Source organism: Mytilus edulis, chromosome 14 (assembly GCF_963676685.1).
Source record: "Mytilus edulis chromosome 14, xbMytEdul2.2, whole genome shotgun sequence".
In the NCBI taxonomy this organism is placed as follows: Eukaryota; Metazoa; Mollusca; class Bivalvia; order Mytilida; family Mytilidae; genus Mytilus; species Mytilus edulis.
In genome coordinates, this window is record NC_092357.1 from 40,530,646 (window position 1) to 40,602,734 (window position 72,089).

The following is a 72,089-nucleotide window of genomic DNA, read 5'->3' on the forward strand; positions in this document are numbered from 1 at the left end:
TTACAAACAAAATCACATTTGTCTGTTGCAAAGGTTATATGTGTATGACCATTTCTTTATGTAAATTCTGATACAAAGGATATTGTGTTTACCTTTGGAAAAGTCGATGACCGTAAAAATCTGCATAAAAAGTATATGAACTTTAAATGTTCTTGGTTTTATTTGGGTTTTTTTTATTACCAGTATTTCACATAAAGGCAAAAAAAAATCAAAATTAATAGTAATGCAAAGCGGTTCAGTATTATGCAAATTATATTGAGAATTTTTGTCCGCCGAATTCCCAATCGCTTATATTTCAGAAATAAGGACACGAGCCCGTCATTATTTTTGCTTTTAAAGTTCTGTTATTGATTTAATATGAACATGATCAATTTAAAACAATATTTTAAAACGCATTTTGCTATTTCAAATAGGGAAAAGAAAATTCTTAAACTCACTGAAGGTGTTTATCAAAACGAATACATGCATCCCATTGATTATAAGGTTGACCAAAACAGCTATTTGTATATAATGCTTAGAAAAACAAATAATAGCACCACTTGCCTATTCTGTTGAACATTAATATCACAGTTTGGAGTATTTCATGTATTTTGTCTCATGCTTGGTCCGTTTCTGTGTGTGTTACATTTTAGTGTTGTGACGTTGTTCTCCTCTTATATTTAATGCGTTTCCCTCGGTTTTAGTTTGTTACCCCGATTTTGTTTTTTGTCCATGGATTTATGAGTTTTCAACAGCGGTATAATACTGTTCCCTTTATTTATTCATCTTAATGCCTCTACCTTATCATATATCTCGAAGTTTGGAATATTGAACAACTTATTTCCATATCTCATCCCTACCACACATTACGTACTAAGTGATTCTGCAATTGTAGTATAGTTTTGCTTTGTTCAAATGATGAGTTCATGTACAATAATTGAGGTAAATCACATGCCAGATAATACTTAAATTTACCAAAATTAGAGTGAAAAACGATGTTAAGAGTAAAATACCATGTTCAGAGTAACATACGACACATGTACGATGTTCTGAAGATGAACCGATTTTCAGAGTGATGACCGATGTTCCAAGGGTAGTCTTAGTCAATGATATATTTTTTTAGCCATCATTATTTACATACAGTAGAACAAACAAAAAACGGAAATTTAATTTAAGTAGTACTATGTATACCATGCATACATGGACTTTACACTCGGTTCATCACCTGTTGACGTTTGTAATCACGTCATTGTTAGTCTGTTGTGTCAAACTTTCGGTACTGTTACGCTTAAAGATTACGAGAACACAATACATGTTTTCGTTATTGGTGAAAAAACTTAAAGCTTCTGAATTGATCCAATGTAAAACATGCAGACTGTGGGACCTACAAGTACGATGTAAGCAGTATCTATATATCTTCCTGCACTCATTAGTTCAGTTTTCTGTTTATTTCTGAAAATCGCATACATACACAAATCCGATTTCTTGTTGATATATTTTACAAACATTTACTTTCACTGACTGACCCCTGATTGTTTTGTTAAATAGAAATGCTTTTTTTTTAGGCGAAGCCTATCTCAGAGCTTTTTTCTAGTTTGCAGTACTATACATTGTCCGAAAATTTTAAAACATAATTGTCGTTTTAGACAATCTCTAATAATACATACCAAAAGATAACAAATATCCTCAACAAAGTTTACAGTATAAAAAAACCAGACCAGAACCATACATTTGTTCGCACTACTCATGTTGAATTAATAAAATGATGTTTGTCCATTCTATTATATTCCGTACATTTACAGCATGTTCAACCTGGACGTAACTATGTACAATAATTGATGTGTACGCAATATTACATGTACAAAAATTAAAAAAACATCATTTGAGTTAGCCTTTTTTTATTATAAACTGTTCATATTTACACTTTGAGACGACCATAGATTTAAATGCTACCTGTATGTGTAATTGTAATTCTAATGGTAGGTATATGATAGTTTCCACAAATGCCTACTATACTTATATAAGCTTGCCAAAAATACTGCTTAAATAACTAGTGAATGTAAATAATCTTAACGTATTCCTCTTTTGACATGTTAGATATTCAAAAGGATTCATTTTCAATAAAGACTTTTAACTAGATGCTCCAAACAGCATGTGTCGCTCACCTTGATCTATGTGCATATTCAAAAAACGACACCCTCTAACAATGTAGACGAGAATAGAATTCATCACCAAAATCTCTGTTTTGATGATCTTGTATTGGTGATCATTTAGTCTGCTTGATTTCTCTCTATCTTCTTTATTTTTTGCTCAAAACACAAAAGAGGGTAAAAAAAACTCATTTAAGGGCTAATCATTTTTGTGATTTAAAATGTTTATTTATCTATTATAATTTTTATCATATAAGGCGAAACGCAAAAACAATGGTAAACAAAATCGTCATTTAAGGGCAATAACTCCAATAAGGAGTCGTTAGATGATTTCCTCCATTTGTCTTAATTCTAGATCTTGTTTTGCTGATCAATTTTGCTGATTTTAATTTCTATCTATCTATTATAACTTTTAGGATATATAAGGCAAAACGCATAAAATTGGTAAAAATCATCATCAAATGGCAATAACTCTAATAAGAAGTCGACTGACGATTTCTACCATGGACTTATTTGTAGAACTAGTCTTGCTGATCATTTTTGTTAATGAAAGTTTCTCTCTATCTATTATACTTTTCAAGATATTTGGCAAACATAAATTTGTCATTTAAGGGCAATAACTATAAGGAGTCATGTGACAGCTTTGACGTATTGTAACAATTGGTAAGGCTTAACATTCTGAAAATGTTTGACCTCGTCAGATTTTATCTATTTATTACGGTTTTCAAAATTATAGAAAAAAAATTGTAGTTTACCCCTTTGTTCTATTTTTAGCCATGTCGGCCATCTCGGTTGGCAGACGGGGTCATCGGCCATATTTTTTAAACTAGATACCCCAATGGTGATGATTGTGGCCACGTTTGGTTAAATTTGGCCCAGTAGTTTCAGAGGAAAAAGATTTTTGTAAAAGTTAACAGACGACGATGGCGATGGACGTCGACGGACGACGGACGCCAAGTGATGAGAAAAGCTCATGTAACCCTTTTGGCCCTTTTGGCTAGGTGAGCTAAAAATGGGAGTTTTTAATGAATTTCCTATTCCACATCCATAACGACAGGTGTCACATGGGAAGCAGGATCTGCTTACACTTCCAGAGCACCTGAGATCATCTCCAGTTTTTGGTATAGTTAATGTTGCTCAGTCTTTAGTTTTCTAGTTGTGTTTTGTTGTTTGTCTGTTGGTCTTTTTTTTGTTTAGACATGGCGTTGTCAGTTTATTTTCGACTGATGACTTTGGATGTCCCTTTGGCATTTTTGTTCTCTCGTTTTCTGTCACAAGACATTAGTCTGTAAGACATCAGCATTACTTTTTATTTTTATCTTGTCTTACATATTTTCCTTAGGGATTCAAATTTCCTGAATTAAGTCAACAACTGCATACACTACATAAAGAGCTCTTTTTGAGGTATTGATTTAAAGAATTGAGCAACAGTTTCACCCAAAAAGAAATTTGCTATAAGATGTATTGTACACATACTTATATAAACTCATGAAAAATATACTTTTTGGTACGGCTGGATGTCGATCAGATATATTTTGTAAAAACATTCATCCCTAATATAGAAATTTGTGTCAAATATATCAACTCCAGCATGTTTATGACATCACAGTGACATATAAAGTGGTCTTTCTGCACATAAGTTTCCATAGTAGAATAGAGTATTTCAACGTGTTCATTTATTAAGCTTTCATTATTTTGAAAGGTGTGATGAATTTTACTATTTTATAATTTGAGTCTAACGTGTCTACCTTTTGAAGTCGTAGTCCTGCTTAGGTGCAAGGATGATGATGCTAATGGGAAAAAAACACAAATGAAAAGGTTCTTAACAAAAAAAAATATTTTTCATGAAAGTTATCATTTGTCTTATTCAAAATCTCTTTTGTTTCTATACCGAAAAAACATGTTCGAATTAAATACATCATTTTAGAACACCACAGAGCTAATATCTTGTTATCTGACAGAAACGTGCAGAGGGTCAGCTTTTCAAAAAATCTACGGGCACTATATTTATCTTAACTATAACATTTACAATTGACACATTGCCCTGTTTTATAAAAAAAAAGAATGTCCAACGTGGATACAAGTATTTTGCAAGGGAAGTTTAGAGCACTAATGTCCTTTCGAAATATAATGTCATTTTTGAAAATAATACTAATAATATTAGCAGTCCATTTTTTTATTACATATTTCGTTACCACAAATAACTTAAGACCTTTACCTAATTCCTCCATAGATTCATAGATTCATAGATTTGGTTTGCGAGTTTGGCTGTACCTGTAGAAAATTTGTCTTAAGCTGAATATTATATCCTAATTTGTTGATATTTAAAGAACCATATGCATGCCCGGAAAATGTATTTAATCAACTTTTATCAGTGGTATTCAAATCAAATACTTGTCCTCAAAGAAATAAAGCGCTCAACCGCCTCAAACTCTATCCGGTCAATTTTAAGACCTTGAAATTAGGATTTGCAGTTTAGAGTAAGCACGCGACATGAGGGAGAATAAGAAAAGACTGGTCGAATCAGAATAAGAATGTTGTGTACAGTTAAATAAAATGATATTCGTTTTAGTTCGAATCAGGGATTGTATACATATTATCATGTTCACGTTCTGAACATACATTTACTTAGGCATCAATAATCATCGTCATTTTACCTTACACAACCCAAAAATTATAGGACGCAATAAAAACAAGCAAAGTAATACATGCGCATATGGAGGATAATCTTATAATTTTTTCAATTTTATTTATTTTCTTCGGTAAATGATTCTACCAAATCAGGAAAATGACAGTTGTTTCATTTGTTCAGTTGATTGAAAACGTTTGATTCTGTCAGTTACAATGTATCAAGAGCCTGTGTTGCTCATTTTGGTGTATGTGCATATTAAACAATGGACACAGATAAATGCATGACAAAATTTTGTTTTGGTGATCATGATGTGTTTGTAAATCTTACTTTAATGGACATTCTTCTTGATACAATTTCTCTATCTATAATGAACTTGGCCTAGCAATTACAGTGGAAAATACTTTCTAAAAATTTACATAAATTAAAAAAAAAATTATGAAAATTGTTAAAAAATGACTATAAAGGGCAACAACTCCTTAAGAGGTAAACTGACAATTTTGGTCATGTTGACTTATTTGTAGAAACATTATTGCTGTTTACAGTTTATCTCTATCTATTATAATATTCAAGATAATAACCAAACATTGCAAAATTTCCTTAAAATTACTAATTCTGGGGCAGCAATCCAACAACAGATTGTCTGTTTAGTCTGAAAATTTCAGGGCAGATAGATCTTGACCTGATAAACAATTTATTTCTGTCAAATTTGCTCTAAATGCTTTGGTTTCAGAGATATAAGCCAAAATCTACATTTCGCGTCTATAATGTACTATTTTTAGCCATGGCGGCCATCTTGGTTGGTAAGCAGGGTCACGCCACACATTTTTAAAACTAGTTACCCAAATGATGATTGTGGCCGAGTTTGGTTAAATTTGGCCCGGTAGTTTCAGAGGAGAAGATTTTTTAAAAGTAGACTAAAATTTTAGAAAAATGGTTAAAAATTGACTATAAAGAGCAATAACTCCTTAACGGGTCAAATGACAATTTTGAGCATGTTGACTTACTTGTAGATCTTACTTTGCTGAACATTATTGCTGTTTACAGTTTATCTCTATCTATGATAATATTCAAGATAATAACCAAAAACTGCTAAATTTCCTTAAAATTACTAATTCAGGGGCAGCAACCCAACAACGGGTTGTCCGATATGTCTGAAAATTTCAGGGCAGATAGATCGTGACATAATAGATTATTTTACCCATGTCAGATTTGCTCAAAATGCTTTGGTTTTTGAGTTATAAGCCAAAAACGGAATTTTACCCCTATGTTCTATTTTTTGCCATGGCGGCCATCTTCGTTGGTTGGCCGGGCCACCGGACACATTTTTAAACGAGATACCCCAATAATGATTGTGGCCAAGTTTGGTTTAATTTGGCCCAGTAGTTTCAGAGGAGAAGATTTGTGTAAAAGTTAACGACGATGGACGACGACGGACGATGGGAAAAGCTCTCTTGGCCCTTTGGGGCCAGGTGAGCTAAAAAAATCAATTTCATATTTTAAATCAGTTTTAGAGTTAAACAAGACCTTTGTAACTATAAACTAATAATATGAAAATAGAGATAAAAGACTTTACCATGTAGTTTTATATTTTGTTTGAACAATTCATGTTTTCAAAATTTTCTTCAATGTCATGTTACAAAAAATCTACATAACTGAGTATACCAAATAATTCGAACCCCACCAAAATCCTTGGCTGATGTAAATTTTGTAATACTCTATTCCAGAATTATCACTTTGGATTAACACATGGTCGGAATTTACCAGTAGATATCATACGTGTGTATAAATTTCTAAAAGGCAAACAAATTGTCTTGTCCGCAAGTTCTTTTGACTGAACGTTCACGTAATCCTGTACGAGTCACATCATTATTAGACGCGCAATGTCGAACGATAGCTTCATTTGTCCCATTGCTCTTGACTTAGGATAACTTCTGAAGGTTCAAATAAAGTCTTTGGAATGCTTTGCACTTTTGTCGTCTTTCATATTTTCTGCATCTGAGGCTCATATTATATGCTTTAACTTTTATTCTAATACCTTTACAGTTTTAAAATATCATTGACTTGTGGATAGCTTGTAACCAAACTATTGTAAAATAGCTATTTATCCTGTGCAGGCCTTTCATTTTTTTTTTTATACGAGAGGTTTTCGTCTTATTCAGAATTTTCAGACAGGTGTTTGATCTTGAATCTTCTTGTACTACAAAAGAGAAAATCGAAGCACAACTATCTGTTTTAAACTAGATTGTCATCCTTATATACAATACTCAATAATTGAAACAAAATGATAAATAATTATTAGATGAAACATTAAAACATTTAATCATGAAATTAAACTTTTGAAACAAATAAAACAAATAAAACAAAGTTCAGTATATCTTTATATATATTGTATTATTTTCAAATTCCACAGACAACATTTCAAAAGATTATTGTGACTCTATCTTAATTTAAAAACATAAACTACAGGTTTTTTAATGAACTCATTATAAATACCAGGATTATTTTTTTACTACTAAAATCGTTGAAATTAAAATTGTTGGAAATAAAAGATGTAGGATGTGCTGTTACAAAGACAAAATACTTCATTATTTTCCTGTAACAAAGAATAAAATAACAAAATATAACCACCAAATATCAAATAATGGACAAAACAGTATACCATAACATTTTCAATTCTATTAAATTCACAATTGTAAACTCAAAATAACTGGTTTTGTTTACTTACTACATTTGTACTAGATAAATTCAAATATATACTTAATCTGACAAAATACAACATAGTTTTTCTAAACTTGAAAAAAATTTCAGTGTTTTATTAATATACACGTAGTGCATATAAATACATTTTCTATATACAAAATTCAATTCATTACTTGAGGATTTTTCCAAATAACTTGCTATTTTAAGGATAAAATCACATGATACAATTTATTCAATAAAACAAGACATAGAGTATTTCTTATGCATTTGTATTTCGCCTTTTTAAACTGTTCAGATCTGCAAACAAATTTGTTAAAATACCAAAGATATACACATTTATAACTGATTTAAAAAACATTGCAAAAAAATGTTATCGTGTGTATAAAGGTTATGAATGAACCAATTTGATAATGATAAACTGACAAAAAGTGTTTTATAAATAGTTATTCAATAGCTTTTATTATGTACATACACACTGCTATACAAAGTGAACTATGAACTGATAAACTAATATGACCTAAAGTTTATATTGCACTTATAAAACTAGCTTTAAATTCGTAGATTAATTCATAATGCGCTGTTACATTGTGTTCTCCTAGGTTACAAGCCACATTGAAAGCTATTCGATAAGGATTGCACGATGAATATTCTACAGGAAGCCAACACATGATTATCAGCATATAAAATAAAGATATAAGAAAGCAAGCTCGTTTTATACAAAATTATGCCTTATTGATATAAATACATATGTATATACATCTTAAGTGCAACACACAAAAAACGTGATCAGTGCTCAGAACATGGTGTTATTTTATTCATTCCTTAATAACAAGGAATACAAACACACATTTTATACTCAGAACGATACGTAAAATGACTTAACGGCACAACTCATGTGACACTTGTTGAACGTTAAACTTTTCACTCGTAATTAGCATTAAATGTTTTGCTACCTGTCTTCTAAACGTTAAAATATGAGTCAGAGTAGAAAAATTCAAGACAATCAAAATTAAATCCTAAACAAAACAATTCGGCATTTGTTATCAACGACTTGTCGGAAATGTTGTTTATATAACAAAATATTTTACCTGAATTATCCGTTGTTTGTAATGTGCTTTGAATATCGTCCGCTTGCGACGTCATAAATGCAATAGTTGTCGTTTCTGAGTAACAAGTATCACAACATTGTAGTGACTCATTTTCACAATCATTAGGCGCATTAGCGTACATGTCAGCACATGTCCACCCATTACTGGATATAGGTCCTTTTTCGTCACCATATAAACAGTTGACTGGTATAAATTAGCAAAATTAAATTATTACTTTGTGTATAAATATACCTTCTTAAAAAAAGGTTTGTCAATGAGTATGCTTATTATCTACATTTGTAGATGTGGTATCGATTTATATCCTTTGATGTTTCGTGTGTGTCTGTTCACTTGACGGTACCTATTATAATGCTGCAGATACGTTTTTTTTTATACTGATTGTGTAGGTAAGAATTTTAGCATTCATATTCATTGCCCGTTGAAGTGTTGTAGATATGTAAAAGATTCATGAATTTCGATATCTTTTATTTTGAAAAAATGTAATGTTATTTTATGTGTTTAAGCATATAATTAAGCTACGATTTATCAAACACTTACCATTGCCAGCTGGAGCATTGATATCTGGTGTACATACTCCAGACACACACCACTGCAAAAAAACATTATTCATTAAAATCAGAACAAAGATAAAATAATGCACAGAACAAAAATGTATGCACACCCATCATAAAATTTAAATCACGCTTTTGAAAGCAGTAAACATGCTAAAAAATGAAGACAATTAATTTGCAAAACGTACAACTAGTTATAAAATAGAGATACAAAAACAAAAGCACATTCCTGCTTTATTAATTTTTATCGAAATGAAACAGATATACGATCACATGTAAGATCTAGTCTTTCTCACAACACACAATATAAGCAGTGTATTTAATTGGTATAAAAAGAACTGAAGAGTACTGAAATGAATGCAGGCAAATTGTTTGAACAGTATTTAGATCGACTAAATGACTGAAGAATGATTCATCATTTATTGTACAGACTATTTAGATATTGCTTGGATCAAAATGGCCGTTAAAAAAATGTATCAATTATTGTACAGGACAGGAATTGCATCTTGTTGTCAGTACGCAATTTAATGCGACAGTTCTACGAAATGCCGTTATTTCTATAAAACAGTTGCTGTTCTTTTTGAACACACAAAATCATAATTGCAGGGAGAGTGTAATTTTAAAAGGTGATTAGGCTATTTGGATTGTGAAACAAATGGCTGACCTCTTCCAAGAAAAATGTTCAATTAACCTGTCACTGTAAGTCATTTACAAAACAAAAATTTGAAAAATATCATCATGTTCAAAGATTTATAAATTAGATACCTTGTGATTTCCACAAAGTGTGCCACTTCCTGCTATGGCTGAGCGGCAAAATGTTTCATCTTGATTAAAGCACCACAGTACACTGCATATTGATTCATAGTTACCATTGTATTGTCCCTAAAACATAACGAATTGAGCGAAGTCAAAGGGATTCACCGATAGCTGAATTTTATTACTAGTAAATGTTTGCGTTAACAAAAACTATACTATTCAATGGCGTGAATTCATCTAATGTGAAGCTACGCTAGATTATATTCTAGACCTTCAAATGTGTATTACTCATTAATAGTTATCCCACGATGACGCGGTGTGTCAGTGTGAGATCATCCCGATGGCCGGAGGCCAGAGGGTGATCTAACACTGACACACCAAGTCCGAGTGGGATAACTATTTTACATCCCAGCTGTTTTAGATTAGACGAAAAACCATTTACAATTCATAAAATCTAGTTTAGAACGCCACACAACCATTATGATATCCTTTATACATTACTATATGATTTATACCCTTTTTTAACCCCCGAACACGATGAGTGGATACCAAACAATGTCAACTCGCCCACTGGCCAATCGGCCCAACCTATATCGCCACTTTCTGAAGAAAAGAAATCGCCCCACTCTTGTTTATCGACTCGCCCCACTTTTGAAAAAGTGTAAAATCAAATGAACAATCACTGACAACTCACTTATTAACAAAAAGGGTTTAAACCCCACTGAATAAAGGTCTGCCAACTCGCCCCACTTAAAAAACATCTTGCTTCCTTTATGTATGTTAAATTACTGGGAGTTCGTATGCATTCGTCCTGGTGTAGTGGTTGTGTCGTGGCTTGATATGCTAAAGGTCTTGAGTTCGAATCCCAGCATATACACTGGATTTTTTTCTACGTGAATTTTGATAGTTAGTCTTTTCCGTATAATTGTATATTTAATTATAAGTTTTATAGTGGATTTGACATTCCCGTCAAATTGTTACAGCACAACGGAAAGCATGAATAACAAAGAAACTCAACCTAGGGTGATCTGGTAGGAGTGATCCGGCTCAGATCACCCCTGTTAGAACAAAGGAGCTGGGATGTAAGAATAAGGGCAAACCGTTTCATTTGTAAAAAGAATATCGGACTTTCAAAAGATTAACTAACCAATGCCTGCAGTTGTACTTAGGTATGACTATCTGTTTAGCGGTTGAATAAAAGAATATCTGTCTAGGTACTTTTAAACATCTGTCATCTTATGTTTGGGATATATTGATACAAAAGTCTTTTGAAATGATATTGCGGACTATGCACTTTGTAGGTAAAAATTTGTGTTAAGGATGTTCGCTACTCTGTTAAAAAATAACAAGCTTTTTTGAAGACTATTATCATGATTATGAATTCATAGTATATAAATAAACAAAACTAAAAAAGTAGAAAAAAATGGAGGGTTCGTGTGCTTGTTTTTGAGATATAAGCCATAGAAAATTTGGCGGGAAATAATTCTCTCTAGATTTTTCATACATTTTACATTGGCACCTTTTTTGTTTCAAAAACTATGAAAAAATAACAAGGATTTTATCAGATTTTGAAATATGGCTTTTTGAACTTTATGTAATAAAATTATGAAAAGAAAAGTAGGGGTTAGTGGGCAAATTTTTGTAATGGCAATACATGGATAAAACCAGAGGATTCCGAAAATCTGGCAAAAATTCAAAAAATGGAGAAGCAAACATCCTTAAGATGGTTGATTGATTGTATTTTATTTTACGTCCAGTCCAGTGGAATATTTATCTTATATATTATGGATCAGTTTTTCTATGAAGATGAGACATTTTCTTCTGCATACTTAGTTTATTTAAGACGAACTATCCTTACCCTACACATGTATGAACTGGTCCCGTAAATGTGACCACACTGGGCGTCAGCGTCATAAAATTGTCCTGCTAATGATTGGTTGTATGGTGCAAGTGCAGTCGGATCGAAATTGGCTCCCAATGTCTTCATACAATTATTGCCTGACCTAAATTTCAAAATATGAATATAATTGATGCATCAAGTAATATTGTGTTTAACTAGACATTTGAAATATCTATAATCTTATCATTTCATTTATGAATGTACTTTAATGTGAATCGAGCTGGTATACTGCGATATATTTATATGAACAGTAGTGACGATCATAGCAAATTTAATTATTAAAGTTTCGAATTCAAGTTTTTATTTCTCAAACCCTTAACCAGGTTATGTAAACAAATATAATTGAACATAAATTAACACAATATATAAATATAGGTTGACTCAATTAGCAAGTTAACATATATACATAGTAGACATTTCCATATATATGGATAATATCAAACATATAGACACAAATTGACAAAAAATTACAAAAAATAATTGTACTTCTTATATTTTCATGATTTTGATTTCGAAATGTTTCGTATTTAATAAAGTAATGAGTGTTGTTAAAAATAATCATTGAAGAAAAACAGTCAGATGCAAGAATGGCATGGATTGTAATTCAATAGTACTAATTAATTCTGGTAGAGTAGTTAACGTGGTACTGTAGACCATAACCAGCACCATCAGGACAAAATCTTCATGTCATACCTCCAACTGAAAATACAATCCCACCCATCCCGAACCAGCTGTGCAATTCTCAGTTAATACTCACGAGTCAAGTGCATCTATCTTTAATGTGAAGTTATCTATTGAGCATGTAGAAAATTTCCATGGATTTGTTGCTTTATTGGGGTCTTGTTGGGGACTGTTTGAGTCAGAAATTATATAACCATCGGTTCCATTGCACGAGTTTTGCTCGCCATCATGTCTCGCGCTCAGACTGAAAACGTAAACAATTGTTATTACAAACATTGACTAAGGAAGTTTTTCAGTTAAAACAAAAAATACATCATCATAACCACAATTTAAAATCCTGCTGACTAAATCACGATCGCTTAAAGACTGATTGAAAAGAAATTATTGCATCCTGAAGAGAATATTGCTGATTTTTTTCTGAAATACTCTATTCTGTAATGTTTTAAAGATACTATGTAGCACTAAGAACTACTTTTGCCACAACTGATTAAAATTATAAGAATTTCAAGATTATATATATATATATATACGTCACAAAAAATACATCACTGTATGGTGTGCAACGCTGTGGTTAAAGGAAGATGTCTGTTGTGTTATTATTCTGCGGTTTACATGTTGGTACGTACTATTATATTATTTATGTATGCTGAGTATTCTAACGTTTGTTTGTACTGTGTTTTTGTCACATAGTCTTGTCAATTTAGCGATTTCATTTTAAACATTGCCAAATACTCGGAAGGTTTAGCTACCAAAAAGACAGGTTCAATCCACCATTTTTCCTTAATGCCCGGTACCAAGTCAGGAATATGGTAGTTGTTATCAAGTAGTCAGTTTCGATGTATGTTGGCGTTTGTTTCTGTTGTTCTGTTGTTTTCCTCTTGTAGTTAATGCGTTTTCCTCGTGTTAAGGATGTAACTCGGATTTAACTTCTCTCACTCGAGTTATGACTTTTGAACAGAAGTATGCTACCGTTGCCTTTATTTAAATGCTCGGGTTTTTTTTGTAAACCATGAGAAATATAAAAATTGAAAGGATTTATTACCAAACAGTTTTGCAAGAAACAAAACCTAAAATAAACATTGAATTTAGGTAAATATCTCAAATTTGATCAGTTTGAAAACATCTCTTAATTTTAATCTGACATAATGATTAAAGGATATATTTGAAGATGTAAATTACCTGTGTCCCAGATGATGTGCAGCTACAGTTATGACAATGAAATCAAACCTCTCCTGTATAAGAGATTGATTATATACACCACAAATGTCACCTACGAAGGATACTCCTACAAATAAGTTTTTAATTAAATTGCGCTATCTTACAAGGATTAGTACTTGATAGAAACAGGTTATAAACAAAACAATCGAATATAAAAGAACAGCAGTTTAAAGATTTGTCTAGTTTGTCATTATTATTTAAATGTCTAAACTTCTAATTTTTCACAACTTTATCATTGTAACCGATGCATTGGTAACATTAGAAATAAATCGTTTCAAATATTACAAAACCATATTACGTCACCGTTAACAAATGCACAATCAGCTGCCATGTATGAGTATTGCTATGTATAATCAAGATCACTGAAAGTTTCATATCAATACTTATTATTGACTTGTTCAAGAACAACCTCGATCACGAAGTTATTTAATCATCTACAAATGTAATATGTGCAATATGTGCAATACTTAAAATTGTCACTATGTTTTCTTCTTTTATTTCGGACGATTTAAATAACGATAAACGTGAAAAGCTTACATTTAGGTTTTCTAACTTCCAAATACCTGAACCACTTGTTTCAATTGGTATGAATAACAGGAAGAATTGAAATTTTTTTTTTTTTTTTAAGTTCTTGCATTATATATGATGAGTTTGTATATTTTAAATGTGTAGGCATATCATGTAGACAATGCTATTAGATATGTACAAAAGGTATTTCAAAACAGATTTATATTTAATTTTAAGTGATTATGTCATGTAATGTAACTAGCTTTCTCAAGTGTATCCAGTCTGATAAGAAGTGGCATGCTTAATAAAACCAATTTAATTCGTCCGTTTCACTTCGTCAGAAAAACTTGTTTTTTCCAATCTTATGTGAAAAAAAAATTTAAACTGAAACTAAAAACACTTTCAGTCATGTATATAGTAAGATGTTCATTTTTGAATAATGATAACGTTTTGTAGTACATTTTTTACTTACATGGAATAAGGTATATTTCGTTTAATTTTGTTCATTGATTTGTTTCTTCTTTATCTATTTGTGAGTTCGCTGAATTATTTTGTTTGATAAATTATTCTAATTCCTTGGGTTTTTTTCATTAAAGTTTGAAGCCAATACCATGTTACCAATAATAAAATGAATATTATTTTATGGTTGTTAACTTAAATTCATTTCCGCACCACACTGAATGGAATGGGATATTGATAAGTGATTAAGAAAATGCGTTGAATTTCAAGGTTCAAAACAGACATTAAATAATGAAATAATGAAATAAACTCGAAAAAAGGCTTGCTCCGTATAACATTGAAATCACTTAACTCGATTTGATATAATGCAATTTTCAATTTTCGCTCGATATTAAACCTATAAAACATAAGTGTAGATCATAAAAAAAATAATTGAAATATACTCGTTACTTTACATACCCGGTTTTGAAGTTCCTTTATATTCCAAGTCATATCTGCAGAGAGAAAAAATCTTTACATATGAATCGTTTTAAAAAAGCAAAATCTGTTGCCATCTCAGTTCAGTCTCGTTGAAATCTCGTTCTGGAATTATGTCTAAAACATGAGATACAAGTGTAAAATATGAATGAATTTAAAAAATGTAATAATCAAACTCAACTCTGTAAAAAAATTGGGTATTTCCAATGAGTAGTTTTTGAGTAATACATTTTTCAATTTTTATTACCAATCGAGTCAGTCTTTTTAGCCAAAATATCGAGAAAATAGGTGAGGGATACAAAAAATGATTTTACCAGAAACATGTACATCCCACATCCCTTTTTTCTTTTCAAATTTCTTAGATATGTATGTTTTCAATCATTTATAACAAAGAAGTTGAAAAAATATGCAATTTGTACTTAAAACGGAGAAAAATCACAAATTTACAAAATTGACAACATGGTAAATTTGACACAAAAAAGCATCAAAATATGATAAAACTTTCTTATATTAACACCTACCTATAGTTTTTGAAATGAAAATTTATTCAGATTGGTCCCCTTCATCTTTATTGAAAGTATGACAAAAAGTTTAATTGTGGAAATGTGATTTTTTTCATGATTAGAGCCCAAAAATAGGTAAAAACTGATGAAAAATGGGAAAATCATGAAAATTGGGTACTTTCAAAGGGCCGTAGCAAAAAAAGAAGTGCACCACCGTATGATTTTTTCTTCACCAATTATATTTTTACAGTCATATGAACACAAAAAACAGGTTTAGAAAAAAAGTTTAATTCTAGAAATTTTTGGCTCCTCAGAGGTGTACATCCTTAAAGGGCATACTATTCAGTTCAAATATTTAAATACATTTCGATTTGTCTCAGTTTGACTTCGCGAAAATATATTTTCACGTTAGCAAACGTCATTACCTCCGCTATAACTGTATCGAATGCCAATAACTGCATCTATATTCATATTTGTTAATATCAGTGTGTTTTACAATTAGTGTGATAGGTTTGCAAAATACCAAAACTTAATTTGCAGTACTTAAATGAAATCAACATTACAATGAATGTTTTTCGTGGAATTAGGAGTTCGTGGTATCTTAGTTCATAGTAAAAGAGACGTCCGAACCTTCGACATTACCAACGCTTGTATATTGTATTGTAACTATATGATAAATTATGACCGAACATTCGACATTATCAATACGTTTAAGATGTATTGTAACTAGATGATAAATTATGATTTAAATTCGATTGTCTCTCATTAACCGGGAAGTTCTAAACTGCGATAAAATCCAAATGCTTCACCGCGCTGTACACATGCATTTTACGTAAGTCTGAAAAGTCCCGTACCTACAAGTAGGTTACATGTATGCATGTATTAATGTCCGATATCCTGACGTCTCTTAACATACGTTATGTACGTTCAGTGTTCTAACTGGCCTTTTTTTTTTTAAAGATAACTCATACTGTTTTCCCCGAGTCAGAACACATTTCAAGATCTGTTAAAACTGAGTAGCAGACATTACCTTGTGAACAACATAGACTGATCTCTTTCCGGTAATTGTGATGAATTTGCTGTAATCCATGCATTGAAAGTGGTTATGCTTTGTACTGCATCAACTACGTTTGGTGTAACAGTTGTATTTTTGATACTTTCGGTCCATGGGGCGTCATCGGGTGTCTGTTGTTATCAAAATACGTGTTATTATAACTTAACCCCTCAAAGAAAGTAATTAATATTCACAGTTGTATTTGAAATACACGGTTAATATATAACACTTGACATAAATGCATAAGCACTTAGTCTATAAATTCCATGAATATGCTACTACTATTTCAAGCTAGTTCTTGTTTAATAAGGTTTCTTAATAAGACCATCCACCGTGTTATATCCTTCAAAGACCTTCAAAATATTCCCGTTATAAAGCAAGTTTATTTAGAAACAAATCATTATGCATGAACTAAAGAAGTGGATGATTACAAAAACTCATACATCATAAACAACCAAATAACGTCTTGGCGAAAAACAATAAAAAAAAAACGCGACATTTAGCCAAAAACAAGTCATGTGCTTTTAAAGAATTAACAGTTGTTCTTCCTCAAGTGATCGCAGTCCAAATTGAAATTGAAATTCGTTGATAATTACAAGTATTTGAGATTACATTAGAGGAAAAGAGGAAAGTACTGTAACCGTTGTAAAGTGAATAAGAACATGTCCGAAGAGAAGAAAGACTTCAACTTTAACTATCAGTGAAATCATGATATAAAATCTGGATAAACCGGGAGATATGCTCAATTTCAACCGATTCTCACTGTCAATTGCTATATGTAATTCATGATAGAAAGCAGATGTTTCTGTATCTTTGATATTTTTTTTTTATTTTAGGTCCGTGACGATATATGTGTTCAACGTAGTAGTCATACCTTAATTTATTCAAACCTGATTTTATTGATTTTGTATTTACGTTGTGTCATAGATAAAGTTTATTCGTTCAGTGCATATAATTTTAACCTGTGTTAATATGTCTTTTGATTGAGTTAAGCTATTTCAATTGATATTTTATAGTGTGTCATTATATGTTGTTATGCTACACTATTGTTTCAGAGAAGAGTGTAGGTTGGTACTAAGTCGGGAATCTGATGTTCAGTAGTTGTCGTTTGTTGATGTGGTTCATAAGTATTTCTTGTTTCTTGGTTTTTTATTAGACCGTTAGTTTTCCCGTTTTTATTGTTTTATATAAGTCATTTTTGGGGCCCTTTTTAGCTTTCTGTTTGTTGTGAGCCAAGGTTCTGTGTTGAAGACCGTATTTTGACACTAACGGTTTACTTTTGCAAGTTGTGACATGGATGTAGAGTTTTCTCATTGGCACTGACACCATATCTTTTTATATGTAAACTTGGTTTTGAGATAGGACACCTTATATATAGAGGAACGTGACGTTAACGAATCATGCTTCTTTTAATTTCGTGTCTTATATAAATAGAGAAACAAGAGAACCACAATGGTTTTACTAGGAATACCGATTGCCTGTTGAAAAACAATTCTTCAAAAGAAAATAAATATTTGAAGATTTGTTTAATAAGAGTTGATTTTCACATGGTATAATATATCTCGTCGTTTAACATGTTTAATAAAATATGTATATGCTTTGTTTTGTAGAGAAGGAAAAATTCCAAGTGGATTTTTAAATTGATATACCGATTCAAAATGAGAACACCAATGCAAAAATAAAACAAAACAAAACAGACGTTAAGCAATAGTTTTCAAGACACACGATTAAAAACTGTAGATTAAACACACAATACCCATCACATTTTGATGTGATCTCATGTCATGCAAATGCTTCGAAAATGGTTAGCAGTACTGATCTAGATGTTACATTCGTATTAAAATTGAGATTCTGTGATAAACTTGTTTAGAATTGAGTCTTGAAGTTTGTTTATTGTACCTCGGCAATATTTTTATATGAGACCAATCGTATCGCTTTGTTTTTAGATTAATAATTTGGAGATCAGTTTAGTATAGTTATGAATTGTTTGTTGCATGTGAAATGTTATACGACAAATATTTCATGTAATGTATATAACTTCAAGGGAAACATGTTGATATTAATCGGAAAAATGCGCCAAGTAATAGACTCTATACAAAACTTGGGCATTCTTCAAAAATAAATGAATGGGGTTCTTTTAAGGCTGATTTTATATGTATGATGCCTAGAAGGCGGTACAGTTATCTGTAGTTGTTAAGATGTACGTCGTATGGTTTATAGTTGTCACGTTAGTATGAATACCACACATGCTTTTTATATTGGTTTAAAAAAACATTAGAACGTCTAATGCCCAAGTTCTTATAAAATGCATATACATACATTCGAGACACATGCACATTACACCATGCATTGCATATAAGTCTCCTCAAACAATTTTCCAGACGAAATACTTAATCAATTCGTTGTAAGGGTCTATTGATTTGAGTAAGAAACAAACAGTTAAAATATACACTATGACTATACCTGTGATATAACTATCCCAGCAAATAAGACTGATATTGTATAATCAGTTGTCTTTATATTCTTATACATAGCATCCATCTGAAATTAACATTAAGTATTTGCTAAAACAAAACATCACGTTTTAAACACCTTCAAAATTCAGAGTGAGTACCTGTACTTTTCGCCACTAACTCTAATGATATCCTTAAATAGGTTTTTGGTGTGTTTTGTGTTGCTCAATCTTAAGTTTCCTGTGTTGTTAATATTTATAGGTGTTTTTCTTTTCGTCTTTTTTTTCGCCATAACTTTGCTAGTCAATTTTCGACACATAAGTTTAAATTTCCATATAGTATATTTCGACTCTCGGATTAAATGACTGGTTTTGCTTTTGTATATTGAATCATTCACAGAGACTTTTTTGTACTTCTTATACCTTCTTAAGGTAAATAAAATACAAAACCTGTAGTGTAGTCCATAGTGAAGTAAATGTTATGTCCTTTTCAATAAATATATGTACATCGTTTTCAAAAGCACATACTGTACATTGGCTAATCGAATAAACAATCGCTGACAATTGTATCATTCGACTTAGTAAAGATAGGTTTAAAACTGAAATTTCTGTATAAAATCAATGCGACAGCAATCGAACAAATATATGACATGTCTTAATACGCAAGACAAATGAGCTTAACTGATGTACGTGCACTTACCCCATTTATAACAAAGGCATAATATTGGCGGACGGATGTTAGTGCGTCAGTTTCTTTTTCAGAAGTTGTTGACGCCTTACTTAGACGGTACCAACTGAAAGATAATTTAGAATAAACTAACTTCAAGCTCCGTCACCTTTTATAAGACAAAACCTACATGAACATTCTTGGGTATACAAAATTAAATACATATACTGTTTTGTCTGCAAAAAGTAATACTGTCATAACATCTAAAATGTTATCCAAGTTTGCTCTATCAGTGCACACCTAATTAAATGGGCATTAAAAAAGTCAGAATGTGAATATATATGTTCAAACTCTTTTAAGTCATTTTTTAGAGTTACAACTTATGACTAAAATCAGCAAAGACCCATCGAAACAACATCTGATAAACAAATTTAATAATACTTTTAGATATTTGGATGATATTTTGGCTCTCAATAATGACGATTTCAGTATGTATACTACAGAAATTTATCCTGTTGAACTTACTTTAAATAAAGCTAACACTAACAATGACCACTGCCCTTTCATCGATCTTGATATCTATATCACTAACGGCTTAATACTAAAATTTATGATAAAAGAGATGATTTTTCATTTCCTATCGTTAATTATCCATTTATAGATGGTGACGTTCCCTTGTCACCATCTTACGGTGTTTATATATCTAAACTTGACCGATTCGCTCGTGTATGTAAGACTGTTTTAGATTTTAACGAGAGAAATTTATGTATTACTGAAAAATTATTACACTAGGGTTTTCGACACAAACTAGTCAAAACGTTTACTAAACATGCTAAAGTTTATCATCGGTATAAGGACATCATTCGTAAATATAGCTCAACATGCAGACTTCTTATACGTTCAGGTATTTCACAGTCAATTTTTTATGGAAATATTCTTTACAAAGCACGAAAATGTCACTATTCACCTCAGAAACTAACAAAACCTTTAAATAGACTTGTTAAGAAGGGATATAGTTACGATACTGTTGTCAGGTCATTAAAGATTGCATATTTTGGCGTTAATATTGATTTACTTATAGTGTCTTTGCATCGGAACTAAACACATTTATTCAACAACCAGTTGTAGGCATCACACGGGTTATGTTCTTCTCATATACGTTATGATGGTATGATATTAAACCCCTAACGGGAAGGATTTTGCCTGATATTCATATAATGAAATCATAATCTTTCAATCAGTTTAATTGAAGTCTGGAGCTGGCATGTCAGTTAACTGCTAGTAGTCTGTTGTTATTTATGTATTATTGTCATTTTGTTTATTTTTTGTGGTTACATCTTCTGACATCAGACTCGGACTTCTCTTTTACTGAATTTTAATGTGCTTATTGTTATGCGTTTACTTTTCTACATTGGTTAGAGGTATAGGGAGAGGGTTGAGATCTTATTAACATGTTTAACCCCGCCGCATTTTTGCGCCTGTCCCAAGTCAGGAGCCTCTGACCTTTATTAGTCTTGTATTATTTTAATTTTAGTTTCTTGTGTACAATTTAGAAATTAGTATGGCGTTCATTATCACTGAACTAGTATATATTTGTTTATGAGCCAGCTGATGGACGACTGCGGGTGCAGGAATTTCTTGCTACATTGAAGACCCGATGGTGACCTTCTGCTGTTGTTTTTTCTATGGTCGGGTTGTTTTCTCTTTGACACATTCTCCATTTCCATTCTCAATTTTTTTTTTTAAACAAGCAACACCCAATTGCAAAGTGGTGAACAAAAAAATATAATTTTATTATCCATGTCTATTTTGCATCGTGATGGCATCATTAAAGTCATATGAAACGTGTTTGAATATGTCAACGACAACGACAGTAACTCCCTGACATCACAGGTGTGTTATTGTATAAAAAAAAATTTCTTTCAATTGTACTATGTCATACTTTCGTATATTGTCTAGTGTAATGAAATGGCGAAGGACGTTTAACATTTGTAGCTAGTTTTTGTCATTTTTCTTGTTTTGACAATTATCAAAGTAGACTATGCTAACAAAACACATAATCTAGGGGGTAAAATTATACGAAAACTACATGTTTAATGTCCTCACCTAATTAAAGTTTCTGAATTGCAATATATGTTGTTGTTTTTTAAACTCATAGTGCACGTTGATTATTACTCAATTTAATTGATACAGCCTCTTAATGCCATCTTTAAAAATAAGTGAACCATATTAACATGATTATTCTATTGTCAGTTTACTTACTAATCATAAATAGAATAGTCACAAACAATCAAGAGTTCTATTTGGTTCGATCCTGTGGCTCTTTTCTGTCGGTGATGTGTTTTTATTGATAAATCTTTAAACAGATCATCTACAAGAACATTTAAGTACAGAAGAATTGAAACATCAGTAGAACACCTTTCACCAAATGTAAATTGGTTATAAATATAAATTTACTGTTAAAAAAACTTAAAATATTTGAAAAACTACCGCTTTTCTATTACCTTAGCTGTATTTGGCAAAACTTTTAGGAATGTTTGGTCCTCTATGCTCTTAAACTGTGTAGTTTCTTTGAATTGAGCGTCACCTGTGAGTCTTTTAAAGACAAAACGTGCGTCTGACGCTAACACAACAAGAATGTGTCCCAATTACACGGATGCCCCACTCGCACTATCATTTTCTATGTTCAGTGGACCGTGCAATTGGGGTAAAAACTCTAATTTGGCATTTAAATTAGAAAGATCATATCATAGGGAACATGTGTACAAAGTTTCCAGTTAATTGGACTTCAACTTAATCAAAAACTACCTTGACCAAACACTTTAACCTGGAACTCGCACTATCATTTTCAATGTTCAGTGGACCGTGAAATTGGGGTCAAAAGTCTAATTATGTAATCTATTTAATAGTTATGGCAACGGGCGCTGTAAGAATGATTGGTCGACCTTTTATATTTACATTTAATGAATATCGAATGTTCCATGTATTTATCTTCATCATAGAAAATATGAGAAGCCAATAAGTTAATTTCCTCAAACCTTCGGTGTATTAATATCTTTAGGCATTTCACGGCTGGTAATCTACACACGCAGAACATTTGGTTCTGCAATAAAAACCGTGAGAGGATTTTCCGGTTGTGCTTGAGTGGAGTAATTGTCACCGCTTCAAAAGGTATGTACATTTCTAAATCTCAATTTTCTTATTCAACTGATCAAATTATTGAAAATCGGAGAATGTCATGCTGTGGTGAATACTTTAACGAAGAGATACATGTATCATTTACTGTTGTACGGTAGAGTTGAACTCCTACAAAATCAGTTGTCCCACAAGAAATTGCCTAAAAAAGTGACATTTCAATTTTGAAATGGTTCTTTTTACAGACCTACAAGTTCAAATTTAGATTTTTTTCGGGCAATGGGTATGAATTTTGTTTTTGGCGGCGTGTGTGCTGTCCTGTGTTGATAGACGTCTTAATAATTCCAAAAACTACAATTTTTCATGAAGTCATGCGTGAGGGAATCGGTTCTGATTGAGGACATCGTGAATGCGTGAGGGGAGGTACAAATCTTATCTTTATATTCAAGCTATCAGTCGTTGAAACTTACCTAAATTTGGCCTACATTGTTCATGAAAAAACACATATGTGAGTGTGCTTAAAAAAGTTTACGAGATTGGATTTTGAAATAATTGTAGGAACCTAGGTTTATTAATATGTTTCACGAAGAATAAAGACAAAAAATGTTGTCAACGATTTTGTTTTCTTGCTACAAGTAAAAACTAGACCGGCTTTTTTATTTGCCCACATCTGCAAATTTGGAGACAGATTTGCAATTCAATAGGTAGAATTTATTCACATAAAGAATATTTGGTGATTTATTGTATAAATCAATATTTTTAAACAAATATCAAATTTTGTGTTTTAAGAATCATCTTTTTTTTTTTAAATAAACTATTTTAGGGGAGATAACTCCTTTCGTAAATGTGTATAACATGAATCTTAATTAAGCTTTTTTCAACTGATTTTTATAGTTCGTTCTTATGTTGTACTGTAACGTTATGGGTCATCGTAAATTCGCATTTTACTATTTTTATGTATTATATATAACTTGTTCGTCCGGTCACTTTTTCGCGGGGATCGGTTTTCTCGTGCTTGAGACTCAATGTCCAGACTTATTTAAACAAATAATAAGTTTTCATCGGCGATATAATTTTTTTAGATATATGTGGTGATCTCTGTGACGTATATTTGACGACAGGACTACTCCCAGAGGGTTTAGTTCGCTTCGAGGGCGGGGATAACTTGTATCTCCATGGCTTTTTGTAGAGAGTCAATTTCAGTCCTCTTTTCCTTTTTCCTTTGAACAATGGCATTTTCTGAAATTGAACAAACAATTAATAGTCTGATTTCATTGAATCAGTGATCAGTTTACATCTATTAAAGTATAAGGATAAATCTGTGCTTTTAATCAGCATTGATCACATTTATTGAGTCAACAAAAGTCACAAAGCCAAAGATTAAAAAAAAAATTTGTACTTCCCCTCACGCATTCACGATGTCCTCAATCAGAACCGATCCCCTCACGCCAGACTTCACGGAAAAATGTTGTTTTTGGAATTATTAAGACGTCTATCAACACAGGACAGCACACACGCCGCCAAAAACAACATTCATACCCATTGCCCGAAAAAAAAACTAAATTTGAACTTGGAGGTCTGTAAATAGAACCATTTCAAAATTGAAATGTCACTTTTTTAGGCAATTTCTTGTGGGACAACTGATTTTGTAGAAGTTCAACTCTACGTACAACAATAAATGATACATGTATCTCTTCGTTACAGTATTCACCACAGCATAGCATTCTCCGATTTTCAATATTTTGATCAGTTGAATAAGAAAATTGAGATTTAGAAATGTACATACCTTTTGAAGCGGTGACAATTACTCCACTCAAGCACAACCGGAAAATCCTCTCACGGTTTTAATTGCAGAACCAAATGTTCTGCGTGTGTAGATTACCAGCCGTGATTTAGCTGTATTTCTTACAAGTGTTTACTAACCAGTTTGTAATCCATCTCCAAATTCTGTACGATTTCTTATTTCTTTAATTATTTCAAATCTGTTGCGTCCGGACTGTATTGTAGCTATTTCATCTAGACTTTTGAGGATAAAACTGTTACCACCAGAATTGAAAGTACCGAACTATAAATGAAGGTTAGAAATTATTTTGATAACAACTGCATCTTTCCATGCATCACAATTGTTCTTTAAAGTATTGCAAAACACTTAATGATATAATTACCTTCCGTGTTGTATTGTCCGCATTAAATACTGAAATCACCCCTAGTTTTTGTAGGGATTCGTGATGCCTTTATTTTTCTATATTGTGTTTTTTTCTTATCTATGTTATTTTCAGTTTATTTCGACTAGTGATTTTAAATTTGATTTTGTTATCTTTCGCCTCTCTTTTAAAGTCCAATGGGAGTGTGGAGATAAAACTCAGAAAAGCAGTTTTGATAAAAATAAAAAAAAATAAAAAATAAAAAACAACCTCGAAGAGTTTAAAAATCTCGTATTTTAGTTGTATAGGAGATAAACCATTGCACTTGGATCTCAAATATATATCTCCATTTTCAATAATAGTTAGACTCATAGCATCATTAGATTAACAGGACGGCTAGTCAAGAATTTCGAAATTTTTCGTCTAACTATGGGACAGAAAAATGTCCGATTCTTTTTTATTTATGATGTTAGCTGAACACTTTCTTTTTAAATGAAACTCGTAAATGTCCTTGGTGTTAACCTACAACCGCATTTAGAGTATCGATAACATCCAGTGTCGGATCCAAAAAGGCGTTGAGGACAGTTCCCTCGCCTTTGTTGGCATAAAATCGTCCAAGGTTTTTTTTCATACACTGCATTTTCTGTGATTTAGACTTCTTCAAAAACATCCTAGTTCTGTCCTTCACATGCATTATGAGGTTACAGATTTAAAGAATGCGGAACACTAAATTGCTTAGTTATATCATGAATAGATAATAAGTATTTTAACCGTTTATGTAAATTATGTAACAAATGACTGTAATAAAATCATGAACAAAAGATATTTTAAACTTTTTATGTAAGGTATATAAATGAGATATAGAAAACAATTATGATTATGCGATTAAAGTTATTTTACACGGTAACAATAGAGAAAATATAAATCAACAGATTGAAATGGTTTTCTTTTTCGTTTTGTATTGAAATGTAATGCTTCACAGAACAAAATAAAGGGATTAGTCATCATTGTATTGAACCTGAAATGTTGAAATGAATATTAGTAACTTGTTAACCAGGAAGATATTATAATTAGAACATATTCATCAATTCTCGCCCAATCGAAAATCAGGGTGTTTTTTCATAGCACATGGCTTCCCGTCACTATAAAATGCTACACATGAATTACTATTCATTGCAGATTAATTATGAAAGTGAACTATGAACAATTTCGTTTAAGAAGTGTAAAACTTCAATGTCCAAGAGCTTAAAATATTTTATATATTCATTGAACATAACCAAGTATTATCTAACCTATAATTAAACATGCAAATTCGTCTAGCTGACCTTTTATATTTCTTTGTGTTCAATAAGTTATATTTTTAATTTGTCTAAATGGAAATCATTTCACAATAATAGTTTTTCTATAGATACTGTATATATAAATACTTTTGTATCTTAGTTTGAAGGCAGGTCTGGTACTGTACGGACCTTGCATATAAAATTTAAAGTATTGGTATTCCGTCTTTGGGTTATACAGCCAGAAATAAAATATGGTTAAAAACTAAACGACTGCTAACAAAAACATTTTTTTTTTGCAAAGCAAATGTCGTAGTTACATAAATATTTGGTAGAACACAACAATGAAACACACATTGTACAATAACAAATGACTGTGAACACATTAACCTTGATTATATACGGAATTGACGATCAAATCACTGGACGCACAGACCAGCGAAAATTATACTAAATTATCCTATTTGGAGCATACTTCGAAAAAACAAATAAAAAAATTGACATAAGATGCTTTGATATGTACGAGGGTCTGGATGGAGATTACAGAATAGAGAAAAAAATGCCAATACTACAGAAAAATTTGCCAATAAATTAACAAAAAAAGGCCCAACAACTCAACAGCAGAGAATAATTTGTATAAAATATGAAAGATTGAGAAAATGACAAATAAAAGACGAAAGTCTTCAAAAATGAAGGACCCTATCCAGATATGTTTTTGTTTTTAAATGAGACATCCTTTGCCTTTTCCTTATAGCATAGGCATTACTACGAAGCATCCACTAAACACATACGACAATATAGCTTACCAAAGTTCAAAACTCGAAATACAAAATAAGTTAAACATTCACAAGTTTAGTTACATTTTATAAAATAATAGTATCATCGTGCCACTCTGTAAATCCTATCCCTTTCCAACTGATGTTTTTACAGTCTTTTCGAATTCCATATGGCAACACATACAATTTAGTTGCCGTCATATTCATGTACGTCTTTTTCATGTTTTGTCTACCTGGTAATCATGCCACATTTACTTTTATAAATATATCTTACCATACTTTCCGACAGTTCCTTGTTCTGTTGCACAACAAACGATGCTCCGTTTTTAATATCTTGATAAAATTCAGACATCTGTAATAATCAAATTTAGACCTGAGCTTATAACAATAATTTACACCCTTTTCTGCAAAACAGCATATCCATAAAAGTATGTTAACAGCATTGTTCATAGCATGAAATAACTTTAAACAAATAATCAAACTAAGAACTACGCTTGCATAAACATATTACAGTGCGAGACTTCATTGTCTCTCGATCTCTGTCCAGGATTATATGATCAATGTTTTATCCAGTCCCTTGAAAGAACCTGCAACAAATTTAAATGTACCAGCCTTACTGAGTGATCTGTAATCTGCAACATCAATTTTGCTGGAGAATAAGAACTTTTTTATTTGCATCTTGTATTCAGTTCTTTTATAATTCAAATTTGCAATAACGCGCAAAATTCAGTATGGATATTTTCTCAAAAGACATGTACCTTTTCTTCTTGAAGTATTGTGTCTGTTAGTATTCCTTGTCTCAATGTCATTGTTGGAACATTCGTCCTAGTGTTATCATTCCGTACTAAATGAAAATGAACTCGTAACCTTTCAACTTTTAGTGCAAGGTCATAAGTCTGTGGATGAAAGCTGTTGTCGGCTGATCTTCTCGTTCGCAGACCTTGTGATATTTTAACTACAATCTCTTCTGTAAAATAAATTAAAAAAATACATATATAAAATTAAAGAAAGGAATAATAGATGCTTTGATATATACATGAAATACGATATTCCACTTATTTAGTTTGAAACATTATTTGCTGAAATTTGCAAATGAATACGTACCAAATACATGTACTGCTCTATTTTTCTTTTTTTAATTCCATATATGACAGCTACTATCACGATTGTCGTACCCTCCTATTACAGATAACAAAGACCTCAGAGCAACCCTTTAAACTTATTGTTTCAGATACCTTGTCCTGTTACATTTTATAAAAATCCCATGTTTCGATTCAAATTGTAAAGGGACTTAATACATTTGTAGTCTAGAGTATAGAATAAATCCCATGCTATTTCTCACATCTTTGGCTATGACACAATATCTTTACGGAAATCTTGCACCGGATTCGCTTACGAGTGTTTTGCAATTCGTTTCATTGACATTCTTTTCATTTTAACTAACAAATTATCATGGTTTAATACACTTAATATCAGTAGGTACACATCTGAAGTATTCAATGTAAAAACGTTATAAACAGTCTGAGAAAAAACAACTTATTCAATGCCAGCATATAAGACCATTAGATCAACAGGAGTTGCTTTTAATGGATATCAGTTTTACATTCTTTGTGCCGTTTGCGAAAAGGATATGTTGACTAACTGACATATTGCAGGCCAGGGCCCAGTTTCACGAAGCTGTCTTAGGACTAAGACATGTCTTAGGATGGTCTTACGACATATCTTAGTCCTAAGTGGGTTTCACAAAGCGGTCCTTAATTAGGACATCTCTTAAAGTTGGTCATAAAGTTAGGACAACGCGAGAGGTGTCTTATGATGGTCTTAGGATAGTTATACGTTTATTTATATAAATTACACTCATTTTTTATATTAATTTTGAAAAAAAATATCTTATTATTATCTAATTATCTATTCTCCTGTTCCTGCTTAAAACATATATACATTGACGGATTATCAGGATTTGTCAACAATGAAAGTTCGATGTATTGATATAAAAATTGCACGATTTTAACTCTTAGCCTTTTATAACCAATAAAGTCGAAATTGAATTCAACTCACTTGTACCAAAACAATGTCATAATTTTATATTCTTTTTTCTTAATTTTGCATTGAAAATTTCATATTTATATTGATGTATTGTTTAAAGATAATTTATATATAAATTACTTTTATTTTTTTATATTTATTTTGCAAATTATGTCATTTTATTAATCAATACGTTTAGAATAATTTATGGTAAGACATACTACATTTACATGATTTTTTCCGTAGATCATATTTATATTTTAAAATTTAAAGAACTTGCGACAGGTTTAGGATGTCTTAGCTAAGATGATCCTAAGACAGCTTCGAGACGAGGTCTGAGATATGTCCTAGGATAGTCATAAGAGGATCATAAGACATGTCCTAAGATATGTCTTATGACATGTCTTATGATAGCTTCGTGAAACCGGCCCAAGGTAGATTATAGCAAGTTTTAATTACCGTTTAGACTTTTTCAGTTTACATTGCACAATATTTTATAGTTAATTTTGGTGGCCTTACAGAGAAAAGTTCAAGCAACAAAGTTAAACAAAACCAATGATAATAAGGTTGTTGTTTTTATGCATATCACGTCGTTGATGTTTACATTGAAGATGTTACTTGCGACCTATGTTTGTTGCTAGGGATAATTTTCTCTTCTCGGCAAATATAAAAAAACAAGAGGCTCTCAAGAGCCTGAATCGCTCACCTGGTAAACAATGCCTTATTGAACATATTGAACCATGCCAGGCAAACATGTACAGCTAACAATTCTTCAATATTACAAATATATATGACTTACTGTTTATAAATAAAGAAAATGAGACCAAAACACAAACACTTAAAACTTAGCAATGGACTGTGAAAATGAGGTCAAGTTCAAATAAAACCTGTGTAACCGACATATAGATCATAAAATACTTTCATACACCATATATAGTTGACCTAATGCATAAAGTATTAAAAAAATAGACCAAAACTAAAAAAGTTAACTTTGACCACTGAATTATGAAAATGAGGTCAAGGTTAGATGACACCTGTCAGCTAGACATGTACATCTTACAATCATTCTATACATCAATTTTAGTAGACCTATTGCATATAGTATAAGAAAAACAGACCAAAATACAAAAACTTAACTATAACCACTGAACCATGAAAATGAGGTCAAGGTGAGATGACACCTGCCAGTTGGACATGTACACTTTACAGTTCTTCTATACACCAAATCTACTAGACTTATTGCTTATAGTATCTGAGATATGGACTTGACCACGAAAATTTAACGTTGTTCACTGATCCATGAAATGAGGTCGAGGTCTTATTTGCTCTAAATGCTGGAGTTTTTTAGATATAAGCCAAAAACTGCATTTTACCCTGTGTTCTATTTTTAGCCATGACGGCCATGTTTTTAGACAAAATAGAAAATAAAACACAAACTTTATTTTGTACACCCTACTGATCATTCAGTTGAAGTTTGATTGAATTTGGTTGAGGAGTTTTAGAGGAGAAGATTTTTTTAAGTTAGCAAATATGATGAACAAATTGTGAAAAATTGTCATTAAAGGACATTTACCCCTTAATTTTGGTCATATTAACCTATTTGTAGATCTTACTTTGCTGATAATTTTTGCTGTTTTAAGTTTCATTCAAATCCATTCAGTAGTTTCAGAGGAGATGTTTGAAAAATTGTTAACGACGACGACGACGACGACGACGACGACGACGACGACGACGACGGACCTTTTAGGCCAGGTGAGCTAAAAAGTATCACACACAAAAATGAAAGACAAAATACACCCAATAGCGATATTTATTGAATATTGATGGTAATACAAACGAGAAGCCGAATCTCATTTACAGTCTCATGGAAGGTGACAGCCTTGAGATAAATATGGCCAAGAATAAAAACTAGTTTCAAAGACAATAGATAATAATTTGATCGCTATTTTGTCTATCGATGATGGTTAACGTTGTTAATGTTTACACTGCCGTAGTTTCAAATAGCGAGAGACAAAACCCAGAATTATATGTTATATCATTTCGTTCAAATTTTAAATATGAAAGTAGGAAATAATTTACATTAGCTTACCTCTGTATACTACATTGGCATGAGGTGACCATCTATAAAAACATGTAACTTTTGAAATCCATAACACAAAAATAATTGACATAATCTTCATTATGCAACCAAAAACAACGGTATCAAAAACTAAAATTCATCTAAATATCTAACAAACTGTGGCCTGTTCGGTGTCTACTTTTAAAGTATTACATAATTGAAAGCTTTAACGTTTAAATACCTTTTTATTCACTAAAACGCAGTTTATTTAAATAACGTATTTTATAGTCACTGAAAGGAAGTCTATTAGCATAAACTGTGTGTTGGAATTCGGGTAAATAATTCAAACTTTTGTTTTGAAGAATAAACTTAGATAAACGGAAAGCAGAAGTTAAACTATTTCATCCTGTCCTTATAGCCTAAAAAATTAAAGACCAAACAACACGAATTCTAAGAAAAACGGGGTTCATTTTACATGTGAAGTTGCTCCGGGTGGTCAATGAAATCCGGTTTCACATGTGACACACATCAGGTTGATCATGTTAGTACAGTATACATTTTATGAGCTGATGCTCTTTCACAAATAACAATATAAAGAGTAAAAAACTCGTAAGTTAACCGTTTGCAAAAGTACGAATTTATCAAAATACTAAGGATTTTCTTACCAAGTAATAAATTACTTTAGCCGTATTTGCCATAAATGTGGGTCCTCAATGCTCTCCAACTTAATACTTGTTTGGCTTTCTAACCATTTTGATCTGAGCGTCACTGATGAGTCTTATGTAAACAAAACGCTTGTCTGGCGTATCAAATTATAAGCCTGGTACCTTTGATTTGATTTATTTTTTATGTGTTTCAACGCCACTGTGAAACATCCCTTTTAGGCTATTTGGTGGCGGTCAGTTTTTATTGGTGGATGAGTCTGGAAGGTTCGGAGAAAACTGACGACCTTTGATCATGTTGATAGGAAAACTGACATTCCTAATCAATTAAGATTAGAGTTCGAACGCAGTCATTGTTGACTGGGTAGTGATTACAGTAGCAACTACTAAGACCACTCGGCCAACGAGGCCCCTGGTACCTTTGATAACCATTAACTGTTTATAACACTTGTCATAAGGAATCAAGTATTCATTGTTCAGGGGTAACGATCGAAACTTTTGCGGTAAGACAATTTAAGTTTTGTTATCCTATGAGTCCTACATGTAATACAAGTGAATATCAGTAATACATAACAAACTAAAAACATCAATGGTGTGGTCTTCTCCTAGATGTCACTGCAAATAAAAATCCTAAAATTTAAAAGAAAGTTATTTCAATAGTCCATTTACTGAACAGAAATTAGTGAGTATTCCTGATTTCCAGCTTGATGAAGTATTGTTTAGTTTACAAAGCACAACATACAAAACTAAATAAAATCAGAGATGATCTCCTTTGTCCCGGAATTTGAAGACGATTCGTTCATACATATTGCATCCAACCAATAGTTCACGTCAGTATAAACTCGGTGAAATAAGTCTACTGAATAAGGAGAAAAATGTATTGATCTGTTTATGTATGTATGAGATGCATTTCATATGTATACAAAGAACTTAACTCCTAAACGAAACTATCTTCTTATGAAAATGTAAATTTCCCCACTGATATTGACAAATCATTCCTTTGACAGGTATCTTCAATGATATTTTTTTGTTTTATATTCCAAAACCACATAAAATCGAATATAATGTTTCACAATCTTTAGTTTTGTCGGGTGTTTGTTTGTCGTATAACTTATTCACTTTTCCCAATGTAGTCTGTTTGCTGTGCGTAATGACCAAGTTGTTTGTGTCCAATAATTTCTGTTAACTTTTTGAAGTGTAAGTTGAATTACATCATAGAAGATTGATGTGTTTTAAGCAAACCTTTTAATACCTTCCTTTGAGTCACTTTTGTCCGCTCTGAAAATTTCTGAAAAACAGATTTTATAAAGCAATGCAACTGGGAATGGAAATCGGGAACGTGTCGAAGAGACAACACTCTGACCAAAGAACAAAAACAGTCAAGGCATAGATTACCTCAGCTGTATTTGGCACAATTTTTTGGAATGTTGGATTCTCAATGCTCTTCAACTTTGTACATGTTTGGCTTTATAAATATTTTGACATGAGAGTCACTGATGAGTCTTGTGTAGACTAAACGCGCGTCTGGCGTACTTAATTATAATCCTGGTACCTTTGATATCTATAGGTATCTCTATTTTGTGCATTTTTCCGATGATCTTTTTTGTGGTAATTTTTGAAATCATGCTACTCACTTGAAATGGAAAATTAACGCTAGAAACTAAGGAGCCACGTGGCGTTGCTAATGAAATTGACATGAATTCGGCAACGTCGTCAAAGGTAAAATACCGATAAACAGATTATCATTGATCATTTCAATTCGATTGCTTTTCTCGCTTTCACCGTGACCGGCTCAAGCGAGAAAATCAATCTCGTTGAGATAACCAACGATAATCTATAAGTACTATAAAAAAAGAAGATGTGGTATGATTGCAAATGAGACAACTGTCCATAAGAGACCAAAATGAAACAGACATTAACAACTATAGGTCACCGTACGGCCTTCAACACACTAGTTTAGTGATAATGGACGTCATAGTAAACTCCGAAATATATAAAAGAAACTAAAATTTAAAATCATACAAAATGAACAAAGGCTAGAGGCTCCTGACTTGGGACAGGTGAATAAATAGAATGTTCTTTGTACTTAGGATCCGTTGTTGCACGTATGCATGTATTTCAAATTTTCTGGCGTCTTTTTATTATATCACACGATCAACATAATGTCGAACAAACTTGCCAGTTTTATTTTGGTTATCTTTGTATAACAAATGCTTACAACGACATGGTTGACTGTGAAAACGGAACTAGAAACAATTTATTTTACCATATCCTTCTAGATTGTCTGTGTTTGTCTAGATATATTTCTATGTATTTAATTCAAAAAAAATAGCTACCATAAGACAACTTTACAGTTGGTATCACTTCGTTTGATGTGTTTGAGTTTTTGATTTTGCCATTTGGTTATGGCCTTTCTTTTTTGTGTTTCCTTGGTGTCGGCTATTTTGTGAATTTATTACCAATATGTGTTCAATATAAAACTTATCATTCATGATAACACGAGGTCCCGCAATCAAGATATTGAACACATACAAATCCATCCATCAGTGATACAAGAAACAATGTTTCAAGTGTATGAACCTTATTTAATAAAGGAGTAGGTCCGGTAAGGCCCCTTTTTGGCCCCAAAATATAACAGTTTTACAAAATTGTTAAAATGTAAACTTTTAGTTATTTATTGGACAGTAAAATGCTTCTGCTACATAAATATGGGTTGTTTTTGGCAATACAATGCACATATATCGAGTACTAGCACCGTTAAGTCACGTTAAATTACTGAAATCTTCACAATTCTATCATTTTAGTTAAATTTTAGACGGTTTTCGTGTAAAACGAAAGTGGCCGCATTCGTGTTCATCCTTGATATTGAATTGTGAGTTGTATTTTATGATAATACATAACATATATAAAGGTTTTGGATGAACACGGATGCGGCCACTTTCATTTTTGACAAAAACAATCTGAAAAGTGACATTTTTCGACATATTTGGTAGATTTTTCATATTTGAGCTTGAATTGGATCGTTTTTAATGACTAAATCAGTTAAAATCTTTCTCAGAAACTAATTGATTCAAATAAAATAGACACTTAAGTGTTTAAAACGAGGTCAAAATCTTTCGTCTGATGAACCTGAAATTTGGGGCCAAAAACGGTCCTTACCGGACCTACTCCTTTCAAAGTGCTATTGTACTTAATCATAGATATGTTTGCTGATATAGTCAAATTTACAATAGTGCTCGCTCAATCTTAAATTTCGTAATCTTAAATGGTCTTATTTAGATCTGTATATCGTTACCTAACCTATTTTGTTTAAATTATTTCACAATGCATAAGGAGAAATTGTAATGGGATATTTTTAAAATAACGATTGACCCTCAATTGTTGTGCAAATGTTATGTCACAGACATGCATTCATATACAAACAAACAGGAACCTTATTATAAACGTGAATTAATGGAAATGTCATCTACGATATGTTTTGAATACATACTAAAACATTTACGATTCATCTTAATTGATTCTTTAGAGAGTTTCAAATTATCTGTTTTCCGACGTAGTCGGTATAGTTTCGGTTTGTGCCCTTTGAACTTAAGGACGCTTAAAAGAGGGACGAAAGATACCAAAGGGACAGTCAAACTCATAAATCTAAATCAAACTGACAACGCCATGGCTAAAAATGAAAAAGACAAACAGAAAAACTATAGTACACATGACACAACATAGAAAACTAAATAATAAACAACACGAACCCCAACAAAAACTAGGGGTGATCTCAGGTGCTCCGGAAGGGTAAGCAGATCCTGCTCCACATGTGGCACCCGTCGTGTTGCTTATGTGATTACAAATCCGGTAAATAGTCTAATTCGGTAGGTCACATTCATGAAAGGGAAGGGGATTGTAGTTACGACGTAAGGAAATATCCGATATCATTTGTGAAACGGTTATTCCATTACGGTCAACAAACTCGTGATGGCGTCCGTAAAATTTACGAAGGGATGATTTCAACTTCACCATTTGGAACTCTTGGTTTTATAGCTTCCTTGTGAGCAGTAACCCTATATCAAGAAAATCATGATAGGAAACGCAAGCACGGGAATATCGTATCAATTGGGAGATATATACCCCGTAGCTGCAAGAATGTTGCTACTTAGAAATGGAAAGTTCACAACTGGAAACCTGAAATCATCTCTTTTGTCGTAAAGTTTTGTTTTCAACCGACCCTCATTGTCAATTTCTAGATGTAAGTCAAGATATGAAGCCGACTTAACCATGTTAACTGTATCTGTAGTATCCTTTATCTCCAATTCGATGGGATAGATGCGTTCCACATAGTCACCAAATTTTGAATTGTTTAGTGAAAGAACGTCATCTATATTACGGGAAGTAGAGTTAAAGGATATTGCTAACTTCTTATCTTTCTTCCTAAGAAGTTCCTGCATGAAGTCAACATGATCTTAATAAGTCTTAACTATGGCAACAGAATACAGTCGGAAACCAGGTTGAAATAGAACAAAAGAATCGAAGCTCTCTATTAGAGAAGGCGATAAATGTTTACTGTATTGTTGACTATAGTGACAAATTTTTAAAAAGTTAATAGAAACAAACAAAACTGCAATTTTCTTCTCAATTACGAGGTGTTTTATTTCAAAAACACCATTTGCATAAGTTTTCAATTTATCTAGTACATAGTTAAGCAGAACAATTAGATATCAAGTCGACGACATGGGTATCTTTCAAGTTGGATGACAAAAATGCATAACCTCCGATTTTTTTGAAAAAATTACCACGGACGGAAAAGATATCAATCTATTAGTTCAGTAATTTTCGTGCCTGCCCTTCCATTATGTGACTGAAGAAAAAATTCCAAAAAATAGGTAACAATTGTATCGAAAAGAGAAAATCGAGTGCACCTTTTTATGTTAGGGCGTGTTTGAGTTGAGTATTTTGTCTTGATATCGTTCAAAGTAAGAATATTTCATACATCGTCTCGCTTCAGATTCTATAATTTTTATATATTAAAGCTACAGGTTGACTTTATAACACAAAAAAATAACAGTACTAAAAGATGAAATATATGGGTCAAGTGAAATACCTATCTAATGAGTCACAAAAACAAGGAAGGTGTGTTCGAATAGCTATTTTTTTACTGAAAGTACTTGACGACAGTCTTACAAGTTGGATGATGAAAATGCATATCTTCGAAAAATTCTAATTTTTTGTGTGTGATAACTAGGGTTTATAGTCTTCAACCACTAAAAAAATCTAGTCTGCCCTTCCACGAAATATTTAATTAGATTTTTTTTAAATGTTTATGATTTTTCGAAAATTCCACCTAACAACCGATCAGACAATAGTTTTAAGTTGAATCAATGCAGACAATATCATTAACTGATGCTCATTAGCTAGTTGATACATTTGTCTTTTAAAATATAACTGACATATAAGGATCGTATTGGTGCAATGTGGATAAATTTATCGGTTTCCAAGAGTAAAATTGGTAGCGCGTCATCGCTACAATGGCTTCCATTTTTACGATTGTGAAAATGAACTGGCGTAATGGGGAGATAATTTTGACGAAGTAGGATCCTGACTGAATACGCATGCTCGAAAATCCTTTCTGTGATTGGACAAAATGTTGTCATGGTGGGTGATTTGGTTGTGTTTGTAAAAACGTCTCGTTAATTATATCGTGATGGAAAGCAAGTGAAAAACTATAAATATTTGAACTAGATCTTACAAAGATTTATATTTTTATAAAAATAATTGTTTCTCCAATAACTCTTTGCATCCGTGACAGCTGTTTATTCGGGACAATTATATAATTTTTAATGTAAACTTTGTTGTACGAACGTACATGACTTGTAGAACGCACCTACGCATATGAGATTTCCGCGGGGTTTTGGTGAATGTAAACAGAAAGATACGAGGAACGAGAATACTGAACACAAACAGAGAAAACGTTATTTAAATGGTATCTTTGTGCTTCTGAAGGTTATCGAAATGATAGTTTTAAACATATACTCAAATTTTAATACGTCGGATATCTTTTTTAAAGATAGTTCTTGTTTTGAATCTATAAGAACCAAATGACGCAAATAACATCCGTGTTTAAGCATTTAAGGAGGTAGACCTAGGTTAAGGAAGATAACTCATAAAATCATCAGTATGTGTGTGTCAACCACTTTCATAAATCATGTAAATATATTCTAAGCTTCTAGGTAACATAGATTATTTCAACTCTGTTTCAGGTAAATGCTTAAAATACATTGATGAAACTTGACTTTTACAAACGCATTACTGATTTAATGAGTTATCTCCCTGAACCAAGGTCTACCCCCTTAATATATATTAGAAGATGTTATATGAGTATCGATAAGACAACTTTCCATCCAAGTCACAATTTGTAAAAGTAAACTATTATTGGTCAAAGTACGGTCTTCAAAATGGAGCCTTGGTTCACACTGAACAGCAAACTATAAAGGGACACAAAAAATAACTAGTGTAAAACCATTCAAACAGAAAAACAAACGGTCTCATCTATATAAAAACGAGAAAAGAGAAATATTTATGAACCACATCAACAAACGACATCTACTGGACATTAGGTTCCTGACGTAAGATAGGTGCAAACAAATGTAGCAGGTACCAACCTTACAAATAAATTATCAAATAAGGGGTGAAATAATAAACAATTTTAGAAAGTCAACCATAACCATGAACAAAGTGCTGCCATATAACGATGAAAACCTTGAACAAAATGTCGCCAAATAGAATAATATACACATGTAAAAGAAAATAAGTTTGTTCAATAATGGAGTTTATGCATAAATATATATTTGTTGTCCATAGTAGTGAAAATGTATAGTCATACCAAAGAATTATCAAATCTGTTATAAATCAAAAATAGAGAGACAAGACAGAACTTTGAATCAGTAAACATTAAATGACAAAAAGCATTACAAATTGTATTTACAGGTCAAATTAACATTTAAGTACGTTTTGAGAAAACTCGTAGCTTTTGAAAGCTACTTTTATTAAAAGCTAAACAATAAATGATTAAAGAAAATCGTGTATCCAAAAACAGTACTCCCTAAAATATTTTCAAATCAATTCAAGGACATAGCTTAGTCAACTATACAAGAGACAAATAATTTTATTTAGCATTAGAGCTTTCAGCTATATATTTCTTGCGGGGTTTTTTTTCAAATAATTAGAAATGTGAATACCTTCAGTCAAGCAATGCTTCTAGGTGTGTCACAATCCTAAACATGAAAACTTTAAAGGGAACTATCTAAGAAAATTGTTAACCAGTTGGCCTTGCGTTGAACATATTCGTTTTCATATGTCAAACAATTATTTAATAACCGTCAACATTTTGTCAACCAAATCGTGATGGCTTCCGTAAACATTCAGTTTCTCCACCTGGAACTCTTAATTAAAAAGCTTTCTTTTCAACTGCACTCATCTATCGAGAAAATCATGCTAGACATTGCTAGCCCTGGAATCTAGTATCAACTAGGAAGTATAAACTCAATATGCAGGCGCTGATAATATGTTGCTACTAAGCAATATAAAGTTCAGATTTAGCCAGTAGAAATCATATCTTTTGTCTAGTGTTTTGTTTCCAAGTTTTCTAGTCTGTAATGCTGTTAAAACTCTGAATGGAAGACGAAAATACAATCGCAAACACAGACTCCTCAGTTTTGTGTTTAGTGCTTATTTTATAAAGTGTTTCTTTTTACATTGCATTTTTTATATACTCGTCCATATTTGGATACAAAAATACATATTTGGGGTTTCTCTTATTCTGCGCAACACCATTTTCAGCTATAATGAAAACGAAAAAACAGTATAAGCTTCTAACGATTGATAGATCATCATGCAATACGCGGATCACACGTGAAATACTTTATAAACATTAGTAGAAGAAAATTGTTCATCTGAAGTAAGTGTTTACCAATTGCTGACGTGCAAGCCATGTATTGTTTCTAGTAGAACATAGATCATCAAGAATATGATTTACAACATCATATATATCAATTGCAAGACCGTTAGTCATGTAAATTAAATACAACTGCTGAACATTGATTCATTTATATTATTGAAATTTATTTTAAATCCAGACTTTCTTATCTTTTGAATGCAATATCAGGTTTAGTTCGTTTGATCCTTTTACCTCTTTTTTTACAACAAATACACCAAAGCAGTCAAAACAATTAGAAGTATTAAATGTGCGTAGGAACGATTTCCAAATGTACACACATCACACACATTAAATTGAATTTCTACTCCCTTTTTTAAAGTTTAGAGCAATTTCAATAACAGAATATGTTTTTACAAACGTAAGTGTATAATACTTTCATATCTAAAAATCTAGAATGTTATAAGTTACTGAGAGATTGAGTGCATTCTCGGGTACACAAATTATTTATCTCTCTACGGGTACGTTGTTTCGAATTTTTTTTCTTTTTTCTTTTTCGTATTCTTTTGCGTAAGAGAAGAAAAGTGACGAAAGTTTCCAAATGGTTAATCAAAATGGATAAGTCGACGCACAACTGACAAAACTATTGCATAAAAACGAAAAACGACGAAAACGCCAACGACAGTCTGCATAGCACTATAAACTAAAAGTACATTACGGGTTATTTATGGATAATTGTTTTTGAATACTTAAATATTATTTCAAACTGGTACAATAAAGTACTAATTTCCTGATCATACTTAATTGATAAATGTATGTTAATAGGCTTCACATGCAAATTGTTATAAATAACACATAGAGATAAGTTTTTGAAAAAAACGTATGTTAATCTATTAAGATAGCAGGTCTTCCATAATAACCTTTGTATATCTGTTTTCTATCACAATAAGATATTATTTTCGATAGTGCTTATAAAAGAGGGACGAAAGATACTAGAGAGACAGTCAAACTCATAGATTGAAAATAAGCTGAAAACGCTATGGCTAAAAATAAAAAGACAAACAGACAGAAGGGTAAGCAGATCCTGCTCCACATGTGGCACCCGTTGTGTTGATTATAACCTAAGCGTACCCAAATTGCTACTTAATTGGCAGTTTTTTTCACCTAGTTTTAATGGTCTTGATATAAGTTTCCATTCAGTGTCTATTTTGTAGAGTTATCCCTATTTACTATCAAGAAACACCAATTTCATTTGTCATCTATATTGAATCATAGCAAAATGGGTTTGAACCAACCTCTAAACGGTCCAAGATTCTGTAATGAGTACACAAATTGCATTCATGCCTATATACACATCCTTAAAAATAGAACTTGATTTACTTCTTCAAGTATTTACACTTTGACATTGGCCTAGGTTTGCCATTATTTTTTTCAATGAATAGATATGTATTTCATTTGCTCATTTTTAAAAGATGACTTTTTGTGAACGTCGTATGGCGACATTTCCGTAGATTTTACTTTTCCAGATAATGTTGCATCATTTAATACATTCTATTCAAGTTGTGTGTAAATATAGATAATACCACTGCATCGAGTGTGATGTAATATTTATCCGCTCGAGACTTTTAAATATTTAAATTTTAACTGTCGAGAGTGCGAAAATATTGTACTTCACGCGATTTGGTGGGGTTTTTTTTTTTTAAATCATTGCAGGTTAAAATATGTATTCTTTTCAAATGTTCTGCAAAACGATGTGTTCTTTTTATGTTACGTCATCAGTCATGTTTTCCTTTTTTCATAGCCGTCACAATAGGAAATTTAGAGGAAAGCAAAAAAAATCGACTTTGACCAATGCAAAAATGAGATCAAACGAACCACACGTTCATTAAATAAAACAAAATCATCATGTCAGGAAAAGAATAAATCGTGTAAGAACTAGAGAAAATCAAAAAATAATTACCTGTCTTGAAAAAGGTGGATAATGTCAAATCATAATAATACAAATTGTTTTGTCGCAAAGAAAACTTGTATGAATTACGCTTTTTTTTTGTTGAATAGGTGCATTTTTGGTACTCGGTGCAATTTATTTACCGTGACGTTTCTTGACATGTGCACAATTCATTTAATATACTATGTTTTATTATTTCATTCATGGCACACAGGTTTTGTCTTGTCTGGTCTTGTCTTGTCTTGTTTTGTTTGTCTTGGAACACAAAATAATCATTTTCATATTTGATGGTTAAGTATACTGATTAATTAAACTAGAGGCTTTGAAGAGCATGTGTCGCTCACCTTTAGTTAGTATATGTGCATATTAAGGGCATACGATACAGTTTTGATTTCGTATTTACATTTTGATAAAAAAAACAAAAAAACATTTAGACTATTTTTTACCTGATTAAATCAAATATGTAATAAAAAATATACCTTCATGTGCTACTTTTTGAGTAAAATGAGGTCGAAATGCTATCTATAATAAACCTCAAGATAATAACCAAATGCTGCAAAATTTTCTTATAATTACCTATTCAGGGGCAGCAAGCCCACAACGGGTTGTCAGATTCATCTGAAAATTTCAGGGCAGATAGATCTTGATCTGATAAACAATTTTACCCATGTTATATTTGCTCTAAATGCTTTTGTTTCAGAGATATAAGCCACAAACTGCATTTTACCCTATGATATATATTTTTAGCCATGTCGGTCATCTTGATTGGCGTGTGGCGTCATCGGACACATTTTTAAACTAGATACCCTAATGATGACTGTGGACATGTTTGGTTAAATTTGTCTCAACAGTTTCAGAGGAAAAGATTTTTGTAAAAGTTTACAAAAAAAATCGAAATTGTAAAATATTTACTTTAATGGGCAATAACTCCTTAATGGTCAGCTTACTATTTTGGTCATGTTGACTTATTTGTAGATCTGACTTTGCTGAACATTATTGCTGTTTACAGTTTATCACTATCTATAATAATATTCAAGATAACAACCAAAACCGGCAAAATTTCCTTAAAATTACCAATTCAGGGTAGCAACAGGTTGTCCGATTCATCTACAAATTTAAGGGCAGATAGAACTTAACCTGATTAACAATTTTCCCACCTGACAGATTTGCTCTAAATGCTTTGAAGTCAGAAATATAAGCCAAAATCTACATGTTACCCCGATGTTCTACTTTAGCCGTAGTGGCCATGTTGGTTGGTTGGCCTGCTCACCGGCCACATTCTAAAAACTAAATACCTTAATGATGATTGTGGATAAGTTTGGTTCAATTTGGACCAGTAGTTTCAGAGAGAAAGATTTTTGTAAAAGTTAACGACGATGGACGACGGACTCCAAGTGATGTGAAAAGCTCATTTGACCCTTCAGGCCAGGTGAGCTAAAAAGATGAAATGAAGAATAAAGAAAGGAAGGAAGAAGTAGAATGAGAAACTCTGCCGTAATAGGGAAGGTTTTATTTGCAATGAATTGTTTTATTTTAAAAATTGTTTCCATCATTTTATAGCAATGTCATCACGACCTATATAATTTTCCCATCATATATTTCAAAACATAGTTTCCTGCTAAAATTTTCTAGAAATTAACCAATAATGTAAATTGATTTGTAAAAAAAAAATATTGGAATTTGTACCTAATTATTTGTTTCCTATTAGGTTCAATTCTGACATTATCATAGTTATTGTAAAGTTAACATTACCAAAAATCTTCATATATGGATATTATGATACTATATTAGCAACCTATCATGTCAAGTTTTCGTGTGAATCTTAATCTGGAATAACCAATACACTTCTAATTGTTGAGTACTTCTAGACTATATAAAAGTTTGGTATATCAACTGGAACTATAATATAAATCACATTTTTGAAGGAAGAACTAAATTCTTATTTTGTAAGTGTTTAGTAATACTTATGAAGTACTTAATTGGCTTTATTAACTTTTTTTATTCGAGCATCACTGATGAGTCTTTTGTTGACGAAACGCATGTCTGACGCAAATTCAAAATTTCAATCCTGGTATCTATGATGAGTTTATTTGTAATTTGATGGGGTTTCAAGTTTTTTCTCCATATGAGTATCAACGTTTTTTTTATCATGAACTGTCGTCAGAGATTTTTTTTACAATTTGATAAATATGTGTGTGGTTTGATTCATTTATTGTCGACGAATACCCAAATAAAAAATAAATATAAGTATGATTCATTTTTGATTAACATGATTAAAGGGGTTCATACAAATTCCTAGTTAAAGCAAAATAGGACACCGTACCAAAAACATCTAAAAGGCAAAAAGTGTTTCATAGAATAATTTGAAAAAAACAAATGATTGAGTGACAACACTCCAATCTAACTCATGGGGTAAGGTCAAGAGCGTTACTGGGTGGGTAAAGGGGGTCAGCTTGAATTTTCATGTGGCATTTTTTGGTATCGTTATATCATTCATATGCTTAATTTGAAAATAAGAAAGCAATGTAATCAAAGATACAATCTATTACAAAAGGCATACATGTAAATACTTAGGAAATTTCATAATTTCATGATGTCGATGGATGTTTTCTTACTTTAAACACCGGTATACTACTGTTGACTTTATTCCTTATTTTCGTAGTATTATAATATCAGTTCTATATTCATTAATTATCTTTTTTAAGTTAAAACAAATGTAATGCTCAGTTAAAACAAATTAAAATACCAGAATTACCAGAAAAGGGATAACCATATTATCAGTTGCCCATGGTTGAGGGTATATACCATGTTACCAGAAAGGGAATAGAGAATAACTGGTAAATCATAAAGAAGAAAGATCTAACACATTTTTAAATTAAGAAAAGAAAATAATGTTTACAGAAATGAAAGACCCCCCAAACCCCCAAATCCTGACATTATTATATAATTAGGAATAGCACGCAATTCATACAAAGCAAATGTCGTTTTAGAAGAAATAAACTACTCTAACGTTTTGTTATTATAATTGTAAAAATTAAATGTAAAAACAAAAGGAAGGAAGCACATTTTTACCCAAATAAGGAAAATAATCAATATATTAATGGAATGTCAATAAAGTACGTGACAAAAGGTTTATTCCAATAAAGTCAGTCTATTTATGATAGTCCTTTCTTTTCAAATAATCTCAATTGAGACATAAGTGGTTTGGTGGTCATACTCTAGGTATAGAAAATAAATTCTACAAAAATGTCTGTTTAGATTTGACAACACAATAAATCCCAACTATCTAATGGCAATAGTACAAGTTGGTGTATATTGACAGTTGCGTGGTTGATACTTAAAAATCCTCCTTTTATGGACGGGTCACTGGTAAACTCTACTTCCTCATTTGAACAAGGAACAATCTGAGTGAACGCAATGTTGCTGTGAATCTTAAAATATAATGAAGTCAATAAGATTAACGGTACCAATTTTCTTGCACCAGATGCGCATTTCGACAATACATGTCTCTTCAGTGATGCTCGTGGCCAAAATATTTGAAATCCAAAGCTTATATAAAAGATGAAGAGCTATAATCCAACATTTAAGATGTGTAAATGAGATATAAATGTATGCATATGCACATGCATGTATATAGTACAAGTCGGTCATCACAATGTTTATGAATAAAAGGAAACATTTGTCAGGATATATAAAGCACTTTTATATATACTGTTGTGCATGTATCAGAATTTCAAGTACACTCCTTGGTCTCAATATATACATTTTACATATCGACTGGCTTTATAATAAAAAAAAGTTGTTTTCTAAATTAATGGAAAAGCTGCACTATAATTTTGTAAGTATAATTAAATAAATTTTTGTTAGCGGATCCATTATTCACAGACTTGAATCGTACGTTTGGTCATTCATATCTTATAAAAATGAGATGTGGTACGATTGCAAATGAGACAAATGTCCTCCAGAGACCAACTGACATTGAAATTAACAACTATATGTATCGAAATGACAAATATTAAACCATTGAAATAAATGTCATATACGGAGATTTTCTTTAAAAAAAATAAAAATCTTGGTATTATCCGAGGGAAGTGGTAGTCTGTGTGGGTTAACAGAATAAAAAACTGGACAAAAAATAGTCATGAAATAATGGCAAAAATTAATGGAAGAAGGAAGAATGAAAAAGTGCTAAATATAAAAACAACGGGCTATGAATACAGTATAGATAAAGACTTGATGTACGATAAAATTGAAACTGCTTAATAAATACAGGTAGCCTTTGTGAGAAATAAATAAAGATAAAAAACATACTTTATTCAAATAATTATATAATTAAATTATCGATAATGATTGCAGGTACATGTACATTTGTACAAGGATAGATAATATTTATAAAGGTTGATGTTAATAATTCATAGTGGGAGTTTTTTTTTCTCATTTGCTTTTTCCCCGTCAAATTAGACTGTAAAAATGGGGCCCCCTTAGTTGCTTCCCTGGGCAACTGAGGGTTGATGTAACAGGTGATTGTTAATAAAATATGTTTAATATTAAAAAAAAAAAATACAGTATAGATAACAGAACCGCCCCTCCAGTACTCCTTATATATGTTTTCATATAATGGCTAGTTAACACATAGGGTAAAGGTCTGAAAACACCATGCAAAAAAACAAATAAACAAACAGTGATTTATAAAATTATTTCTAAACAAGAATGTGTCCTCAGTACACGAATGCCTCACTCGCACTATCATTTTCCATGTTCAGTGGACCGTGAAATTGGGGTAAAAACTCTAATTTGGCATTAAAATTAGAAAGATCATATCATAGGGAACATATGTACTAAGTTTGAAGTCGATTGGACTTCAACTTCATCAAAAACTACCTTGACCAAAAACTTTAACCTGGAGCGGGACAGACGGACGAACGGACAGACGGACGGACGAACGAACGCACAGACCAGAAAACATAATGCCCCTCTACTATCGTAGGTGGGGCATAAAAACCTTCAGTAATGAGTAAGATATATTGTATCCAAACCTTTTGATAACTATTCTTGTTGAGTGGATTGTGGGGGAAGCAGTTCCTTTTCATTAATAATACTGTCTTTTTACTATTAAGGAGTTTAAGGTGGATGCCTTTCTAAAATTAAGATATCAGGTTCATTTTCATATACTCTTCTGACGCACGAAATTATAGGGTGCTAGGTTTATTTAATTGCTGTTGTATAAAAAGAGAATGTGGTAGTATTGCCAATGAGAAAACTCTTCACAAGACACAGTGTGGTCATAATCTTTAATAATTATTTAAAAATTGGAATGTGAAATTCAATAATAATATATAGTATAGGGTACAATCTTTCTATTTGGGGACAAAGCATTCTCTCAAACATTGTCAGTATTTGTATCACTAATAGAAAATTAAAATATCGGATATTAAATCGAAAATGCATTGTTGAATCTGTCGAACACCCTGAGTTTATCCGCAGATGTTGGTGCTGTATTTGTGTGTTCTTTTAAGTGCAGCATGACTGTTCCTGGTCTTCTCTCCCTTTTTTATATCTTACAAAAGCATTTTCTGTTTTCCTCGACCTCTTTAGTCTGACCAAAATATTGTTTGCATTCATCTAAGCTTGCGGCATTTAAAAGTAAAATCACCAAATAGTCGACCAGAATTCGAGCTAATGTTTCTGGATTGTGATTCAATTATTCATAGTTTGGTTTTATTTGCAAATACATAAAAAATATCAACGCATAAAGTTGTTTTTGAATCACTACGTCTCGAAATATTAGGAATACATTTGAAAAATATCTAAGATGTTTATAGTTGTCCTGTTTTTCATATTTTTTTATATTTTTTGTTTTGTTTATGGCATTGCACAGGACCATGTTAATAATTTCTATGGAGAGCAGCTACCAATATCGAGGCTGATCTCTTACCAACCAGAGTCCATGCGGGTTGATCATCATCTAGCGCAAACACATTGCTGGCACCAATACAACCATACGTACATTTGTATTTGCATCGAATGATAACTATTATGTAAAGCAAGCACAAAGTGCATAATTTGCTGGTGCTTGCAAGTTTAATATATTGTCTGAAATAAACCCATCATAGATATTAGGCGTAAAAGTGTGTATGTAAATGTAAGCTAGATGCATGTTTCGTCTACTAAAGTTCCAGTTACCCTCGAATCAAAAACGTTATTTATGCGATGTTGGACATAATGGCATATATTAGACTTATCCGGTCCGTCTAACACTCACAAGAAAGAGCAAATATTTAACATCGAACTCCGACTTCTTTTGAACTGAATGTTACTGTGCGTATTACTATATGTTTCTTTATTCTACTTTGTCTAACGGTATAGGCGGAGGGTTTAGTTCTCACAAAACATGTTTAACCCACCCACCCACCCCCCCCTACCCTCCCCCCGCATTTTTGCGCCTGTCTAAAGTCGGGACCATATAGCCTTTGTTAGTCTTATATATTTTTTTTAACTTTATTTAATATACGTTTTGGAATTAAATGTGACATCCATATTATCTGAACTAGTACATCTTCTCATCTCTGAGTTGAAGACCTATTGATAGCCTTTGGCTGTTTCTGTTATTTTGGTCGGTTGTTGTCTCTTTGACATATTCCGCATTTTGATTCCCAATTTTATTTAGAAAGTTTTTGATTTGCTCTTTCTGTACTGACACAAGGGCGCTTGTAATCCACTTATTAAAAATTATTAGCCTTCAAGCGCTCACAAGGGAATACCTTCTTTCATGTTTAAGTCCGTTTGAACTCTGTATAATCTTTTAAAAAAAATTATGAAAAATTAAAGTTATAATGTACGGTAGTTGAATTTATAATGCACATCTCTCAAATGGTAATGCAAGCTCTGACAACGATTTGTTTTGTCAATAAATAGATAAGTTACTGTTATGTTTTTTTGTATCTCAGTTCCCAACCTATACACTGGGAAAAGAGACTAATTGTCCGCATTTCTATGTGCTACCTTTTGTTATAATAGTATTTCGCTTATCAGTTAAAAACAACTTGAACATAAAGAGTTAACAAGCGAGATTTCGCTCACCGTGTTTTAGTGGCTTGGTCCTCTGCTGTTAAGTTTTGTTGTGGACAGAATTCTTTGAATTGCAAAAATTAATGTGTTTCGTATCTATTGTACATGAAGTCTTTACTAAATTTATCCACAATCATTGTATTCTTAAGCAGTTTCCCAGCTTATACGCTTCTTTTTGAAGATCATATTTATGATGAGATATAGACAGAAAAATGTTAATGTATTTCTATTCTGTTATATTTGTATTTACTCTAATATATTTCTATCTTAAATAACTGTGCAATAAGGTTTTAGAACTAGAAGTATATGATTATAAATATTTGGTTAGTACTGCACGAGCATTTCTTAGGCGGTATTACGGGTGGGGTTCTATAGTCATATATATATATATTAGTCCGATACTTGTATAGTATGAATCTAGGTGGCCACAGTAACTTCTACATGTAAGTACAACTCGTTCTGCATAGTATATGAATTGCATTATAGTATGATGATTCAGTATAGAATAGCATGATGTATGTTTGTTGAGAGAGTTTGTAATTTTCTTATTATCTTTATTAAATGTTGTATCGCACAGAAAATAATAAGATACTGCGAGCAAACAAAGATTACATTTTGACTTGCAACTTTTTTAGCCATGTAGATAGATTAGAAATGCTTTAAATCCGGACGATTTTTTGACGGAGAATCTTACTACAAAATGTTTTTTTATGTATTCTTTTAAGGAAGGATTTTTTTTTTTGGTTTTTTTGTTTGTTTGTTTGTTTCTAGTAGTAGTATACAAAACCTTCATATTAACATAAATAATTGCACGTAGCTTTCGATTTTCTAAAAACACGGCTAATTTGCAATTTTAAAATAACACTTAAACAAAAGTATTGAGACTTGAATAACTTCCTGTCGCAGGATGCTATCTCAAGTGGGGTTATATTCCGTGTACTATCAAAAATATTATCGACGAAATTAAACTCTCTATATAAAAATAACTATCTTCTAATATGGAAACCAATACCTCCAATATAGAAATTATTAACTTTCAATATGGAAATTATTAACTTTCAATATGAAAATTATCTTTTAATATGGAAATAAATGTTTACCCGTATTCAAATCAATATCTTTGATAGCTTAGGCGATTGTTCCTCGATAATTAGTGTCGATTTATTAAATTTCATGGCTAGCTTTTGTGTCCAGTGGCAAATAGTTAACTTTAATTCTTTAATCAATTAGGACAGCAGATACCGCTGTATGGTTTACGACGCCAATGCTTGTGCATTAACAGTATATGTAATTCTTATTTTAAAACAGTGTATATTAGATAAATAAAAAATGTATATTATGGTATGAATCAGACTACAGAGTAATGATAAAAAAATAGAGAGAAAAAGGCCGAAAAAATAAAAGATACTAAATTGATGCTAAAATGTATAGAATAGATAATAGTACAAAATGTATACAAAATGTATAGAGAAAAGAAATACGGCTTAAATGAATAAAGAATGCGGAATTGAAAACATCCCCACCATCCCCACCTAAAGCCCTCCACCACCACGACCCCATACATAAAACCCAGACCCTCTTTAATGTATGATGTATTTTTTAGACTTCTTTTTATATTTCAGGTGATATTTGACAAAGATCGATAGAAACAGAGCATGGAGAATTTCCCGCCTTTGACACCAATAATTGACACCCTTCGAGGATTGAAAATAAAACTACAAGAAGGTTCAGACTACATAGACGAGGTGCAAAGAAATTTTGTATGTTGAATAAAATGTTCATAATTTTATATATCCGTCAGTGTTGTGTGTATAAAAACGCAGCCATTTCCGGCAAAAAGAACATGTAATAATATTAACGGTACCATTTTTTCTGCACCAGATGCGCATTTCCACAATCAAGGTCAAAATATTTGAAAATTCAAAGCTTATTAAAAGCATGCTATAAACCAAAAACGAAAACAAAAGTATGCCAAAGCTTGGCAATGAATCAGAGCTTTGCATGAGGGAGATACATTCCTTAATTTTAAATATTTCAAAAATTTTGTGACAGCAAATTTTAACAAAATCCGTATTGTCATGCCAGTGCTACATTTTTTGTAAATCATATGCCCCGTGTATAAAGTGACAGCGATAGTATCTGCTCTTATCCTTGTAAGAAATGGGGCTGCGTCGGATAGAAATTAACCTTATAAAAGTGCACGTAAATTATTACATGATACATTTACATTAATTTGATTGAATTAGAAACAATCAATCACAAAAAGGATGAATTTTGGTCTGCATTAAAAGGTTCGTATATCAACTCAGTCGAAAACAGTTACAGACTGCATAGAGATTGTTTTGACTTTTTCAACCCAAATTGAATTACATTTTAGATGTATTAATATACATGTGCATTGGGTCAATTTCTATCCGACACAGCTCAAATTGTGGTGTCTCTATGTTGTCTGTTTGTTAACGTTGCATGACAACTATCTTTCTCGATCCAACATATTCTAATTTTTCAGTGGAAGTCCAAACTTCCCGTCCGTCGTCCAGGTTAACCTACCTTGCAGAATATTTACATTGAAATGATGGTCAAATTACTTTTTTCCTGAATATCTATAAAGTATTTGCCACTGGACGTTCAACTATCAACAATGATATTGAAAGAATTTATAAGAAGTATGAAATAAGTTGTCTATCAGTTATTCATCTCGATGTCGCGGTGAGGATTTCAAAACGAAACTAAAGAATACATTTAAATGCGAATGAAATCGATCGAAATAGTTTTGTCCTATTAGGAAATATTTATTAATGATAGATATTTTATAATCTCTTTTCAATCGATTAACTGTTTTATCTCAACATTTACATTATAAGGGTTTTTTATCTGCTGTCATAATAAGTATGAAAAATGTTTTTCATTTGAAATGTTCATTATTCTAATTTTTTTTAATTTTTTTTTCTAGGGTTTACAGAAACTACAGAGTCGTAGAATGATTCATATGCTATCAGCATCTGTAAAATGCAGAGTAAAGAAACTTGATGAAAGCAGGGTACAGAAGGCACTTAAAAAGGTATTGTGTACAATTTGGAAATTAGTATGGCGTTCATTATCACTGGACTAGTATATATTTGTTTAGGGGCCAGCTAAAGGACGCCTCCGGGTGCGGGAATTTCTCGCTACATTGAAGACCTGTTGGTGACCCTCTGCTGTTGTTTTTTATTTGGGCGGGTTGTTGTCTCTTTGACACATTCCCCATTTCCATTCTCAATTTTATCAAGTCATATTCGAAATAAACTCCTCAAAGATACCAGGATTAAACATTGTAATTGCGCCAAGCAAAACTTCTAAAATCTAAATTCATAGGAAACAGAGTGATCGAAACAAATTTTAGCTCTTATTTTCAATATTATTAGAAGTTCTATTATTTATATTTTTATTCAGTATTATCATAGATGAAGGTATTTACATCTATGATATTATTATCGCAGATAATTAATTATCGTGAATGTTTGAATCTATTAATTTTTTTTTTAATTTCTTTTCAGCTTCATGTAAGGTTTTTAAGATCCCACAAACGGTTTACCAGAACGAAACGTGTTCTGATGCATGTTTACAGAAACGAAACCGAGTTTCTAAACGTTGAAACCAGATTCAACGATCTGCTGCCAAAAGTAAATTCCATTCTACAAGACCTTGACATTGCTATCGTCCAATCAAATACGAGAAGAAAATTTATCAATGAAAACATTTCTGCTGAAACTTACACTCCTAAAATCTCCGACGAAATCGATCATGCCAGAAATAGTTTTGATGATGAAAGTGAAAGTAGCTCATCAAGTTCTGATACAGAAGATGAAAGTAAAGATGAAGTGGAGGATAAAAGAGGTGATGAAACGAAATACCGTTCTAAAGATAGATATGGTCGTTGGCAAGCGGATTTCATTAAGTTGTATAAAATTAAACTAATTTTAGATACAGAGCGATATAATTACGAGCTATTATATAATTGTTATCCAATGAACACTGCGCTGTTATAGATATGTTTGTGACACAACATATATGAACTATAATTATATATATTATTTATAAAGAAATTGATATGTCAGTTAACTTAATATTCAATTGAGAGAAAAAAAAACGCATGAGGAGGTGTTTTTTGCTTACTATTTTAATTATTACGATTGCGATATTTACCCGTTAACTTTGATTTATATTAAATGATTTTCTATCATAGAATTAAAACAAATGCCAGCTTAATATTATGTTGAAATGTATTGGTTTAAAAGTGAAATTAATTTTTAAACTTCAGTTATCGAAATGTAATGTCGTCGCTCAATGTGGTGAGGCATTTACTAAAACCAGGATTTATCAGATAGGCAGAATTACAAGCAAATAAAACCTAGATTGTTTTAATTAATGCCTTAATTATCCCATTAACATGCTTAAGGCGCAGAATCTGACAAATAAGCGACATATTACCTTTCAATGAAAATACTTTTAAATCAATACGTTTTAACTAAGAAGTTGGTATTTTATTCAATTCTATGATAGAAATTCTTTTATTTTAATTGCCAGAGTGATAGTAAATCCTACGGAAAAGTGGTTTATCCTGAAACTTCAAAATAAGTTTCAACACTAAGGAGAGGAATCTTTAAATGTTAGTTTTGCTTCCTGTGAATAGATTGTGGTTCGGTTCCTTCCGTACAGTACAATATTTGTTGCTAAACATTCTCAAAAAATAAATTGGAAACTGTAGTTTTATACCTTAGGTCGCCCTTTTCTCATCTTCCGAAAATCGCCACCCTTTCTTTGTCAAACATATCCATCACCCAACATGTTGCGTTTTACACGGTGACTTTAATATGAAACTGTATATGCATTAAATTTTGTAATATAAAGAAATTGATATGTCAATTGACTTTTTATTCAAATGAGAAAAAAAAACACACGACGGTGCGTATTTTTCGTTTAGGGAGCAACCATTTAACTTTAACGGGTTTAAGATTTTTTCTGAGTCGGAATATTTTTTCGCGCAAAACGCGAGCAAATTTATTTCTTAGTATTTCGACGCAAATCTCCATAGTCGCTTAGCGAAAGGAATATAGGTCACTGACTTATGGAGCTACTATTTGTATTTCTAGAGGGGGGCTAGAATGAAAAATAATGTGTTCAGCATTTTTCTGTTGTTGTAATCTATGTCATCCCTTTTAATTTTTAACTCTATTCGGTCCTGCCTTTATATTATTTTATCATTACTTTTTTTACATAAATTGTCCTCATGATTTTTTTACATGTAACTCAAACTCCTGTCCTAACTTTTTTCATATATCATTTTAGCTCTCCCCCTTAAAAATCAAATGGTAGCTCCCTTATTTCAAGATCATATTTGAAACAAATGGTCAATAACATGCACATCTGAATGCCGATTTCTAAGCAAATTGTCATCATCGAATTATATTTTCAAACGATGTTTTTCTGATATATTTTGTTTTATTTGCTGTGTGCTTTATACTAAACGAACACGTCAAGGACATGACAAACATATATCATGATATAGTAATCTTCTTAATAGAATTTTTACACTGAATACTGGTGATTGTGGGCGATTCAATTTGTGTTTTCAATAAGTAACAAAGACAGGTTCGCAAACGTATGTCTTCCAAAAAGCAGCAATCGCCCTGAAAACATGTAGTGAATCTGAATCACTAACACCACCATGGATGATTTTTAAGTGAAATTCAATCCTCGTATGGCTAAGTCGCTGCCAGACTGATTAGAAAAAAGTCCCCGGACTGCATTTTATACTACTAACGAATTATAACTTAAGTAAGAGTAGTCTCCGCTGTCCAAATCTCGTCCAAATCTCGTAAACCAATTAGTAAGAGACAAATCAAGGTAACACACATAACTAGAGAGATTAGAATGAACTACAACTTGGTGCGTCAACAGATTGAATTATTTTAATAATCGTATGTATTTTAACTAGTTTTATAGAAATTGTTTTATAGTCTCTCATAATTCTTAATAGAATGGCACTTGTAATTTATATTTGTGTATTGTTTGTTTTATAGTGTGTATATACTCTGTATGTACTGTATATTTATGTATTGCAAGTAGTGAGACTTTAATAAAATATTGAATCTGAATCTGAATCTTGAATGTAGGACAGAAAGTTGATATTTCATTTTTCAATGCAGTTAACGCGTATTTTTTATAATTGATCAAAACATACACGAAGAGTAAAAAATGCCAAGATTCTTTTCTTATTAACTACACATTTGGGTCTTAAAGGAATAGAATGCTTCCATACATTACATTACGGTAGCCAATTTGTCCAAACGTCTGAAAACGTCTATAATCCTAAAGACGCTAAATTCCGACGTTACATGTGCTAAAGTTTCAATTAAATGTTCATGATAATTAAAACAAATCGTGTTATGAAATTTAGAAAAAGAGGTTGATGACCGTATACATGTACTTCCGTCCCATCTTTCCTTCCTACATTACTTGCGACAGTACTGCATTTTTAGTTGAAATAACTAATAAAGGGTAAACATTATAAAATCGATTTCCACAACTCGAGGTAATTTTTGATAAAATGACATCACAAAACGAACAAAACCAGAATCAACCAACAATATGAAAAACCGACTAAAATTTGGAAAAATTAATCGAAGTCAAAAACCCTCTTCGACACCGTTTTTTAAGTGTAAAGTGTTGTAGGAACATCGTGCCCAACGTTTAAAAGTAGAAATTGAGCAGTCAATACTTTAATTCACCCTTATTACAAGAAGACATGTAGTTTGCGCTTATTTACAGGATGATGGAATGCATGCTAGACTTGCAATTTCAGTCCCTTCTTTATATATCAATCCACAGAATATTTTAAGTTTCATATGACCTAGTCTGGCTGTATAGCCCTTTTAATAACATTCCCATAGTTTGAACTTTAGAATAGAAGAGTTTAAATCCTATTCTTATTCTTTAAATCTGTAGATAGAATCTATGAAATATATAAGTTTCTCACTGAAGGTATCCAAAGAAGGTAACCAAAGATTTTGCAACGATGCAAATATTAAACTTAACAATATAAATAGAAATCTTTAACCAATGAATTCAAATTGCAAAAGCTATGCAATTAACAAATATATACATATTAAGCGTCATGTAAATTATTTTAAAAAGAAACATTGAATATGAAATTTGGAGTTTTACCAAGGGAGCTAATAATTAAATAATAACACTGACTGCCACGCAGCATTTCGGGGACTCTTCCTCTGGTATCTTTCTTCCCTCTTTTTATATAGCTGACTATGCGGGGGCTTTTCTTATTATTGGGGGCAATATGATGACATAAAGTTGTTAATTTCTGTGTCATTTAGTCTCTTGCCAATCATAATACATATTCTTTTATAAATGGCGATGTCGTTTTAACGACTTAGCTATGTCGTTCAAACGACATAGTTATGTCGTTATTACGACATGATATGTCGAAATTATGACATAGCGATGTCGTTATTACGACATGTTATGTCGAAATTACGACATAGCGATGTCGTTATAACGACATGTTATGTCGAAATTACGACATGCTATGTCGTAATTACGACATAATTTATTTTTTTTGAATGGCCCTTATCGGCTTCCGTAGGGAAACCCATTTTATTCAAAACGTGTATTATATTTATGTTTTCGATCAATTGATAAATATGTTTAAAATTATAATTTCAAACAAACGTTATTGAATGATAAAAAAAATAACGTTATTTAAAACTACATGTATAGAAGTTTTAAAAAAGTTCAACTTTCGTTTCTTTGACTATTGAACCGGTTGACTAATTATATATTATAGTTTTATAAGCGGAAGTGATTAAACAATATTTTTCCGACCGTTTTGTGAGAGATAATAATATTTTTTTGGACGACCAATGCAATTTGTCCAATCAAATCCCAGTATGTATTGAAACTCCGCCTACCTCAAAACATCCAAGCAACATTGCAAGCAAGTCAATCAAAGTTTTGTTTTGCATGCTTTTATAGAAGAGCTGTACTATATAATGCAAAGAAGCGTTTAAGTCTTTCGCCAAAAAATACTATCAATTTCTTTTTGTCCTATGTAAACTTCCGTACCATTTCCTTCCATTCATGATCATTGAATTGAACTGTAAAATATTTCTTGGTACCTTCTTAATTTCTTTATAAGTCTTATGTATACATAATTATGACAATAACTGTTGTGAGCACAAGATTTACTGCACACTTTTAAAGTTCTGCTTCATCAAAATTTAAAATGTGAACTTAAGTTTTGAGACTTTTTTAATCGACACGATTGGAATTTTTGTATATGAGAACATGGTTTATCTATAAGTTGAAAATGCGGCTTTGAACTAGCTTTCAGTACCTGCGAGCATTCGTTGTTCAATAATGTGTGTCTTTGTGTTATTATTTTATGTGATAAATTGTTGTGTTGGTACACCACTGTAACAATGAAGGAGGAAATGAGGAGGGTTGGTTGGGTGGAAGTGGGGAGGGGTATGCGAAGCGCTAACAAACATGTCTATGCGGCATGGGCTTTGATCATTGTTGAAGCATCAATGTAAGGGGCATTTAATATCTTAATAAAACTATTCTTAATTTAGATACTATATATTGATATTGGACGAAAGATGTTGCCCTTTTATGTAATTATGTAATACAAGTTACGATCATTTGAAAACACATATTAAACAGCCAAATGGATGCACAAGAGCTAAAATAGAAGTCATAGATCCTATTGACAACAATTATCTGCCCAATTTTATTGATTTTGTAACATTTGTTACAAATATGACCAACTTCTTATTCAAAATCACCAGCACCGTATCAGGACCCACCAGCACAATGAGAGGACCCAACAGCACGGTATCAGGACATGAATAAATTGAGAAAATGCTAAATTTTAATAAATTGCAATGTTTTTTTCACAAAATAGTTTTGCCGTGTGGATTGCGGTATGGAAAGCGGACTCTGTGAGCATTTTTGTTTTATTTTTTCAGTTCTTGATTTTCTGAAAATGAGCACTTTTGTGTTACGCTTACTGAAACAGTTTAGAGGGTCAACTTTTTAATGGTTTACATATGAACCCATAAGAAACAAAATTGAAAATCTCAACTGTTTTTCTTCCATTTTTTATGAGTGAAAACGTCAAAAATCATCATTTTCGTCTTGTTTACATTTTTTCATTGATCACCAGCACCCGTCAGGACCGAATCACCAGCACAGAACGTTATCTCGCAGGACAACCATACCACCGTGAGAGTTTATTGGGACGTATATTACCACTGAACTATTACGCATTTTTGTTAATGGACCCGTTGTAAAGCCTGACTCCGGGTGTTATATTTCCTCGCTGAAGACACATATTAAGTCGTTTTGTGCTGATTCCTGCTATTTAGTCGGGTTGTAGTCTCTTTAACACATTCCCCATTTCCATTTTCTATTCTATACAGTAAATGTTTTTGCATCATTGTTGAAGGCCGTATGGTGGCCTATAATTAATTGAAATTGTAGTATTATTATTCAACATCTTTTTATTTTTATACTAATTAATATTGCAAAGGTACAGAGCATAACAATAGATACAACTTGGTTTATCTTACTTTGACAGGTCTTTAAAAAAGTCGAAACCAGTAATTCGTATCATGCAAATTAAAGAGTATGCGATAGATGTACAAGACATTTATTATATATATTATAGTAGATGACCGACAAAGTCAAGCATGTCATTCTGTCAAACAATTCAAAACATTCAGTCAGAATCCTTCGTGTTCTAAAGTGAAAGTAAACTCATCTAGGCACTGTGGTTCGATTGGATTTGGGAAATTACTATGCTAATGTATTCTGACGTCAGAAATTTAGTGGTCAGAAATTTTGTATATCAAAACAAAACAAAATAAAGTATATATGTACGTGTAGTAACATAAAGTCTAATACATAAAAGGTAAATAAGAGGGTCCAGATGCAGTTTATAGTATAGAGAATAATAAGCATAAAAAATAGGCATTAAAAGGAATAGGGAATGAGGGGTCGCTAAATATCGATAATAGAGAATAATGGTTAAACTCTATAAAGAATAGGGGAAAATGACATAAAATCTTAAGTAATACTATGTTATGGACCAACCCCCGTCAAGACCCTCAAATAAGGCGAAAGTTACATTTCCGTTATGGAAGTAATTGACATACACAGGTGAATCAATGATTAATAATAGAAGCGGAAAACATTAAATGTCTCAAGAATATTTTGAATTTAAAAAAGGAGAAAGTAATTCGTCAGTATGAAATTGTAATAAATTATTATGTACCCATTTTCTTGAGAAATTATTTCGATGACAACATCGCCATTCCCCCGGATGTGACCTACTAATCAAGACATATCACCGGGTTTCCACTTACACGAGCAACACGACGGCTGCCACTATTGAGCAGGTCTGCTTATCCTTTCGGAGCACATGATACCACTCCAAGTTTTTGGTTGGGTACGTGTTGCTCAGACTTTGGTTTACTATGTTGGTTTGTGTACTGTTCTTTGTTTGTTTTGTTCTTGTTTTTTGTTTTGGCCGTGACTTTGTCAGTTTATTTTCGACTTATTAGTTCGATTTTCCCTTTGGTGCACTTCACCTCTCTTTTCCAATAATACAATCCACATTTTATTTAAGGGAGCTACCATTTGATTTTTATGGGGGGGCTAGGATGAAAAGTTTTGTCCTGCATTTTTTTTAGTTGTAATCTCTGTCCTGCCTTTTTATTTTTCACTCTATTCTGTCCTGCCTTTTATTTTTTAGTTTATCCTGACTTTTTTTTTTTACTTAAATTGTCATCCGACTTTTTTTTTTTTGCAAGTGTCTCATCCTGCCTTTTTTTTTACTCAGAATTCCTGTCCTGCCTATTTTTTTCATTTTCATCCTAGCCCCCCCCCCCCCCCCCCCCCCCCCCCCCCCATAAAAATCAAATGGTAGCTCCCCTAAGAGAAAATATTGATATACCAGGCATATTCAGAGTACAAATAATTCGAAAACAACATACGTATGCAGGAATTTTACAATGGGATCGCGATTCAAAAACACACGAAGGGACAACAAACTGTCTTGTATTGTTCAAGAGTCGAATTTTAGGAGGTCTGGAGCAGGCTCCATTTCTGTATCCAAATGCAAATTTAGATATTGATATAGCGTAATTTGCGTGATATAGGTATGACGAAATCAGGTATCCATATTTTAATTAGATTGAATTTGTGGTTACTGCAGATTTTTACGTGGTCCACTCCTAACATTGCCTAGTTTGTCTCCCCATCTCCTTTTTTCTAAATCGTGCATCCGAATCTGCGTTTAAATAGGGAAATGTCGTATTACTCATGCAAAGGGAAATGAACATTCAGTGCTGTCAAAATGAAAGAAAATCGATGCTGGTCAAGTTAGATGTTGTTCATTGCACACGGAGAGGGACTTTGGTAAATTTGATTAAATAGCAATTTTGAGGTGATTACAAAAAGAAAACTACAAATCCGATCGGGCAAACATTCAAATATATTTCACTTCAATGAGAAAAAGATTTTTTAAAATGAACCCGAGTAAATAGTATTTCGGTTAGTTTATTTTTCCGGAATGAAAGTAATAATTTATAAAAAAAAAAACATAAAATATCTACTGTTGAAATTAATTGAAAAGAAATGTAAAGCTATCAAGGCATAGTAATAACTTTTGTAAACGAAAATTGGCAAGCGATGAATTTACTATTCACCGAAACTATTCCGATCACGTGCTCGACGAAATCGATTTATAGTCTGTCTTTATATACTAAAAAAAATGTACAAGGAAAGTGAACAAAATGCCTATTTTCTATTGAAAATGAGACAAAGGAGAAAAATGACGATGGCATAACTTTTAAAAAAAAAACACACACAGTCAACTTACACACAGAGGGAGGGTGTTCGTGACCCCAGTTTCGCAATCTCCATGGAATTTACGCTTTAAACGCTTGGTTCATGATTTTTGGAATAAAAATATATTATTTATTAGTATTTATATACATCAAATTATTTAGATATGTATATATTTATTTTGTATTCCAATTATTCTACCCAAAATTAAGGAGGTTATGTTTTTTGTCGGAGGCGGAGAGCATTTTTCGCGCAAATCGTGAAGGTTTTTTTTATAGTTTTTTTTAGTTTTTCGAATCAATCAATAAAATTATATTTTCAAAATTTAAAACTAAAAAATAGGGAAAATATGAATTTAGAATATTGTTTTTTCATCTGCTTGATCATTACTTTTTTTTCATCAAATCGGTGATTAAGAATAAAAAAAAAACATACCACCTCCCCCACCTTACGTGAATTTGCATGGGCATTGCATTATCGTCCAATTTACACCTTTTATGAAGGAAATGTTTCCGGAATTGAAATGATGAATTATAACTTAATAATCAATGTATCAAATGTATACCTGTGAAATAAATTATGTTAAACTTAGAATTACAGGTAGGTGTTAATTTCAAAAACTACTAGAACACACCCGCGAAATCGCGGGCATATACAGCTTGTAGACTGTTGTAGGATAATTTTTTGTAAAAGATATTATGTATGGAGAATTTCATAAAAGGTATCAAAAGCCCTCTCCCTTTTTCCAAAGTCCGATATTTGTTTCCTTTCTGTTAAATTTAATTATTTTCGTGTGTCTGGCCTCGGACCACAATTATTCTTCTCCTTTGCTACAAATGCTTCTTTTGGTAAAAGCCAAATCAAATAAACAATTTGCACCGTTTCAAACATGAAATAAATGTAACTGCTTATACATGTATATATACCATTATTAGTCTAATAAAATATGCTTCTAGGACAATCCATCAGTGTTTTCTTTTTCTTTTGAGAGCCTTATTAACTAGGATATGAATCATGTATAAATGACTAAGGCTAATTTGAGGGGTGGTCGGACGGGTCCTGATCCCGAAATCCCGGGCTTAAAACCATGAAATACCGAGATGCAGAATTTAAAGAAATGCATATCCCGAAATCCCGAAATCGAAAAATATATTCCCGGATCCCGTAAGGATCAATCCCCAAATCCCGAGCTTAAAAACACCCGATCCCGACGCCCCCGAAAAAGGTCCTGTCTACTTCTAATCTCTACCTTACTTTCATTTTTGTGGTATGACCCCTTAAATAGTAAAAATTTCAAAGAAAACAGTAGACAGAATTTCTATACTAACATACTAACATAGAAAGTCCCTGACAGAATACAGACAGTCTCTATATAGTTAAGTAGTATAATCGTAGTTTATATGTAGATAAACGCGAAAAATAATTGTCTTCTCTAAGGAGGTATAATAGTTGTGGTTCTTGCGATCTAAACACCATGATATGAAAGGCGAAAAATAATTGTCCTCTCTAAGGAGATATAATAGTTGTGATTCTTGCGATCTAAACACATATTGAGAACGCTCTGAAGGGCTTACTTTTTCCCCATTTTTGTTATCCATCATACGATTGGTTGTACTTGTGTCAAATGTTTTACTTATTTTAATATATATACAACTGGTATGACCCCTTAAATAGTAAACATTCCAAAGAAAACAGTAGACAGAATACAGAGAGTCTCTATAATTAAAGTAGTATAATCGTAGTTTACATGTAGATAAACGCGAAAAATAATTGTCCTCTATAAGGAGGTATAATAGTTGTGGTTCTTGCGATCTAAACACCATGATATGGAGAACGCTCTGATTGGCTTATTTATTTTTCATTTTTGTTATCTATCATACGATTGGTTGTATTTGTGCATCTTTAAAACCGGAAGTCTCATCTATGACTAAAAGTCAGTCCGATGACGGAATCATATCCGGACTCCTTTTTGTCGTTTTAGGTACTTGTCTATCCCAAATTCATGTATTTGGTTTTGATGTTATATATATATGTTATATTTGTTATTCTCGTGGGATTTTGTCTATATGTGTTACATTTTAGTGTTATGTCGTTGTTCTCCTCTTATATTTAATGCGTTTCCCTCGGTTTTAGTTTGTTATCCCGATTTTGTTTTTTGTCCATGGATTTATGAGTTTTGAACAGCGGTATACTACTGTTGCCTTTATTTCTCCCAAAATAACTCAATCTGAATAATCATAAGAATGGATGACAAATGCGACTATGCATGTTACCTATAGGACACAGAGGCATGATGATTGATTTATTGTGGAAGGAAGAGAAGCGACACCCAAAATGAGGTCTTCTCGTTTAATAGTATAGATGAAATAACACATAAATGAATTAACGGTAAACCACGACCAATCGAGCATCACTATTCAGTCACGTCTTAGTCATAACAACTGTAATGACGTGCTGGGTCAGATCCACTTTACCTGCTATCTATGATTTTGATTTACTGATAGATGGATCAACAACTTATAAATTTCGAAGACAGAATACACAGATATAGGAAGATGAGGTATGAATGCCACTGAGACAACTCTCCATCCATGTAAGCAATAACTATAAACGTAAACCATTATACATGTAGGTCAAGATGGAGCCTTTGCTGACACCAAACAGCAAGCTATAAGTACAGTTTACATTGTTGTCTATGTAAATACAAGCGTCAGCTTACACGCCAAAACCCATTATGGATGGGGGACTGTAATGCCGACTCACGTCCGAGGGTCTGTATTCTTTGTGTTAGTTAAAAGACCGCCATTTCACTGTCTGACGACTTTGGTCCTGATAATGATTCCTGACATCGTTAAAACTATGGTTGAGACTCATCGACCGAAACTTGGTTAGCGGGCTGCACAAGTGACAAATCTGGCTCTAAAAGCACATTTGTGAAGGCAGTAAACAACGACAAAACAGCCAACATATCAAAAGATCTTACCAAAACCAAATATGCGTCCGTCCTTTCCAACTTTTCATCGTTACGCAACAAAATATGTAATCGCTCACCGAATGCATTTGGATACCGAGCCGATTGTGAGGGGCATATCAGCCAGTCAAGGGCGTTAAACACCACAAGTTACGAACGGTTGATCATCCTATAGGTGCATGTATAATTTAAAACTTTTTGGGGTAATTTTTCCAATAAGCACTGTAAAAGTAAGAATTTCTCTCGCATAGACTCAATGTAAAAAAAATGTAAAATAGAAAACATTCCCTACCTACCTACCCTATTTTTTTCAATGATGTAATAGGAAACACATATTATTTTATTTGGCCTAATGGTCCAAATTATAATATATAGACAGAACGGAGCTCCATGGACCATATTCCATTCTTTTGGTTTATGAAGGGAGGCCAAAAACTCAGTTTATTATTTTATCCGATAATTCTATAAAATATGCATCAATGGATAAATAACTCCGCCTTGTAATTTTTGGAACCGATCTGATTAAAATTTTGATCCAAATTAACTCGTGTGAATACAGAGTATAGCAAAATCATAAAACTATATTAGATAGATTAGATAGATTGGAACCAAATACTATATATAGCATGCAGTAATTAACTACACCGATTCAATATAATATATATATATATACTAGTTTATGAGAATGAAATCATTCATTCAAATCATTCATTCATTAATGTAAATATACTCTTATATAATATCTTTTTTCAAATTCTACAGGTAAAATAAAAGTTAAAAAATATTACTTAATCAGAAATAAACTATAATTATTAAAACAACAATTTCCCCTATGTTTACATATGCATGTAATCAAAAGTGGGCAAACCAGGATGACACCAAATAAATAGAATGGACCTAAGAACAAAAGTAGTTTATATTGCTAAAATAGCAACAAGAATATAGCCTCTAACAAACGTTTTGTGTTTGTATGAAATTTATTTATTTAATCATATTGTTTATGGTAATTAATAATGTACCTATTAGTATTACGTTATACATTTGTTTTCCGTTGAATGTTTTTTGTTTTCATGAAAAATGCAACCTCCCGCAATTTACGTATATATATTAATTACATTAAAATACATATGATTATACTTATATTTACTTAAAACTCTGATTCTCTATAATGAAAAATTAAGATCCCAAGATTCGAAAGTGTTTTTTTCTCAGGATCTCCTACTCCACTGGGGTAAAGCTGATGACCGTAACTGCATTCACGGTCATCCCAAGATGTCGGATGAAAAATTAGGTCAGTTTCTGTATTGTCTGTTTAAGTGTTTCTATATCATTTTCTTTACAAATCATACATTGAAACGATGTAAATTTATAAAAGAATCACTCGAAAATCACTAATTACTTCCGAGAAATGTGCATGAAACGGGAAATTCGATTTGAAAAAATCGTTAAGATGACCGTAAATCATAATCAAAATATTTTCAAGATGACCGTAACATAAAACAAGGATGACCGTGATTGGTAAAAAGATGACCGTAACTTGTAAAGGATGACCGTAATTTGTAAAGACTGACTGTAATTTATATAGGACGACCGTAACTTTTATAGGATGACCATCAATTCTAAGAAATATCCGTATTGTATTCAAAGCTTTTTTGTTGAGTTTGTCGATCTCAATAGGAGCACGGTTAGCGGATATAAATATGTTTCAACAATTTCTTTTTTTAAACTATAATATAATTGGCCATATTTAGGATTTATAACAATGATAGTAAATTGCATATTTCTCGTAAACAATGAAATATTTATTGATATCGACGTTAAAATTTTAACACAAATTGACAGCGATACGACGAAAATTTGAAGAAACATGAATGTGTCCCTAGTACACGGATGCCTCATCTACACTATCATTTTCTTTGTTTAGTGGACTATGAAAATGGGATAAAACTGTAATTTGGCATTAGAATTAAAAAGATCATACTATAGGGAAAATGTGTACTAAGTTTTATTTTATTTAACTTGAAGCTGGACAAACAAACAGACGAACGGACGAACGTACGCACAGACCAGAAAAACATAATGCCAATAAATGGAGCATTTAAAACATTAATAATACATACGAATATTTGGTAATCGAGCCCATGTGTATGGTTCCAGAGGAAGCAGATTAAAATCTTAATTTGTCTTGGTATATGCAGGCGGAAACACTTTTGAAATAGAACAAAAGAATCGAAGCTCTGTGTGTATCGAGAAAGCGATAAATGTTAACTGTAATGTTTGATATAGTAACAAAATTCTAAAAAGTTAATAGAAACAAATAAAACGACAATTTTTTTATTTTAAAAACACCATTTGCATAAGTTTTCAATGTATCTATTGCATAGTAATGCAAAAAAATAAGATATCAAGTCGACGACATGGTTCTTATCGGGGCCTTTTATAGCTGACTATGCGGTATGGGCTTTGCTCATTGTTAAAGGCCTTACGGTTACCTATAATTGTTAATGTTTGTGTCATTTTGGTCTTTTCTGGATAGTTGTCTCATTGGCAATAATACCACATCTTCTTTTTTATATATAGTATCTATAAGTTGGATGTAAAAATGCATAACCTCCGAATTTTTTTTATCACGGACGGAGAACATATCAATCTTATAGTTCAGAAATTTTCGTGTCTGCCCTTCCATTATGTGAATCAAGAAAAAATTCTCCAAAACAGGTAACAATTGTATCGAAAAGAGAAAAATCGAGTGCACCTTTTTATGTTAGGGCATGTTTGGGTGTATATTTTGTCTTTAAACCGTACAAAGCAAGAGTATTTTATATAGCATCTCGCTTCAGATTCTATCATTATTATATATCAAAGCTACAGGTTGACGTTATAACGTAAAAAAAATGACAGTACGAAAAGATGAAATATATGGGTCAAGTGAGATACCTATCTAATGAATCACAAAAACAGAGTAGGTGTGTTCGAATAGCTATTTTTTTCTAAAAGTACTTGACGACAGTCTTTTAATTTGGATGATGAAAATGGATATCTTCGAAAAAATATGATTTTCTTGTGTGTGATAACTAGGGTTGATAATCTTCAACCACTAAAATTGTTTAGTCTGCCCTTCCACGAAATATTTAATTAGAATTTTTTTAAATGCTTAAGAATTTTCAAAAATTCCATCTGACATCCGAACAGACAATATTTTTAAGTTGAATCAATGCAGATCTAATGCTCATTAGCTAGTATATACATTTGTCTTTTAAAATATAACTGACATATAACGATCGATCGTAATGGTGCTATGTGGATAAATTTATCAGTTTTCAAGAGCAAAATTGGCAGAGCGTCATCCCTACAATGGCTTCCATTTCTACGATTGTGAGCATGAACTGGCGTAATGGGGAGATAATTTTGAAGAAGTAGAATCCTGACTGTATGAATTACATTTCTGTATACATTGTATATACAAATTGACAACGTTCCGCCTTGTGATACGCTTTTTGTACAATACTATTTTAAGGATCTACTTTACTGGAGCTCACCTTCACTAGTTTATTCGAATGATATTTTCAAAATATTTCTGTTATTTTATTTGCACGACAAAATGAAAGACGATATAATATCAATGGGTGTACATGCATTTTTTTGGCATTTTTAAAAATGTGTATTTTTTATATGTCATTAAAAGGAATCCCAGAAACAAAAAAAAATCTTATGTCGAGCAGTTGAACTGTGCACCGCATTTTTTTCATTATGCTTGTAAGGTGTCATTTTATCGCGCTTTTGTAGCATGTTTTCCCTTCCTGTTCATTTGCATGTCTTTTGGCAAATTCATTTTAAAAATTAAACACTCTACTGTAAAAAAAGATACATATGGTAATCTTTGCATTTGAAGCACGTCTTATTTTCTTCTACCTATAGGATAAAACTCTCATATTAATATGTGTATACCAACACGATTAATTATTTGATACAAAAAGATAGTTATATAAATACGATATTTCTTGGAATTGAGGGTCATCCTTTAAAAGTTACGGTCATCATTTACAAAATACGGTCATCTTAAAAGCAGTTACGGTCAGCCTTGTTATGAATCGCTGATTCTGTTACGGTCATCTCGATTGTGATTTACGGTCATCTTGGCGATTTTTTCAAATCGAATTTCCCGTTTCATGCTCATTTCTCAGAAGTAATTAGTGATTTCCGAGTGATTCTTTTATAAATTTACATCGTTTCAATGTATGATTTGTAAAGAAAATGATATAGAAACACTTGAACAGACAATACAGAAACTGACCTAATTTTTCATCCGACATCTTGGGATGACCGTGAATGCAGTTACGGTCATCAGCTTTACCCCAGTGCTACTCACAAATATCAATTGATAAAACACTGATGGTCTCTTAAAATATTGTGTGAGTCTTCAGTTTGTCATTAAGTTGTTCAAAATTAAATTTATCGAATGATAACAGGTGTTTTAGTTTATACAATACTTAATAATTCCTTACGTTCATGCACCTACATGTACTTAAATATAAATCAATATATTTTGTTTCGTTTAAAATGCATGAATACAATTTGTGATATTATATGATACAGCCCGTTACAGAGTAGTGATCGAATTCGCGTTTCTTTACCGTCAGAATAAGTTACGTTATCGACAAACTTATTTCAGAAGTGACATAATTTAATTTTCTTCATCGACAAAATATTTCATGTCCAACGTGTAAGTTTTCATTGTTTAAGTCGAAGTTTTTTTAACACAGTAAAACATTTTTCATAATCATAATTATGCCAGTTTATTCGCCTGATCTCAGCGCTGCAGAGCCAGTTTTCATGAAGTCGAAAATAGTTTTGAAACAAGAACGATTTCAAACTATCATTAAGGAAAATCTGAAATTTGCTGTTTCTCTAAGTTTGTGGGAAGTAACCACATCAGACACGAGAGAGTTCTTCAATGGGACAGGAATGTTCAATGTTTGATTTATTGGTAATTGTCACAGTGACTAAAAAGAAAATAAAAGTGTTCATATATTCTTTATATCGTCTATAATCTCTATACTTTCGTTTCCATGAAAAGGCAAATATAGCTTACGTTTACATACAACAAGAATGAATTGCACTGTACATGCTGTAGTTTATGCATTGTTTCTTTGAAAGTTGTTATAAAGAATTATTTGCATCACTGTATCCAGGTTCATTTAATTTTAGAAATCGCCGATTATTGCCAGTGCGAATCGATTTTATGTTTACTACCACAGAAACAATGACTGTGACTCAGATAAATTCATTATGAATAGCATAAATACTCATTATCGACTCCTAGTTATCGACTCCTAGGAGTCGATATAAAGAATTGAACGATGGACAGTTAGTGCGTGAATTTTTCTTGCTACCTGATTGGACGATATTACGAGACGTGAATAATCAAAGTTTATTGATTGGTAAGGACAATCCAAACCTAGTAAATGTCCTTCAATCCCGTAGAGTATCGGATTTGTCCTCTCTATTTTAGCAATTGGATTTTGCCTGGTCATTAATCATGCATATTCATGATATTGGTACACAGGTAACTTTTATCTATAAATAGTCGAATCTTCTGGAGTTTCGTAAACAACAACGTTAAACGATGTATACTACTTCATAACGTGTGACCTCACGTGTGTGGTAAAATTTGTTGATTGATGCACGTGGCTATTCTAGTAAATGAATTAATCTACAAAGCGAGAGCACTTTTCATTTTCATCAGCTAAGAGTCGACTAGCCCTTTTTGAAAGGCTAATGCTTGTTGATTGAATGACATTGATCATGACTTTATCGGGGTCGCATCCATCGTTTCTACAATAAACATGACCTCATCGATTTGGTCAATGTAGATATTATATACTGCTTGCACTGTGAATATTTATGGGATTCAACACTGTAATAGTTTTTCTTTCGTCTGATACAGAATACCCCATATCTTTTCTTTTTCATACCTATCTGTTTATTATGTCCCCGGGATTATGTCAATCATGCATTGTTGCAATACCGACATGCTTGTACTTTGTCACAGAAAAAACTGAAATAAATTTCCTTCAAATCGAAGTAAAAAATACAAATGTACCCTTTAACATGTGAAATGTTGAAGACAAAATTGCTCTATATCTTAAGTTATTGACGAATATTTGAAATTTAAACCTCTATAAGATGTGATGTACGGCATTTCATTTTATCATTGGTAATGATCCATATCTGACAGAGAAGAAATATTCATAATTCTCAAAAAGTTTTCGTAAATATTGTTAGATACAAATGTACCACTAATCGTTCCAACAATCAAGACAACAGAGACAAACAGGAAAAAAAATATGAAAATGAAAAGATATGACTTAAGTGTAAGCATGTTCAGGGAGACGGCACTTAATTTACAAAAAAATAATTGATGTTTTAAGGAACTGTAGAGGTCTCCACAGGTTTTCAGCAAGGGTAGAATTCAAAACCTTGAATATGAAAGCCTCGAAATCCATGATACTTTTTCTGTGTGGTAGTTATATCTACAAAATCCAATCATGTACACGACATATAATACATGTATATTCATACATGTATATTTATATATTGGGAATTTATTTTTGTTTCCAAACAGAATTATATGGTTATGTATAAGTGCCTCACTGCACAATTGTAAATTGTCTTCCTAAAGACCAGCAAAAATAAATGGCACAAGTTCACGTAGTCATAAAAAAGTCGTATAATTTACGTTATCGAACAAAAAATCAGAAATACGGAAATTATAAGTGAATGGTTAGGAAATCCGTTTCCCCTACATGTTTTAAAAGTCAAAGAAAAATGTTTTCCCTGATACAAACGTTTTAAGAACCAGCTTTGTGTAACATGTAGACAAATTAGACTGGATATAAGGAAGTTAATATGTTTACTCTAATTTGAAATTATCTTTTAGAACTTTTTTTAGTAATTGAGAACCTATATTGTTTATGGGTAATAGGTGAAATGTTGCATGATCCCTCAAAATGACAGCAAGCGCAGTTTTCCGGACGATTTTCATTTGTACACTGCTAAAAACTGTTAGGTCCTGGCCATGGTATATTTTGGAGAAATTTTTTTTTACTGATTTTTACTAAAAAACATATTCTCTGTGTGTGCCATTGCAAGAAAGAGTTTTGCTCGTTATTTTGTCATATTAAAAAAAAATCTCAACAAAATTTTCCTGTTTAAACTGTACTAGAAAAAAGATTGGTATGTGAAACGGACGAAGACATATTCTAACAGAAGTACAAATACCAGTCCTCCCTTTTGTGTATACATATGAGAAAACATTTCAAAGTTATTGATTGAATTCAAATCCATCACACATACGGTACACAGTGACGTTACGCACGGTATTCGGTCTATGTTTCATTTGACCATTTCTTGATGAATTAATTAAGTAGGATGAAAACAAATAAATTTTACGAATTATTAAATAGTAACTTGTCTGTATTTCTTATTTGAATCGAAATTAAATAAAACCTGATTTTAATAAATAAAATGTTATGTCTTATTTTATGATTAAGCAATAATTCCGAATTCATAGTGCCATATTTGCCGTGTAAGACGTAACAGCAAGAACCAACCATCCAAATATAAACGAAGAAATAAATACAAACTACTGAATGGATTTCGATAAAATTTGTACAGATGGGATATAATATGATCATTTTTAGGATGTGAAACGGTCACGATAAATATCAAGTTTGTTCACAATCTAGCGGCTATTTTCGAAATTCCATAGAGCTGTAAGAATCGAAAATCCAAGTACACAAAAATGAAAGCAAACACTTTGATATTATAATATTTTCACATAGATTATAGGAAAGGTTCGCCACCTCTACAAGAAAATGTGATTTTATTGAATTTTACGAATACATTTTTATTTTTAACATAGCTTCTCTCATTTTATTTTTTTTCCAGTAATTTCCATGTCTCCCTTAAATGTTACCATAGAGCCATTGTTCAAGATTTTTCAGAAACAAGATAATTAAGGGTATTTAAAATTTGTTATAGACAAATGAACTATGAAAACAAATGTTATAACTGAAATGTGATTTTTTTCAAAATGTTACTACGTCCAAATTGAACGATTTTTGCACGGAACGTCAACGTTAGCGGCGTTATATATAAAAAAAGAATATAAATTATTTTCCATTGACTAAAAATGTATCTGATCTGCGTAATGGTATTATTTTGAGAGAAAACTTTTTAATAATTTTTTTTAAAGGGTAATAAATCAGCAATAAAAATTTTGACTTCATCAAAGTTTTGTAAACCATTTGCTGATCACAAAAGCGTCTATTTTTTTTTTCGGATAAAAACAATAATATCATGCAATGGGTTAGTTATGCAAAATAATTGCGTTTTACGG

At 31.9% G+C, this 72,089-nt stretch overlaps 2 protein-coding genes across 7 annotated transcripts; one reads left to right on the forward strand and one right to left on the reverse strand.

The window, feature by feature from the left end:
* Nucleotides 1–6,326: 6,326 nt before the first annotated feature.
* On the reverse strand, nt 6,327–31,465 carry LOC139503658 (A disintegrin and metalloproteinase with thrombospondin motifs 7-like). 3 transcript variants are annotated; one of them, XR_011659159.1, is made up of 16 exons: nt 31,242–31,465; nt 27,886–28,094; nt 27,402–27,479; nt 24,854–24,995; nt 22,058–22,166; nt 19,829–19,922; nt 19,140–19,217; nt 16,653–16,807; nt 15,102–15,136; nt 13,638–13,743; nt 12,535–12,702; nt 11,736–11,880; nt 9,887–10,003; nt 9,108–9,159; nt 7,343–8,753; nt 6,327–7,270 (listed from the first exon to the last, which is right to left on the reverse strand). XR_011659159.1 is itself a non-coding variant. In XM_071293478.1 (16 exons), exons 1-16 carry the CDS (start codon nt 31,330–31,332, stop codon nt 6,807–6,809), a joined length of 1,935 nt encoding a protein of 644 aa, XP_071149579.1. In that variant the 5' UTR covers nt 31,333–31,465; the 3' UTR covers nt 6,327–6,806. The 3 variants fall into 3 exon arrangements, 2 of the variants coding, with proteins under 2 accessions (XP_071149579.1, XP_071149580.1); XM_071293478.1 differs by having other exon boundaries at nt 6,327–6,958; nt 8,550–8,753; XM_071293479.1 differs by lacking the exon at nt 19,140–19,217 and having other exon boundaries at nt 6,691–6,958; nt 8,550–8,753.
* An 11,990-nt stretch (nt 31,466–43,455) lies between these two features.
* LOC139502698 (uncharacterized) lies at nt 43,456–53,715 on the forward strand. 4 transcript variants are annotated; one of them, XM_071292242.1, is made up of 4 exons: nt 43,456–43,688; nt 50,433–50,570; nt 51,764–51,871; nt 52,347–53,715. In XM_071292242.1, exons 2-4 carry the CDS (start codon nt 50,466–50,468, stop codon nt 52,836–52,838), a joined length of 705 nt encoding a protein of 234 aa, XP_071148343.1. In that variant the 5' UTR covers nt 43,456–43,688; nt 50,433–50,465; the 3' UTR covers nt 52,839–53,715. The 4 variants fall into 4 exon arrangements, with proteins under 4 accessions (XP_071148343.1, XP_071148345.1, XP_071148346.1 ...); XM_071292244.1 differs by having other exon boundaries at nt 43,558–43,688; nt 50,433–50,555; nt 52,347–52,906; XM_071292245.1 differs by lacking the exon at nt 43,456–43,688 and adding an exon at nt 45,461–45,580 and having other exon boundaries at nt 50,433–50,555.
* Nucleotides 53,716–72,089: the final 18,374 nt, after the last annotated feature.

What these genes read in the sequence shown, in the direction of transcription:
- LOC139502698 (XM_071292242.1), top strand. Translation starts at nt 50,466, where the DNA reads ATGGAGAATTTCCCGCCTTTGACACCAATAATTGACACCCTTCGAGGA. An exon ending in ACGAGGTGCAAAGAAATTTT is followed by an intron (nt 50,571 to 51,763) that starts GTATGTTGAATA and finishes TTTTTTTTCTAG; the next exon opens with GGTTTACAGAAACTACAGAG. An exon ending in TACAGAAGGCACTTAAAAAG is followed by an intron (nt 51,872 to 52,346) that starts GTATTGTGTACA and finishes ATTTCTTTTCAG; the next exon opens with CTTCATGTAAGGTTTTTAAG.
- LOC139503658 (XM_071293478.1), bottom strand. Translation starts at nt 31,332, where the DNA reads ATGAAGATTATGTCAATTATTTTTGTGTTATGGATTTCAAAAGTTACA. An exon ending in GCACATCATCTGGGACACAG is followed by an intron (nt 12,703 to 13,637) that starts GTAATTTACATC and finishes TTACGTTTTCAG; the next exon opens with TCTGAGCGCGAGACATGATG. An exon ending in ACAAACAACGGATAATTCAG is followed by an intron (nt 6,959 to 8,549) that starts GTAAAATATTTT and finishes TCTCTTTTGTAG; the next exon opens with TACAAGAAGATTCAAGATCA.